The sequence below is a fragment of the Miscanthus floridulus genome, chromosome 9 (assembly GCF_019320115.1).
Source record: "Miscanthus floridulus cultivar M001 chromosome 9, ASM1932011v1, whole genome shotgun sequence".
NCBI classification, from domain to species: domain Eukaryota; kingdom Viridiplantae; phylum Streptophyta; class Magnoliopsida; order Poales; family Poaceae; genus Miscanthus; species Miscanthus floridulus.
In genome coordinates this window covers 3,121,411-3,182,358 of record NC_089588.1, presented here as the reverse complement: position 1 = coordinate 3,182,358, position 60,948 = coordinate 3,121,411, and the positions used below count along the sequence as shown (strand labels likewise).

General features: G+C 45.7%; 1 protein-coding gene and 1 pseudogene across 7 annotated transcripts; both read right to left on the bottom strand.

Moving 5' to 3' along the window:
• Window positions 1–9,469: 9,469 nt before the first annotated feature.
• Window positions 9,470–12,919, bottom strand: LOC136483288 (uncharacterized). Of its 7 annotated transcripts, none has more exons than XM_066480299.1 (8): window positions 12,733–12,919; window positions 12,088–12,230; window positions 11,951–12,000; window positions 11,595–11,689; window positions 10,202–11,433; window positions 10,068–10,133; window positions 9,901–9,972; window positions 9,470–9,650 (listed from the first exon to the last, which is right to left on the bottom strand). In XM_066480299.1, the coding sequence occupies exons 1-4, from the start codon at window positions 12,914–12,916 to the stop codon at window positions 11,674–11,676; spliced, it is 393 nt and encodes a 130-aa protein (XP_066336396.1). In that variant the 5' UTR covers window positions 12,917–12,919; the 3' UTR covers window positions 9,470–9,650; window positions 9,901–9,972; window positions 10,068–10,133; window positions 10,202–11,433; window positions 11,595–11,673. The 7 variants fall into 7 exon arrangements, with proteins under 7 accessions (XP_066336396.1, XP_066336395.1, XP_066336397.1 ...); XM_066480298.1 differs by lacking the exon at window positions 10,068–10,133 and having other exon boundaries at window positions 10,202–10,327; window positions 10,423–11,433; XM_066480300.1 differs by lacking the exon at window positions 10,068–10,133 and having other exon boundaries at window positions 10,202–10,327; window positions 11,087–11,433.
• A 1,893-nt stretch (window positions 12,920–14,812) lies between these two features.
• LOC136479066 (uncharacterized) lies at window positions 14,813–18,300 on the bottom strand (annotated as a pseudogene).
• Window positions 18,301–60,948: the final 42,648 nt, after the last annotated feature.

The window sequence follows — 60,948 nt, the reverse complement described above, 5'->3', positions numbered from 1 at the left end:
ATGGCCCATACGACCCCCGTGACCCGCTGGATTCCAATCAACAGGCCCATGAGTTAGAAAAGGATTTTTGGCTTGCCGGACCGTTACTCGTAATTCCACGTTTGTTTGGTTTGGTTAATGCCGTACGGCGGAGCAAGAGAAATACGGCCCAGTTTAAACACTAAGGCCCCATTTAGTAGAGCTCCAGCTGAGAAGAGATAAAAACAGCTCATGTGAATAGTGTATCAACTCTGAATACGTCAGAGAAGTTAGAGCCGGTAGAGCTCTACCAAACGGAGCCTAAGACCCCCTTTGGAACGCTGGATTTTTTCCTGTTTCTGCGTTTTTCTTGTGAAAAATAAACTGAATCATGTGAAATTCCTATACAATTCCTGTGAAATTCCTGCGTTTCAAATGGACTCTGGGCAGGCAACGTTGTGGACGTGCGAACGCACACATTCCTGTTGACTTTGGACTTTGCCCTAGAAATGAAAATGAAGTAGTGGTCAGAATTGAATTGCAAAATTCATGATTCATGAAGAATATATACTGTAAAAAAAATTCTGGCTAGGGCAACCCCTTTTATGCATATTGGAAAATAATTTAATGCAATTTCATATTCTCACTTTAGTTATGCTATAGCGACCATCCTTTTTTTTTACTTCATTCATGCAAGCAGTCAATTTTCTTTTCATCCAACCTTTGTTACTCCATCAATTCTAGGATTGGGCATAAAACCCCCTAGAAGCAATTAATTAACGCATGGTCTCCTGCCCTTTTGCACGCTACCTCAAATTCCTTCACTTTATTTTTTTTTGAAAAAATATATTCTTAACCCTTTTTACTTCATGCAAGTAAGTTGAATTATTATATTGCAATTCTTGTATAAGACTTTTTACCATTAGTCATCCCTCGATCAACCTCATTCACCTGAGGGGTATGTCCATCTTTGATCGATCGTCATCACTTTTCGTTACCATGTACTCTCCCCGTTCTAAATTATAGGTTGTTTTGTTTTTTCTAGATACATTTTTTATTATGCATCTATATATATAGAGTATATCTAGGTGCACAGATACATATTTTGAGATAATCCTCAAAATGAAATATATCGAAACTGAACTCCGCACTCTTGCCTATCTCGCCCAGGGGTAAAAAGGTAAATTCGCGCCCCACTTAGCATTGTAAGTGACCAGATCTAACGGAAGGGCCATATAAGGAAGCAAAGTTGTATTTCGGGCCAAATAAGTAACTTCAAAACTAAAAGAGTCAAGAAAGCGGGACTTTTCTTTATGGACAAGAAAGTAATTCATAGAGTATATCTAGGTGCATAGTAAAATTTATGTATATAGAAAAGTCAAAATGATATATAAATTAGGATGGAGGGAGTAAGATAGAACAGACTTGATTCGAGAAAAAAAACAATATGATAAATTGGCAGTATTAGGTACAATCCCAGTGTGTTGCCGCGGCATTTGGAAAGAAAATTACAAATATAAACATTAAAGAGGTTGATGGGAACATGGAATAATTACATCATGAGTATATTTGAGATTTGAGATTTTTATAGTAGTTGGACAGGTAAATCCAAGAGAATGCAAGTAATGTATGTTTCATTTCCGTATAGTTACCTTGTACCTTCATCAAGGTAATACAAAAGACACCGAACCTAGTCTACATAGGGAAGACATAAGTGAGAGAAAATAATAGGAGGAGAGTAAGTGTTAACTCAGATTAAAGTCATAATATACCTCTAACAACACATTGCACATTACATAAGATATGAAAATGGTCGAAATATTTTAATGAATAAAACTGAATTGGAACACAACGCGTCAATGGGAAGGGAAAAAATGTATCTGAATGTGGCTAGTAGCTTAGTCATTTTAAACGATTAACCTAAGCACAATCTGCAATTCTGCATAGGACATTGATAACACAATAAGCGTCTTGTGCATATAAGAGATCTAACTTGCAGTGGAGTTGTGCATGTATGTCTCTGTTCATCATGATTTTATTGGGTTACAAACGCAAATCGTCAACTTTACTAAGAAGCAGTTTTTTTCGCTCTCTCATCTTTTCTACAATCCTTTATTGAATAGAAGTTCTATAACCGATTTGGATGATGTAAGGGTCTGTTTAGAATTGCTCCTCCATCAAAACCAACTCTGATCCATTGTTTAAAAAAGACTATAGTTTTTGAATAGGCATCCGTAGTGTGTATTGTTGACCTCAACATTAACGTGGGCCCTACCTCTTCGCTCTTTGTTTATTCGTTATGATTGGGCCTCAAGGTTGAGGGTGGGTCACTTTTTTTTAGATGCTGATATGTACAAGGGTGACCTCAAGCAATCCAATGAGACCTACACTCCAGATGCCCGCAAAAGACATGGAGTTAGCTCTCAACTCCACCTTTTTTCTGGAGCAAAGTTTACGGAATTATCCCTGCTTGGCTAGTAAAGTTGGGAGCGGAGCTAAAAAATTTAAAGCAGGACCTAAGTCTCTCGACTCACTAGGAACTAGAACTCTCAAATTCAGGAACTCTTATTATATAACCAAAAATTACGAGTCATGCACTAGTGGTCCTAAAAACTAGCTCATGACCAGGCAACTAGACCCACTAATCAGTACTTCCACTAACCATTATCTTAGCCTGGAATCCAAAGACCCTGGAGACCAGCAGCTGACTGAAACTGAAGGAAAAGCAGACTCTGAACAAAACTAACCCAACACTTACTACTGAATGTTCAGCGATTACTTCCAACATTGGGCTCCATCGACTGACGACTATTGCAAATGGCGACAACCAGGAACAGCATAGCAAACTTAGCGGAGAGAGAAATTACTGTTTCCCCCCTTGCTAGATTCTTTGCAGGAATGACTGTACATGCACGGCGCAACACGACCCGGCGGCCGAACACGCTCCCCACTTTTCCACACGGCGTATCGCCATCCGCACGAAAGCACCACCACTCTGTCACCGAAAGGGCTTGCTGGAATTACCAAGAAAAAACACTCCCGTACCTATGCAAGCTCCAGACGCGGATTAGCCGTTGATTCCTGACCACGAGCGCCCAGCTCCGGCGCCGGCCGCTACACTCAGCGTCAGCAGTTGTAACGCAGCATTCACCATTCATTTCGTTCAGTCTAACGAAAGGAAGATATTATTTGAAACTTTATTGTTTGAATGGTGCAGCGAGGGCATGATGGGTCACGGGATTATATTTCTAATCTATCCCCAGTATTGAGCGGCTGTTGTATTCGACTCTTTGGATACTTCAAAAGAAGGGTACAAGGAGTTTGAAAGCGTATTGAGACTGTAAGTGGCAGTACTTATTCTTTTTAACATTTAACAGACGTGTTTAAATTTTGTCGTTGACTCCTGTGGTTTTCGTACAACGCTTACCGGATGTACTTGGAGGATCCTAAATCCCGCGATCTTAGAAGTGAGAAGAAGAAGAGGCGTGACAAGTCAATATCCGTCAGGCGCAACTTTCTGGTACGTATCAAAAGTCGTATGTGCTATTATATCGTGCATGCTCTCTATATGTTCTAATCGATTGTGTATTATATATCGTGCAATGATCCAAACAACCTATAGGGACACTATTATGTGGATACTACGTTTGCGAGTACCTCAGAGTGTGCGGCAAATTTAGCATCAGCTACAAGGAGCTCAAGAAATCACAAGACTAGTGGAAAAAGGAAGGGAGGTCACCGAGGAGAAAATATCTCAAACTCTAGCGGACATACGTGGATTCATCTTACACAAATGCGTGCATCAAGACAGAAAGTTCTTCAACCACGAGAGCGGAGTTAGCATACCAGGAGAAGTACGACAAACTGAGAAACTGGCACCAGCTACACTTAGAGGATTACAAGATGCCGGACATCTTTAATTAGAAAGTAGACTACAAAACATTACAAGTCTTAGTTTCATATGTAATATATGGCATGTAACTTGTATTGTTCGTACTATGATAAATGACCGAGACACAAATGGGGTATATGTGTATATATATATATATATATATATATATATATATATATATATATATATATATATATATATATGTGTGTGTGTGTGTGTGTGTGTGTGTGTGTCAACATTTGCCTGGCCTGGTTTCCGCCCACGAGGGCAGCAGCAACGCAGGCTAGGGGTGTTTGGTTCTTTAGGCGCTCTTAAAATTTATGTCACATCGAATGTTTAGAGGCTAATAAGGAGCATTAAATATAAATTAATTATAAAACTAATTACATAGATGGAGGCTAATTTCTGAGACGAATTTTTTAAGCCTAATTAATCTATTATTAGCACATGTTTACTGTAGCACCACGTTGTCAAATCATGGACTAATTAGGCTTAAAAGATTCATCTCGCAAATTAGTCGCAAGTTGTGCAATTAGTTTCGTAATTAGTCTATATTTAATACTCTATATATGTGTCCAAACATTCGATGTGATAAGAATTTTAGGAGGAGGAGAGGGAACCAAACAGCCCCTAACGCTGGTATTGGCTTCGGAAAAAAAGTTGCTGGACACGTAGCCAGGGAGCACGTGAAGCTATTACTCTTGCAGCGCAGGCCAATGTCCGTAGAAAAGAGCATCCTTTTTTTTGTAACTTTTTCAGTCCTCTGTCTTAGCTCTGTGAAAACGTGTGCCAGGATCACAGCAGCATGTGCCACAACGCATACTCGTCTATAAGCCACTTGTGCTGATTTGTATGGTTGATTTGTTATGAGAAAAAAATACTGTACCAGCTGAAAAGTTCAAGCAAATAGGCTCACATCTTCTGCAGGAGACTACTTTGCTCTGTGGAACCACTCTTTCATATGATGGAGGTTTGCAGCCTACTTGGAGCATGGGGCTAACGTCCATCGTGTAGCGCTGGGGACGGCCTGAAAACATGCCTCGTTTTTCTGCCTGGCGCAAGCCTGCTTCCACTTTCCTTAGTTGTCAGACAAATCATTCCCATTCCACTTTTCTCCCACTCTCCTCTCTCTCTATCTCTCTCTCCCTAGCTCTCCTCTCTCTACCTCGTCTCGCATAAAGATGGCAGTGGGTCGGGTTTGGCGGGTTTTGGGTCCGGCGGGTGCGGGGGCGGGTCTAGATTTTGCCCGCGGGTTTGCGGGTTTGGGGACCCAAAATAGGGCGGGTCGGGTGCGGGTTTTATATCTCCCCCGCGGGTGCCCGTCGGGGACCCAAAATGTAAGGAGTTCACTAAAAAAGCCCACCAAACGTGGCCCATTAACCTGTAACCCTAGGTCTTCAGGAGTCCTGCCCTCTTCGCACTCCACTCGGCCACTCCCCTGGCGCAGGCGCAGCAGTGGAGCCGCAACCGCACCCCGCCGCCCCGCACCCGCACAGGTGCACCGCCCATCGCCCACGCCGATTCGCCGCGTCCGTCGGTCCGCCGCCGGTCCGCCGGCCCCTAGCCATCCGCCGGTCCGCCGCCCTCCGCCGGCCGCCCGGCCCCCAGCCATCCGCTGGTGCGCCATGCCAGACGCCGGGCCTCCTCTGCCGTCTTCCCCCCGCCGTATGTCCTCCTCGGCTCCTCTACCGTATGCCCCCTGCAGCCCTGTGCCCCTGCCTTCTGCTTTCGTCCTCCATCTGTGTGTGAATAAATGAATAATGATGTTTTTTCCAAGAAGAGGACAATGTCTACTCCTGGTTCTTCGGCTGCTGGATCTCAAGCTGCAGCTGCTGGTGCATCTTCGGCTGCTGGATCACAAGTGAAAGCTGCTGGGGCTAGTCCTCCTGTTACCCGTGCACGTGCGGCTGCGTTGACAGGAGTAGGACCATCTGATTCGGGTGCACCTCCATCTGATTCAGCTACTGCAGGTACTGAAGATGTGATAGAGATAGATGATGATGTTCATGTTGGTAGTAAGAAAAAGCTAAAATCAAAATTTTGGTTAGAGTTTGATAGGGTTCAATTAAATGGGGTTTGGAAAGCAAAATGCCAATGGTGTAAGAAACTGTTAGGAGGAGAGACAAGAAATGGTACAAATCACTTGAAAGGGCATCTCGATATTTGTCCGGATAGATCTGTTAGGAAAGGTCTACAACAGTCCACTGTTAAGTTAACTCCCAACCAGCAAGATGGGACAGTTACTATTGAAAAATATGTCTTTGATCAAGAAGTAGCTAGGAAAGAACTTGCCCTAATGATTATTGTCCATGAGTACCCTCTTTCTATGGTGGACCATGTTGGATTCTGCAAGTTTTGTGCTGTGTTACAGCCGCTATTCAAAGTAGTGTCTAGAAACACAATCAGGAAGGACATCTTGAATATGTATGAAGTGCAGAAGGAGTCTATGCTGAAGTACTTAGAAAATTGAGTTCCCGTGTTGCTGTTACTACTGATTTGTGGACTGCAAACCATCAGAAAAAGGGCTACATGGCTGTGACAACACATTTTCTTGATGATGACTAGAAGTTGAAAAGCTTTCTTATTAGGTAATAATCAAGTTTGTGTTCATACATTCCTCATGAGTCATGTCAGCCTTGTTTTTGATGTGTTCCTCATTATCTTGTATTATTTTATTTTTCTGTAGGTTCATTTATGTTCCAGCCCCACATACAGCTGAGGTCATCACCGATGTTCTTCATGACACTACGTCAGAATACCACTTTACTGCTGGTTCAAAACACCCCATCACCGCTGGATTTTGAACCGGCACAACCATACCGGCAGTGATGAGGGTAAGCTATCACTGTCGGTTCCTACAAACCGACAGCGTTCTTCAACTTCACTGCCGGTTCTTTACACAACCGGTAGAGTTTAGTTCCACCAACACTGCCAGTTCATAAGCCCACCCGACAGAGTTCAGTTCCACCAACACTGTCGATTTGTGTTTCAACCGGCAGTGTTCTTGTAAGAATCACCGCCGGTTTGTGACAAGAACCGGCAGTGCAACACTGTCGGTTTGTGTTTCAACCAGCAGTGTTCTCGTAAGAACCACTGCCGGTTTGTGACAAGAACCGACAATGATGTATAAGCCAACGCTGCCGATTTGTGGCTTCAGCTAGCAGTGCCATCTTGTCCATCACTGCCGGTTTGTTTCTAACCGGCAGTGATGTTTACGACAACACTGCCGGTTTGCTGCTAACCGGCAGTGATGGCACGTTCGTATTTTATTGTTTTATAATTTATTTTAATTTATATTTTTTCTAGAATCGGGTTTCACTTTATATACGCTACGTAGACGACAGGTCCATCAATATTAAATATTACAAATGTTACGGTTATAGTTTAATTGTTCTTATCAAGATCTCGATCCCTCAAAATAAAAAAGAAATGTTCTCGGACTTCACAGATTGTGCAATGCTTCTCGGACTTCTTACAATAATCTGACGAGCCGCTCTGGGCCATACTGGTCCTTGAACTTCACGGATTGTGCAATGGAAAATACTCCATCTTTTTCCAATACCTCGGCTAAGATGAATTTTGCCAGCTCCGATTGCAGCGCGACGATCTCCATGTCTAACAGTCTTTCGTGGTTATATTTCTTGCGCTGTCGTTCAAAAAAGATGATATCCAAAGAGGAATCAGTAAATCATTTTGTTGAATGATTAACAAACATAAATGAAATGGAGATTATACACACCAACTTATGTAGTGAAGCATTGCCCACATTACATAAAACCCGCATTTACTGTTTCCCGCCGGCTATTTTAGGTACTTCCCCTCCATTTCGACAACCTTGAATGGGACCTGCGTCCCACCGATATGTCTTCTTCGGACACTGAGCAACATTAAAAGGAGAAACATTAAAAAGCGGTATATGTGATTAGAAAATAATATGTTATTAGGATCGCTAACTAATTTAGCACTGCCACCAGTGCATCCAGATGATGAAATGATTTTTTCTTCGAGTCCCACACCTCGATAAGATTTTTGGCAAGATTAACACAAATGAAGACGAAATGGTTGCTGCAATCATAGAATCCTAATTATCGAATAATCTTAATGAAAAAAGAAGCATAAAATTAAAAGCCAAGAACACATACTCGCAGTTGTAGGCTAGAAGTATGTGGGTTTTGTTCTTCATCTTGAATTCGTCGAAAATAGCAATCAATCTCTATTTCAGGTCTTCCACGTCACATCCATGGAGGCCTAGACATATCTTCTCATTGACTCGCAAGGGGTTCAAAAAGCCTATGTTATCCCATTTGCTTTTTAGAATGTAAAATTTTGCTATACACCTACATAAAATCATGGAAATTATTCAAAAGTTAACAATTTATGTCTCGAGAGAGTAATTAATTGTAATATCGTGCGTGTAGGGTACTTACATAGTCCACAACGTCAACATTTGTGTATTGAGAGAGCGTTTCTGGTATAGCTAGAACAAGCACTCCCACTCGACATCGAACTTCTCTTCTTCAGGATAATGAAAAACATGTGGCGAACGGATAATAACCTCAAAACCAAAGTCCTCCGTCTCCGTTGCTTGAGCCATGTAATATTCATGTAACTGGCGCATATATGTTGTCAAATTTTTATACTCATGATCGGGAACCAAAAGATTGCCCCTTTCATACTTCATTGCCTGTGTTCCCGTCCCTTGTACATCATAATAGACGTTCGCGGCCTCTTCCGTGGTTAATTTAGGGTTGTCTTCGATGTACTTCTGTATGTTCCTTAAATCTTTATTGTGTATTTCTTCGGCTCTTATTGTAGTGTATTGATTCTGTGTTTGCCTTTCGAATTCGGACTTCAACAAACACGGAGGCAGTGAGGCACAGAGATTGAAGAAACTAACACAATCTTCCTTCGAGATGTGTGCTGTAAATTTTTCTTTCATCAAGGTGGTAACACTACCACTGAACGGCCTTTTTCTTTTTTGTTGGTCCACTTTGGGAGCATTAGCGACCGAATCCAAGGACCTTTTTTGCGACTGCGAGGATGTCCTTGATCTTGTTTTGGGCTGAGGTGGAGGAGGAGGAGGATGACGACGAGAATTCTGTTTTCCCGAGGCTGATGAAGATGGAGGAGGAGGAGGAGTCTTCTCTTTTCTCGGGGCTGATGAAGATGGAGTCGGACAAGGAGGAATAGAAGGAGACCTCTGTCTTCTCGGGGGTGATGGCAAGGGATGAGGAGGGGAGTGATCTCTGTTGGGAGATGGTGAGTGATCATCGCGGGTGGGTGAAGACTCGTAGTCGTCCTCATCATCAGAGGACAATTGGTGGTCAAGCTTAATGAAACGCTTGCACCAAGCCACTTAAGAGCCCTTGTTATGACCAAGTTTTGGCCTGTCTTCCGCTACGGATACTCAATGTGTATCTTGTTATACTTCTTATCACTAGTATAATGTCCGTGCTAACGCCACGGCTTTATCTTAGGGATCCACGTGAAAACAACCAATGATTTTTTTTCATAGTTTAACTTTTACACAATTATATTTGAGCATGTTTACAATCCGAGAAACACTTTTGCATAAGAAGGCATAGCAAAGTTATTTCTCATATTAATATTAACCATCTAAGTTACATTCTGCCTAATCCTTAATCATGACTTGGAGATCTTTAGGGAAGCTGTCAAAACATTCATTTGCACGGCTCTTCAAAATGTCCGCCAAGAATTCCATCCTCAGTGAAGTTGATAGCTGTACATGGCAGATAATAAGCTAAATTATTAATTTCCTCGTCGTAACAGCTCCTAACACCTGTTATTCATAAAAAGTACCCATCAGTAAAACACGCAAAAGAGCAAGCAATGGCAGCGGCGGTCCTGGTGCTGCAGGCTGGGCATCCAGCAGGCGCCCGCCTCCACCATAAATCAAGTAGTGTAGTCCTAAAAATTATGGACCAGCCTAAAAATAGTTTTTCAGTAGTGTATAATGATTTGATTAGTATTAGCAATTGTTTATAGCTAAACTCTAAGACATGAAAGTCATCAGGGATCAGAAAACTCACATAACCATGAGAGATGGCAGCTGTGAAAAGACATCAGGAAATGAGCCCTCCAACTTATTGTGTGATAAATCCCTGAAATGTATCAGAATTCAGAAATACAAATTTATCTTCACTGACTAAAATTCACTGCAGAATTAACGTGAATGAAAACATGTAGTTACAAATACTTGAGTGCTTTGAGTTTGGCAAAGTAAAATGATACATCTCCATTCAACCCGCTGAATGAAAGGTGTCTGTGTAAACATCCAAAAGTTCAGATGTCATAATTCAGACGAAAGTGCTATTTATACTGAAAGCATACCTGCGATGTTGGTGATATCGCTTAGCGCATCGTGTGTATCTCCGGGCGTAGACATTGCGAAGTACCAGCGAGGATCTTCAGCCGGCAGTAGCGGCGGGCAGCAGGGTTTCCTCCAAGATAAGATAACTGGGTACAGATTTAAGTGAATATTTGGTTTGGCACATAACTAATTTGCCATTATGTGTCAAATACAAATTTAACATACTCGTAAATTGGCATACCTTGCATCAAAATTAAGCCAGAAACATATGTTATCTGTGTTAGCTATAAGCTGTGCTAGTAACTGAATCTGTAACAAGAGTACCAGACAAAGCACATGACTGGAACTTCAAAGCATGAAAGTCAAGGACGACCACATAGTAGGATCTTAAAAAACATGCAAGGGAGGTATATCTTTTTCCTCTTTCCTTCTACTTATTTTTGTTTTATATAGACAGACCCCAAAAGTGAGTACTGATATGTAGCTCAAGCATTCATCATAGTCATGCAATGAAATTCAGAACAATTAGAACAAACCAGGAATATTGACCATGGGATAGTTACTCTTGTCCTATCTGAATACTGAACTTTTGGTTTCGGTAAATTGAGTTGTATACAGAATTCTATAGTACCTCAGTTCACAAATAAAAGGAATTCTGACATTTGCAACACATGAATATTATTTAGTATTTTTTTATATCAGTCAAGTTGCAGTGTTGCACACTGGCACTGGTACATATTGATCTAGAATGAAAAAAATATTGTCGACATCTAATCCATTAGATGGTGGAAAAAAGAAGTGACTTTGGTTTAGGTGTGTCCAGCACTGTAAAAGTGAACTCACAATACAAATAAATCATGTGATTCATTATATTACTGATATTTATCAAGTGATGCAGATCTTACCTAGCAGCAAGGCAGCCAAATCAATCCAATTAATTTGCATATCCTAAAGTAACGTTTGCTCTGCTGCTGGAGGCCTCTTATATTTGTGATATTTCCCCCATCCTTCTTCACATAAGCTCCCCTTTGGTCACAACTTATACAGCTTACATTAAAAAATCTGGCATGAACCATGAAGTATCAAATAATGTGAAAAAAGAGAACTGAACAATGAAAAATTCACCTCAGTTCCAGCTAAACAATGTATAGCACTTTTGAATACCATCATAACCCACTTGAAGCCCTTCCATATCTTTGTCATATAGCCATACATGCTGCTCCTCACTGTCTCTCATATCAAATGTCATGAGCTGAAGACAACATAAAAGCAAATATTTAATGGTCTAACTTATTATCATGGAATAATCCAACTATTCATATGTATAGCCAGAATATCAATCCTACATCGAATAAGCACGAGGAAACATGTGAAATTAGTCACCAGAGTTATGCAAAACCCACACTGCCGCACCTTGTGTGGAAGCTTCATAGAAGGCTTCAATATAGGTGCAGCAACACCACGTGCAGATCAACCTCTTCTTGAAGGTGCCTCAGAACTTTCTTGACCTGCACAATTTTCACAGGGTTAGTAATTCACATCAGGTGACACCATTACAGTATAGCGAAAAATAAATTCAGGGCTCAAGATATCACCAACTTCCTGTTCAATCTACGACCTGCACTGAACTGAAAATGCCTACAGCACCGTTGTTTTCAAAGTTCTAATGGATAAATTCACTGAGCATTTTTTTACAAATGAAACAATAATCATAAGCAACCAATTAAGAAAACAAATTCCCTGAAAGTAGTAGATTGAACATCACTTACCTAGCGTCAATTATTTTAAGCAGCTTACTTTGGCATTTGTTTCCAAGAACCTAAAAACATAAGAATATCTTAGATACTAAGCAATGTTATCAAGAAAAAAAAATAGTTCTGTAGTCTGCGCCTCAGTGGAAACTTACATGTATCTTGGCAGTGGTTTTGGGATCAAGGAAGGACTTCACATGTATCATTGTTAATTTTCTGCGGTCGCTAAATTGTCGATCTTCATAGGTTATTTCTGCACTTGCTTCGGCTGCCCGCCTGGCAGCCGCTGCTCCGGCTTCTACAAAAAAAAAATGATCCAATTCCTACCATGAAATGAAACCACAGGGAGTCTGCTCATACCCTGCAGAAACTCAGAGGCAATAAGATTGTAAAGGGGAAACACAGAGATATGGAGCACCCAATGCAAAACTATACCCTATAATTCTATATGCAGCATCAGCAGGGCGTATTTTCAGTCCAACCAGTAGCAGGGTAAAGTTTCAGTCCAACCCTACGTAGCACTGACACTATAGTAAATCAAATATTTTATACGTTTCATACACTTACATCTGATGTTTGCAGAAATAAATACACATACACATAACGAGATCAGGTCCAAGGCATAATATTACATATATATGTATGCTACACATGTAATCAGATCAGATCCAGAAACATACGATTATGTTAGGGCATATGTGCTACGCTTGTAATCAGATCAGATCCTGACACTTAGGTTAGGGTATGGGTGCTCGGTTTTGCAGGAATGCAGGAGAAGGGATGGGCGTATAAGCATATACCTAGTAGGTGCTCGTCGCCTGCGCTCCACCACCGCCAGACGGGATCCTGAGCTGGGCACGGACGCCAGCCGGGCAGTGGAAGCCAAACCGCGCTGGTCTGCAGAGAGGAGAGGAAGGGGCGAGCCAAGCTCCTGCTCCAGATCCACTGAGGGCTGTGCGCCCATGCAGAGCTCTTGCTCCCCATCCAGGTCGGCACCTCACCCAGTCGTTGACTCGTTGTGGGAGAAGGGGCATGGAGCCATGGAGGCGGCAGCGTTTGGAGGGGACGTGGCGGAGGCTGCAACGGATCTTGCGCAGGGATCACCGCCTACTCGCCTCCTTCGCCGACCGCGGCAGGAGTAGCAGCGCCTCCTCCGCCTCCGTGCGTGTCCGGGAAGTTCCGTGATTTTTGGCGGCGTGGCGTTCGTAATACTCGGTGGGGGCTGCATGACGTGGGTGTGGGAGAGAATGAGGAGATTTGATACACTCAATCTAGGCCCTCGATTGTGTAATGAGTAAGGAGAGAGAAGGCTTAGAGTGCATCTGGACGGTTCGTTTGAAATGTGTTGTTTTCCTGGGTACACTTTTTGGGGTGGACTTAGAGGGGACATCTCAACGAGGGGTCGTTTTCTTGTGTGGACGTAGGAAAGAAAATATGGTGCATTAGTAGGGTAGAAAGTATTCTGTCAATGGTGACGCGAGCGTACCACTATGGAATTGGGTGGCCATTAATGGTCCTGTCTCCCGTAGGCTAGGCCTGGCCGAGCGCCACCTTATCCTTTATCCATTCCTGACGGATGTACAACTTGACATTGACAGGTTCAGTGATGCTGTCCACTGGATGAGGCACATTCACATCTTCTTCGTCGAGCGAGGTCGATCCGCAGCTGCTGTGACCCCTAAACTGTGGGCTAAAGGCAGTAGGAGTTGGGTTTTGTGGTACTCCTGACCCCTTGGACAGCAAAATTTGTTGGACTCGTGCTTGAACAGTCGCCTCAATCCGTGTATCCATTCTTTCTTCCATCTCTTTTAGTCGCCTCAAATACTCTGCCTCCTGATCCGCTCTACCCCTCGAGCGGCTCCGGTAAGTGTTAGATTCTTAGGGGAATGCTAGTTTCTAAGGAACAACACCAGTTCCTCTAGTGCGACCAGGGTGCTCCTTTGTTCCGAGTGCTTAGGTGAGCACATCTTTCTCCCTACACTACACCACAACACCAAGATTAGCGATGGACGGTCTGACGCTAAAAGCAGCTACAGCGACAGACAATCTGACGCTAAAAAGTTATAGCGTCAGACTTCTGCAGACGCCGTAAGTCCTGTCGCTAAAAATCTTTAGTGTCAGACAGTACTTTTAGCGTCAGACAGTCCGTTGGACTGAATTTTTTTAGCGATAGACAGTCCATTGCTACGGTTTGGCGACAGATGCTCTGTTACAATAGATATAGCGATAGATCATCCAACAGTCCTTGAATTTATAGCGACAGATTGTCCCACAGGACAATATAAATATATAAAAAAAATAAATACAATGAGAAAATATGTAGCACATATCATACCCAGATTCAAGCTTAAGGTCCATCACAAATAGATATAAAAACACATACATCACATGGAGATCAATACATATATAACATACAATCTTGCACAGTACATCATCCATGGTACATCATCGAGATCGAAGATGTTCTAAACCCTAAATAGTTATGATCAAAAGGACACGTGTCATAAGAGCACAAGAATGTGTAGCAGACAAACTTGCTTCCAATTATAACTTAGAATGCAAGTGACTGGAAGCCTAGAAAAGGTGAAGAACTAGCTGTAAGAGGCCACCCTTTCAAGGTCAAATTGTTCCCCGCCTGATTAGAGCCTGCCAAGCATGAAAACGAAGATGGAAAAGTATGTTACAAACATAACAGTGCAGCCCTTGCGTTGTTCGAGAAAAAAAATAGTGCAACCCTTAAAATCTCCATTAGACATGCAGACTGAAGAATATCCCAAGGTTATATTTTTATTTTGAATTCTACATTCAGAAGGGCTTTAGTTGTGAAAAAAACAAGTGACTGTACTAAACAGAAGCATTAAATAACAAGAGAGTTCGATGTCAGACACCTGATGCTCCAAATAGTGATCCATCTGCACCTGCAGCTCTCAGGTTCAAAGCTACATTTGTTTCTGCCTTCATAACCTGATAGAAACTTCCCCCATCAATTACGGCTTGCCAAAAGCAACACTAGAGCCAAAAGCAACACTAAAGCTACATTTGTTTCTGCCTTCGTACAATCATTTCTAGGAACTCAAAACCAAAAGCAATGGCTTGCCAACACTAGAGCCTCCACCAGGTTATCTGCAGAACCATTTTCCAGAAACTCAAGCCAAAGACTGCCCAACACTTCCTGAAAAATATAACAACCATGTAATTAGGCTGCCTTGAGCATGGTCTATGGCAGTAAGAAATGATAGCTCGTTGGTTTCGAACAGGCAACATTGTTCAATCTTAACAACAGTGAAAACGACCTGTATAGCCAGAAAGTGAAGCCAAGGATCCCTTAGCGAAATCATTCTAAATACCATCTTCCAGAAATCCCAGAAGCTGCAAAGAGGCTTTACTGCACTCTGAAAGATGGATTCCTCAAAATGTTCAATCTTAACATTGTTCAATCTTAACATCAGTAAGAAATGATAACAACAGTGAAACACAAAAACCTATCTGTCCTTTCAAATATTGTTGTGCTTCCTTTGTCAAGGTTGTTTGTGGTTGGAACTGAAGATGGATTCCTACTTACATGTGACCTAAACCACTCATGGAATTGTTCGTGCTGCATTCGGTTGATAGCTCGTTGGTTTCGAACACCAATTGAAGATAGATAGTGAGCATACTTTCTGCAAAGGTCAATTTTATCATCTTACCATTGCAAGAGAATCTAAACATATGGTGTGAAGTGAAACAGATTACTTACTCCAAGTAAGGCCCTATATTTGCATAGTTGAACAAAACATATCTATGTGCTTGCAGCCAAGTCTTGTGGTCTAAACTCACTGTGCACTTCCCAGCTAAACCCCGACCAATGCTAGCAAAGAAAGGGGTTGTGGAATTTTCAGCTTGCAGTTCTTCAACATTTCTAAGTGCTTGGCTGTGTAAATAGTGTCCACATAGTGTAAGGCTCTCAAAAAACATAGAACCCTCCATAATTGATCCCTCCGGATGGCTTTTTGTACGAACATCACCTTTCAATATCATCAAAAACCTATACAAATATAATAGGCTCATTATGTTGTAAAATAGTTTGTATTTTTTATACGTATGCTGCAATACGCTCACAGAAATTACCTCTCAACAGGCCACATGCTATGGAAATGTACTGGACCAGCCAGTCTTGCTTGTGCAGGAAGATGGACCATCAGATGTACCATAATGTCAAAAAAGGAGGGCAGGAATATAGTCTCTAGAAGGCTTAAGGTTTCAGCTATTTCAGCCTCTAGACTATCCATATCACTTTTGCGGAAAACAGAAGCACAAATTTTCTTGAAGAAATGACTAACACGAATCACTGTAGCACTAACTACTTCTGGCAATACTTTCCTCACAGCAAGCGGTAGTAAGTGTTGTAGAACGATGTGGCATTCATGACTCTTAAGGCCAAACACCTTTCTCTCATTGACATGAACATTGTGACGTATATCAGATGCATAACCAGCAAGAAACTTTACCCCTTTCAGTACTTCACAAAATATTTTTTTCTCATCAGGACTCATTGTATATGGTGCAGGTGGTAAATAAAACAGGTCTTCAACATCAACAGGGTGGAGATCACTTCTAATACCTAAAGTTTGAAGGTCTAAGCGAGAATTCAGATTATCCTTAGATTTCCCATCGGTACCCAAGAATGTATTAACAAAGTTCTCATACACATTTTTCCCTATGTGCATGACATCAAAATTATGTCGCAACATCAGTTCTTTCCAATAGGGAAGTTTAAAAACCAAATAGACCTCCTTTTAAAAATGACTAATGGCTCCCCTTCCTTGCGTTTCTTCCTTGGTGGTTTCTTTCCATATGGATCCTTGCCAAAAACTATAACAATATCTTTAGTACACTCCAACACTTCCTCCCCAGAGAGTGGAGTAGGTGCCTGCCTAAATTCAGTTGAACCAAACTTATCTACATCAAACCTAAATGGGTGATTTTCATCCAAAAACCTACGATGACCCATATAGCAAGTCTTGCTGCCATTACCAAGTCTATGAACAAGTATATGAGTGGCAATCAGGACATGCCGCTTCACCAGCAGTGACACAACCAGATGCATAGCCTAGACCCAGGAAATCTGTAATAGTCCACAACACTGCTGCCCGTAATTGGAAGTACTCACCCTTTGATGCATCATAAGTTCTAACCCCCTTAACAAACATATCTAACAAATCATCCACAAGTGGCTGGAGAAAAACATCCATATCACTACCAGGAGCATGTTTTCCAGGAATTAGCAAAGACAGTATGAAATTTGATTGCTTCATGCACATTGATGGTGGAAAATTGTAGGGAATACATATACCAGGCCAAATGCTATAGCTAATACTTTGGGTTCTATAAGGATTAAAACCATCGGTGGCAAATGCAAGACGTATATTTCTGCTATCCTTAGCAAACTCAGGATGTTTAAGATCAAAGTCTTTCCATAGAGGAGAATCTGCAGGATGCCTAAGAACATCATCTCTTGTTCTCTCCTCATCATGCCATCTTGTTAGACTTGCTGTTTTAGAACATAGAAACAATCTTTGGAGCCTTTTCTTTATCGGAAAGTACCGAAGAACCTTCTTAGGAACCTTGTACACATGTTTCCCATCTAGACTCTTCCTAGCTGATTTCCAACGTGAAACCTCACACTTTGGACATGATTCAGATTTTTCATGTTCCTTCCAATATAGAATGCAATTATTGTCACAGGCATGAATACTAATGTACCCAAGTCCTATGGACTTAATCAATTTCTTAGTTTCATAGTAGTTTCTGGGTAGTGTTGAACCCTCAGGTAAGACATCATTAAATAGATCTAGTATAAGGTCAAAACTTTTGTCAGTCCATCCTCCAAGGAGCTTGATGTGAAGTAGCCTAATCAGGAAACATAGTTTACTGTACTTCTTGCAATTAGGAAATAATTCTTGACTATTGGCTTCTACCAACTTTTGGAGGTCAACTAGTTCTTTAGGAACCTCAACAGAACTGTTCTCTTCGAAATCCCCTCTATCATCTAAACCACAAGCTAGGTCTCTAAGCAATGCAGATATGTCATCCTCTTCACTAGACTCTTCCACAAGATCAGCACCATCACCATTGTCGGTATTTACAAAAGAGGAACTAGCTTCCCCATGTAAGTTCCAAGTTGTGTACCCTTTTAGAAACCCATCACATATCAAGTGCTCTCGTATATCACTTGAGTCTCTCCAAAATGAGTTAACACACTTTCTGCAAGGGCATAGTATCTTGTCCCCTACCGCTGAATTTCTAAATGCAAAAGATAGGAAACTGTTGACCCCTTGTAAGTATGCCTTTGTGTGCCTAGCATCACTACTGATCCATGATTTATCCATGAGTCTTTGGGGAGACTGAGCGTGTACCTACAGCACTTGAATCTATTGGCTGCAAGCAATGAGAAGAGGACGACGTCGATGCAGTAGATCTACGACTTGTTGGGTTTAGTGGGCCAGCTCCACAGTAATTTCACCTAGGGAGATGAAATGAATCGGAAAGAATAAATCAATTATGCCTGCTTGTAGCACTGGAAAGAATGGTTTCGGGCTTACGGTAAGAACAAGTATATAGACCCCTCTGATTATTTTTAGAATGGTTTCAGTAAGGAAACATGCAAAAGCTAGGAAAGAAATTATCCCAACCACTGCAAATGTAAACCCAATATGAAGAGCTTCCCAAAATTATCCCAACCACAACAAATTGACTAGTTGGGGCAGCAAAGGATAGATGTTCACATCAATAGATGGGAACTGGTTACATGTTAACATTAAACCATGGGCCCCATTCAAAAGCTGGACAAGAGCATCAATCCTCAAAACATATTATTGTGGTATAGGAGATGATTCTAATGAGATGAACGCCAATTCATACCAACTGCTTGATAAATTTGTGTCATACAGTCGGATTGCTTTATACATTTTCATGTCATAATGTAGATTTGCACCAAAAATCAAGTACGGAGTACATAATAGTGAAGCCTGAACTACCATGAACAAAATTGAATCAGGTGCCCAAACTTCTGATTATGATTACATCTGACAGTGATACAGCCGGAGCACACAAATCCACAACAAACTGATGGATGGACAGCTCAAGAAAAAAAAATCTCAGTTTCGGTGCAAGGGACAGCGAAATAGATCCTATAGAACGGAACTCACTATAAAGGCAATCGATCCAACAACTTGCTTACCAGGAAAAGAAGCAGTGATGTAGCGGCACGATCAGCTTTGGGGGCGCGTCCTCCACCGTCGCATGCTCCAGGGGGCGGCGTGCTCCGCCGTGGCTTGCTCCAGGGGGCGACGGGCGGGGATGGGTGGGGCGGGATCTGAGGTGCTGCACTCCGACACACAGAGGAAACGGACAGAGGGCGAGCTCTGACACACAGAGGGGCTGCACTGCGGAGAGCAGGGACCGAGCCGGCCTGGAGCGCACGGCAACGAAGGCCACTGACGCTGCCCGAAGCTGGCTAGAGCGTGACCGAACAAAGGGGACGGGCGAGCGGGAGCTTGGGGGCGCGGCGAGGCGAGAGAGCGGAAGGCTAGGATTCAGGAGGGAGGGCAGCAGTGGGTAGGAGATTTGGGGCTGGGCGGGCACGATTTGGTGGGAGAGGGCGGCGGCGCGGGCAGGTCACCGCTCCTGGATTTGGGATTTGGGATTTGGGGGAACAGAAGGGTCTAGGGTTTTGGCAGCAGCGCGGGAGCTGGGCGCGCGAAAGTGGCGCGTGAGCTAGGTGGGGCCCATTTATTTTTGGCGTCAGACTGACTGACGGTGTACATGATATTAGCGACAGACCGTTAAACGTTAAAAATGAATACCTATAGCGACAGACAGTGGATCGCTAAATGTGGATTTAGCGTCAGATGGTCCGTGAGCTATCTTTAGCGTCAGATCGTCCATCGATAAAAAAAAGTTTTAGCGTCAGATGTCTGACGGTGATATGGTGTTGTGGTGTAGTGCTATTAGAAGTGCGAGTCCCTTGCCTCACCTCCTCAGTTACCTAGGAGATCCTCTGGATGAGTTCGCTCATGGGTTGATTTGTGGAGCTAAAGCTCCCGTCCTCTGCGTGGCGTACATTCCTCCCCATATAGTATATTACCGATCTTGGCTCCCAATCAGCGGTCTCAACCTAAACGCCTTCCTCCGCAAGGCGATCCATCTTTTCAAGTTTTGCTTCAAATTCTGGCATCTTTTTGTACCTAATCCACGGGTCATCATCTTTCCCAATCCACTTCCTGTACCTAAGCGGGATGAAGTCCCTTACAAGTAACCCGAGGATAGTCTTGTATTTGGTCAAAGCTATAGGCGGTGAGAGTGGATCCCTGAATTCATCGAACTCAGTGATGTGCCAGTGTGCATTCCTACCAATAGGAATCTTTGACATGCCTCGCTTGGATCTGGCCTTCCTGCTACCCGAATCCTCTGCCTCCTCAGCCGGCGAAGGCTCCTGCTAGAGACACCAAGTAAGCTATGACCCTCTCAATTGATTAGCGTGTGTGGCTACATAGTCACATGATACCAAAGTTACCAGGCCATCTTGGTCTGTTTGACCCAGATCGAGCAGGCCGGACGGGGTCTATGGCTGCTCGTTCTCACCGTCCTGATTAACATCGTCACCATTTATCGAATCATGCGGCTCTCCTGTCCCAGCGATATCAGCCGCTTCTTGTTGCCGATCTGTTCTTCGACGACGGGGTAATAGGTGATGACGAGTCATGGCTATGACACGATCATGGTTAGTTTTGGCTACGAACAACTACTAATAGCATATGTTCATATTATATATATAATATGTTTAATGCAAAGTCTAATAATAAGTCCGCATACAACAAAGTCAAATAATAGCATATGTTCACCTAGAACAAATTCATTGTTTGATTGACCACATACAATAGAGTCCACCTACTGTTCTATGAATCTAAGCCTACATCAACTTCCAAATAAGAAAAGCAATGACCATAGCCATAAATAAAAGCATGACATCTTTCCAAGACCAAGGAGCAATTCTCCTAATCTTCACATCTCTGGCAGGTGTCTTCTCTTCAATCTCCAGTGCCAGTGGATAGCCATGGTTTGCATTCATTGGACCATAGTAGGCCGGTTGCCCATGGTTTGCAAGGTAGGCCGGATGACTATAGTAGGCCCTCAAAGCTTTAGCTTTTGTGTTGTATTTTTTGTGCAAATTACCAGGGTAGCGATTGACTTGAGCATAGCAATCTTTCCGGGTTCGATAAATCCCAGGCATGGCATGTGACCAACATGCACTACATACCATGCCATGGTTGCCTATACATTTAAGTAAATTAGGTTATCATTCAAACATGATGTATTCTTATAAAATTTAATATATTTATGAATAATACACAACCATTGCATAGATAGGAGTGTTTGGAAAATAGCTATTCACGTGCCTCAGTAATAGTTACTACAACTTATGATTATATCATCATTGCACATGACCATAGCCTCAGTCCAATTAATATATTAAGTCATCATAACCTTAGTCTAAGTGCATTGAACCCTCTACAATGCATACAAGATAAAGAAAAGTTGTTAGATGTAGGAAAGATATAAAGAATATTTTTTATTCGTTAAAAACCAAATGATGATTTAGAGAGCCAGTTTAAGACTTTTGGATATACTCCTAGAGATGTCTCAGAATCTTTCCTAAATTCACTCTCTAAATTTAAAATAGTGGATGACAATATTTTTAAAGAATCAATCAAGCTTTAATATGGTTATATGGAAAAATATAAAAGAACTCTTGGAGTTGCTGGCAATTGCATGCATGCAAGTAAAAAAATGGGAAGCAATAAAGAGGTAGGAAGTTGCACGGGAAAGAGCACCACAGCCTCGAAATAGGCGCTAGAGCCGAACAGCCGGATCCAGTCCATTTCTGTGATTCTGCCTCCTCGGCTTCGCGTCTCTTCGTCTTCAGTCTCACTATAAATCCCCCAACCATCGGCGCGAGGTTCTTTCACAAGTATCAGTGCAGGTAAACACCTTTCCAAATTCCAATCTTCTTTGATAATGATTGTTTCTTCCTGCCTGATACTGATCGAACAACCCTTGTTTGCTTGTAGTTAGCCTCAGTCCAATTAACTTTTCTTTATCTTGGCTTTTGCACAAGCTTGAAACTTGAAGTGACTCATAATCAGCTCTAGGAATGAGATTTGTGAAAGGATTTGCATTGAACTGTCACTTGGATGCATGCCGTGGATCGGAGCTTTCACTGCACAAGCAGCTAGAGAACTGTGAAGTCTGATCTACTCAGCTTCTTTATTTCATTCTCATCGATTTCTAGATTAAATGGACAGTGCTAAGAAGTAAGAAGACACCGTTGGCAATGGATCAATGCTCAAATTAAAAACAACCATCATAAGCATAGACATTTGCTTGGTATAGAGAAAACCTCAGAATATAATCAATCATCATTAGCATGGACATATGCTCAGATTTATATAACAAACATATTTCAACAATGGACATGTGCTCAGTATAACCATTTTCATTAACAAATTCAACTCGAGCTTGAGCAATCACTGAGAGGGCTCACAAAGACGGTGGGGCATTTCATCAAACACAAAGACGGCAGTGAGCCATGCACTCACCGTGGGAGGGGGGTGGGAAAGCAGTTGTCTGCGCGCTCCTGAAGGCCTCGGCAGTGGGAGTGTAGGTTTGGAGGAGGAGGGGCACGACCGGCGTCGTGGACGAGGAATGAGGGAACGGATGGTGCGGTGCTCTAGCGTGGGGCAGTCGACGGCATGGGGTGGTGCTATGGCGTGGGGTGGTGCACGGGTGTCGGCATCGAAGAAGAGGAGCGTGGGTCTAGGAACATCGGCGTGGGGGGCGGTGGACGGGTGCGTAGGGAACGGTGGTGATCGTCGGTGCGGGGTGGTGCTTCGGCGGTGTGGGGGAGGGGTTGGCGTGGGGCTGAAATGAATTTGGAAGATTTCAACCCGCGCCTTGCTATATACCAATGAGGTTCATCACTGCCAGTTCTAATAATAAACCGACAGTGATGAGGAGCCATCACTGCCGTTCCATTCTTCAAACCGGCAGTGATGGGGGTGTACCAGTTAGGGGTTAAGTAGTATAACTTTTCCCTTCCTTTCGAATTCCTCCGACTGCCTCAATGGTTAAGACTCCGCAACTTAGCCTCCGAGACCCGTGTTCGAGTCTCAGGCCGCCCAAATTTTTTGTTTTAATTTTATAAATTATTAAATGACTTTAGGAAATTGTTCATCACTGCCAGTTGTAATTCTAAACTGATAGTGATGAGAAAATATCACTGTCGGGTCAATCCTCAAACTGGCACTGATGTGGGTGTAGCAGTAAGGGGTTAAGTAGGATAACTTTTTCATTTCTTTCGAATACCTCCGACTGGCTCAACGGCTAAGACCCCGCAGCTTAGCCCCCGAGATCCATGTTTGAATTCCGGGCGGCCCAATTTTTTTGGTTTAATATTATAATTTATTAAGCGGACTAAAGGTCAAAAAGAAAAAATAAATTAGCCTTAGCACACATCCTATACTAGCGCAACGGTTAAATCTCAGAACTCTGCAGCCCGAGACCCAAGCTCGAACCCGAGGGCTGGCACATTTTTTTTAATTTTTTATATATCACTGCCAGTTTTCAAAATAAACCGACAGTGATAACCAGCATCACAGTCGGTTTCATCTCATCACTGTCGGTTTTTTCAAACCGACAGTGATGTTTATATATATTAAAAAATTTCTTTTATATACTGAATAAATAGAAGCATGTGTATTCCTATGTCCAAATGGCTTGAAATTTTTTTAGCAAGCATGTACACCCAAATTAAGACGCCACACAGGATCTTAGGTTTTTCTGATCAGTTTTTTTATTTATTATATTTTTCTGTGTGCTGAATGAGATAAAAGAGGGTGAATTTCATCTTGGACCCAATAGATTTTTTCATCGACCTACACAAAATTCTTATCCCTAGGGAACATTAGAGCCTATGTAAAAGTTTGACATCATTCCGGATCTTTTCGTGGGTAGACTCAGTTCAACCTATAATTAAATGGTGTCGTCGCACGAAAATTCAATTAAACCTCAGAAAGTAGCAAACCATCTCTGGAAAATCCTAAACTAGGTGTTTCTTTCACACGTGCTACGTGCAAGCCTAAGAAAAAAGTTTGAGACCAATACGACACCGAAATGCGTATGAACCACATAAACCTTGATAACCTATGCACATAAATCTTGATAACTTATGTGTATAGTCATGGTTCGATGAAAGGGCTCATGTACCTCTGTGAAGAATATATACTCCGCCTATATCGAAATGTCTTGAAATTTTTTTGGTAAGCATGTATACCCAAATTAAGGCCCCCAACAAGATCTGAGGTTTTTTTGATCATTTTTTAGTAATATATTTTTCTTTGTGCTGAATGCGACAAAAGAGGGTGAATTACATCTTGGAACCAATAGATTTTTTCATCAACCTCCACAAAATTCTTATCCCTAGGGCACATTAGAGCCTGTGTAAAAGTTTGCACCATTCCAGATCTTTTCGTGGGTAGAATCAGTTCAACCTATAATTAAACGGTGTCGTCGCGTGGAAATTCAATTAAACCGCAGAAAGTAGCAAACCTTCTCTGGAAAATCCCAAACTAGGTGTTTCCTTCACACGTGGCACGTGCAAGCCTAAGAAAAAGTTTGAGGCCAATACAACACTGGAATGCATATGAACCACAGAAACCTTGATAACCTATGTGTATAGTCATGGTTTGATGAAATGGCTCATGTACCTCTGTGAAGAATGTATACTCCGCCTATGTCGAAATGGCTTGAAATTTTTTTGACAAGCATGTATACCCAAATTAAGGCCCCAAACAAGATCTGAGGTTTTTTTTATTATTTTTTAGTAATATATTTTTCTCTGTGCTGAATGGGACAAAAGAGGGTGAATTACATCCTGGAACAAATAGATTTTTTCCTCGACCTCCACAAAATTCTTATCCCTAGGACACATTAGAGCCCGTGTAAAAGTTTGGCATCATTCTAGATCTTTTCGTAGGTAGAATCAGTTCAACCTATAATTAAACGATGTCGTCGCGTGGAAATTCAATTAAACCTCAGAAAGTAGCAAACCTTCTCTGGAAAATACCAAACTAGGTGTTTCCTTCACACGTGGCACGTGCAAGCCTAAGAAAAGCTTGAGACCAATATGACACCGGAATGCATATGAACCACAGAAACTTTGATAACCTATGTGTACAGTCATGGTTCGATGAAAGGGCTCATGTACCTCTGTGAAGAATGTATACTCCGCTTATGTTGAAATGGCTTGAAATTTTTTTGGCAAGCATGTATACCCAAATTAAGGCCCCAAACAAGATATGTGGTTTTTCTTATCATTTTTAGTAATATATTTTTCTCTGTGAATGAGACAAAAGAGGGTGAATTACATCTTGGACCCAATAGATTTTTTCATCGACCTTCACAAAATTCTTATCCCTAGGGCACATTAGAGCCTGTGTAAAAGTTTGGCACCATTCCGTATATTTTCATGGGTAGAATCAGTTCAACCTATAATAAATCGGTGTCATCGCGTGGAAATTCAATTAAACCTCAGAAAGTAGGAAACCATCTCCAGAACATCCCAAACTTGGTGTTTCCTTCACACGTGGCACGTGCAAGCCTAAGAAATTTTTTGAAACCAATACGACACCAAAATGTATATTTCTAGTTGCCCAACAAATATTACACGAATTACATGCATGACAATAATTAAACACACAAAGGCGTACAAATTAAAATTAGAACCTAATTAAACTATGACCTTGAAAACCTAGCTAAATAAACATTAATTACTATCGGAATCACTGCCGGGTTCGATCGGGCCACGCACACTAACATGCCTCTGTAACCATATATGGTAATTGATGTCATGGATTATGTATCCGCTTGTATCGATGAAGTCCAATGCCCGTATGAGTGCACTCTCTCGTGCCTCACAATACCGAAAGAATGGTCGGCCATAGATGTAACCTACTGAATGACCACTGCCCCTGTTAGTAATCCTTATGCAGTACTGGCGTCCTTCTATAGTGAGCTGGCCGAGGTTTCCATTGCAAAAGTCCCAATTGTACCCGAGTTGCTCCGTAGCTTGGTCTAGAACGGCCCACAAGCCACATGCAGCATAGGTAAGGTCCTGGAGCGCAATCTGCATGCGGAGAAAAAGAAAAAAAATTAGAGAATGTTATTACAATAATAAACAACAAATAACCACGACTCAGGTATAAGTGACCATTTTACCACATCCGCATGGTTGTAGCTCGCAAACTATTCGCTTGCTTGCGGGACGGGGATATCACCAGCATTCAAAGCAAGTGCCTTGAAGTGCGAGAAATCAGGCACATCATAGCAAACACGTCGAAGTGCCTCTAAAGAGATGCGCACGGCATTGAATTCGGTGCTTATCATGTCCGGGCTCTGTCTTCCCGTCTCGTGGATATGGTTTCGATGATTTGCACCCCTCAAAGGGATGGAAAAACTGAGTTCACACGTCCATAGCCGACCACTTGCATTAGATGCTGTGTTCTCGATGATGTTTGAGATAAAGAACCAGCTAAGTGCTGTTCGTAGCCAATCTATTGGGGATATAGTCTACGACATATATGTATGCAACAATGATATTAAACTAATTACACTTATTTGTTAGCATCAAAAAACAAAAGATGTTGGAAAATATTTCATACAATAGCTGGAACAGGGAACCGTGGAATGGCCACATTAGGAGCGAATGGCTCATCGCCAGGTTGGAAACCTGGTTCTTGTGGTGGGGGAGGTCCGTTGTTCATACCACCTGATCGATAAAATGCCAAAAAAATATGAACATAAAATATATGCACAAAAAATTCTTCCAAGTAAAATGTGGCAACATAATTAAATATAGATCTAATGCAAGGAATAAGAATATATATAAATATAGAATGCAAAGAAACATGAATATAAATATAGATCAAATGAATATAGATAGAATATTGGAGAAGACAACATATCAATACCATTGAAAAATGCAGGAGCCATGACCAAATCACGTAGAGAGAGAGTGGATTTCTTGACAAGTGAGAGTGAAACGTGAGAAATGAGACTGTGAGAGTTCGTGGGTGGGCGGGATCGATGTATGTGGCTAGCAGTTTGTTTTATATATGGGGGCATGGACATCACTGCCGGTTTTTAAGTAGAACCGATAGTAAAAGTTAATATCACTACCGGTTTTTAAATAGAACCGACAGTGAAAGTTAATATCACTGCTGGTTTGTAAGTAGAACCGACAGTGAAGATGCATATATGTAAAGGATATATTTATTTAGATAGTATAGTGGGAAAGTTTTAACAACAATGATATATTTATTTAGATAGTAATGAAATACATCAAAAAATAACAAAAATATTAGAAATAAATTACATATACGATAACAAAGACCTTACACTAAAATTCCATATACGATAACAAAGACCTATTTGTGTACAGGTCAATGTTACAATCAATGTGTATCAACACATTATAATATAACCACCTCAGTAGCATTCTTCTAGCACCAACTAGGGTCAAACAGCAGCACCGAGGTGGTCTACGAGCTATATCGGTTGGAGATGACAAGGTGGCATCGATGAATCTACCTTGTATGTATATGGCCTTTTTCCAGATGCACACCATAGTGGATGGCTCTGTGAACCTCATGGCATCTCCAATCTTCGGCATTGCTCTATCTTCAGTAGCATTCTTCTAGTACCTCTTGTGTGCACCATTTTGGGGGACTACGACGCATAACGATATCTGTGGTTGGTTGTGAGAGGAAAACATTGTATCATGGCTGATAAGGCCTGGCTAAAACCAACATGCATGGAGAGGCTAGCTCCTGGTCGGGGGCCATTTTATAGGGGCTAGCAGTCATGGTACATTTTTATTTCTGAACTAAAGTTGTCGGGGTTGGTGGGAGCAGTGTTCCAACTGTTGTGGTCATGGGAGCACTGTTGACATGTGAGGAGCATCTACACATGACTGTCGGTTTTAGTTTAAAAACCGACAGTGAATGGGGCCTTCTATGTCGGTTGAAGCAACTGACTGTGATAGAAGCTATCACTGCCGGTTTTAAAACCAAAACCGGTAGTGAAGGGCCCTGCCGCCATCGCAGCCTTTTAGTAAAAAAATATTAAAAAAATCATCGTCGGGTTGGAGCCTGCCATCCTAGCGCTATCACTGCCGATTTTAAAACCAAAACTGGCAGTGAAGGGCCCTACCGCCATCGTAGCCTTTTAGTAAAAAAAAATATAAAAAAATCACCATCGGTTTGGAGCCTGCCATCACAGCCTTTTTATAAAAAATATATAAAAAATTCTCGAGCCTAGGATTCGAACCTAGGTCTTGGGGTTCTTAGTTTGGAGCCTTAACCACTACGCTAGAATAGGGATTACGTTAGAATTAGTTGTTCTTTTTCTTTTATCCTATGATAACACACTACTACTACTACATAATAAATAAATCAAAAATCAAAAAAGTTTGGCATGCCTGAGATTCGAGCGTGGGTCGCCGGGGGTGCCTTTGCACCTTCTTTCTCCGTGGCCTTCTTAGCGTTCCTCTTCATCTTGACCTGATCTGGAGACTGGAACAGTACACGCATCAAGTAAATGGATCACTCAACAGTCAACACACAAGCCACATGCATTCCCATTCACATCTCCAGGAGCACATACATCAATGATCAATGAAGGTTGGAGGAGGAATGGAGCTACTACACCTTTGCTCAATGCCGACTGTGGGCTGGGCTCCTTTGAGTATTGCGAGCAGGGACTATAAACTGGTTAGGGACCAGTGGCACCGAGGAGCTATGGATCCCTCACTACTTGTAGTAGCTCAGAAGAGAATGGTCGCCCCAATGTCCTTATATCGGAAGTCTAGACATATATATTTATATTTATATTTAGCTGGTGTTTAAATTCAGAGAGTAAAGTTTAGAAATGTTACGTCGGGTGTCTAATCGAGTGTTTGAATAGTAATAAGGCCAGTCTCAATGGTAGTTTTAAATAACCTTCATTCTCATTAATTGCTATGATACGTCGGCATATTTGCTGAGTTGGCAGAGTATTAACGAGGAGGAGAGAGGAGATGAGAGTTTCATTAGGATCAAACATCCTCCACGGTTATGTGCATAATGATTACATAGTTAACAATAATCTAACTATCTTTAGGTGCATCAACAATGAGGGCCTCATTGTGATCAAGCCATACGTAAGCAGGTTCGTCACCCTCTTGAAGGATAGGTAGGGTACGTTCGCCCCGAATGGAGGCATTTCCTGATATCCCCTGTAGTCTTCTTCGTCTGTCACTCCATCGACACCGACAATCTCCCTTTTCCCTTCTAGGACTACTTTTAGACTTTCTTTTGTCTTGTTGTCCCTTGCATAGAAGACTTGCATAACATCTCTTGCAAGGACGAAGGGGTCGTCCCTGTATGCGGTCTTAGTGAGATCAATGGTAGTGAACCCTTCGCTGTCAGTGTTGATTTCCTTGAGCTAGACCCACTGGTAGTGAAAAAGAGCTGCCTTCAATGGACCATAGGCTAGCTCCCATATATCCTCTATGAAACCATAGTATGTTGCCTGCACGTTGCCATTTTCGTCGTGAGCATCAAAATGAACACCACATTTTTGGCATGTGCTCTTTCCATCTTGCTTTTTTGTGTAAAATGTGAATCCATTGATCTCATATCCTTAGTACTTAAGATATGTACTCAAAGGTCCCTTGGCTAAGGCATCTAGTTGATTACCCAACTTTATTCCAAGCAAGTGACGTCGCAACCAGTTGACAAATTCCTCCTTTTGTTTTTTATCCAGCCAAGCCTATTACCTGCTCGGATATAGAGTTTGCAGCGATTGCCTGTGTTCATCAATGTATGGCATCACACCCTTGGCTTGCTGGAGAACAGTGAACTGTGCCTGTCTGAAAGAAATAGGGTCATCTACTGTAACAGATTTCTCCCCGATCGTTCCTTTGCCACGTAGTCTTCCCTCATGACGAGATTCTAGAACTCCAACCCTTTTGATGTCTAGATAATATGCGCAGAACTCAATGGCCTCCTCCGTTGACCATCCTTTAACCATGCCCCCTTCTGGCCTGAATCTGTTCCTAACATACCTCCTAAAAACTTTCATCAATCTTTCAAAAGGGAACATCTGATGTAGGTACATTGGGCCAAGGGCTCTAATTTGGTCAACGAGATGAATGAGCAGATGCAATGAGATATCAAAGTAAGTCGGTGGGAAATGCATCTCAAGCCTAACGAGAGTTTTGGCTATGTCCTGCTGCAGCTACTCTAGCGTGGACACATCAATGACCTTTTTTGAGATCGTGTTGAAGAACGAGCAAAGCTTTATGATTGGGGCGCGGACCTTTTGGGGGAGGATACCATGCAGGGCAATAGGGAGCAGCTGAGTCATAATGACATGATAGTCATGGGCCTTCATAGGGCCATAGTTGAACTTGAGTTCTCTCATGTTCACTAGCCTCTTCGAGTTCGCACAGTAGCCCATCGGGACTTTGAGTTCATTGAAGAAAGAAATAAGCGCACACTTTTCTTCCTTCTTCAATGTCCATGACGCAATCGGAAGTTCAAACTAGCCATTCTCTAGCTCCATGGGATGCAGCTCCTTCCTGATCCCCAAGTATTGCATGTCTAGGCATGTGTCTAGTGAATCCTTCGATGCCCCCAGTGTCCATCAAGGTGTTAAGAGTATTAGCGCACACGTTTTTAGTGATGTGCATGGGATCAAGACAGTGGCATACACTCACAAATGGCTAGTAAGGTAGTTTCTAGAAAACCGATTTTTTCTTCCAAACGCTCCCATCAGGCGCTGCTACTGCATTGTCCCCCTTCCCAAGGACAACCTCTAGTTTGTTGAGTTCTCGAAGTATCGCAGGCTCGTCTCGATATTTTGGAGCTAAGCGTTTCTCAATAGTACCGTTGAAATCTTTTCTATTCCTGCAATAAGGGTGATCCTTAGGTAGGACCCTACGGTATCCCATATAAACTATCTTTGAGTTATTTGGTAGATTTACTGCATCGGTGTTGTCCAAGCACTCGACACATCTAGTATAGCCTTTTGTCTTCTCTCCGGACAACGAACCTCGACCTAGTAGGTTGGTGATTATAGCGATAAGTACTCCCTTAATCGTGACATGTTTCTTTTTGTACTCGTCCCAAACATCCGACACACCCTTTTCAAACATCTCCACTAGTTCATCGATCACTGGTTCTAGAAACACATCGATGTCATTCCCAGGTTGTCTTGGCCCTTGGATCAGTAGTGGCATCTGGATGTACGACCACTTCATACAGACCCAAGGTGGAAGGTTGTATATATATAGAGCGTCACTGGCCAGGTGCTATGATTGCTTCTAACCCGGTCAAAAGGATTCATCCCATCTGTGCTCAAAGCAAACCAAAGGTGCCTTACCTCTCCACCGATGTCCTTATAGAACATAGTATTGATAGTCCTCCAGTCATGCCCATCGGCGGGGTGCCTCATCATTGTATCTTTCTTACGCTCTTCGCCATGCCAGCGCAACAGCTTGGCTGACTTTGCACATGCAAACAGCCCATGCACCTGGGGAGCTCTAGGGAAATACCAAATGACCTTTACAGGACCTCCTCTGGTCTTGGTACCCTCATCTGACGGCTCTTCCTTATACCGTGGAGCTTCACACTTGGGGCACTTGTCCAAATCTTTGTATTTTTCTCCATGGTACAATATGCAATCATTGGTACATGAGTGGATTTTTTCAACCTCAAAGCCGATGGGGCGGATCATTTGCTTGGCCAAGTATGTCTTTTCTGGCAACTCATTTTTTTCTGGGAGCATTTTCCTAATTATACCTAACAACTGATCGAAGCCTTTATCGCTCAATCCGTTTGTCGATTTGAACTCTAACAGCATGATGTCGGCTTTCAGTTTGCTCATTGGACAATTCCTATACAATGGTGTTTTGCCATCTTGTCTCATTTTCTCTAGCTTTCTTAGCTGTCTTTCACTAAGACATTCGGTCTCTACATTACGTAGCAGCTGAGAAATGCCATCGTTATCCTCGGTGTCATCAGCTAGCGTGTTCCTAAACACATTATTAACTGTGGCCATAGGTTCTGTGTTGACACTAGGTTCCTCGTCAGCATCGTGGATGGCTACGTTAGGCATGTCCACATCATCATCATTTTCCTGCAGAACATTCACACCAACCTCGCCATGCATAGTCCATATCGTATAGTTTGGCATGAACCCCATGGTAATCAAGTGCGATCGTATAGACTCAATTTGACTAAAGTTTCTTTGATTCTTGCAATCTTTGCATGGGCAGAAGATAGGGTTCCCATTCCCAGCATGGGCTTTGGCATCGGTGATAAACTGGCTGACGCCATGCATGTACCGCTTGTCCGTTCGGGATAGATGCATCCACTCTCGATCCATCTCTGCACAAAAAAATACTGAGACAGTAATTACAAAGAATTAATAAGAAATCGAGCTTCATGAACAACAATTGTAGCTCGAAAGTACCATTTTTGGAAAACATTATTGTACACTAATTATTGGAAAATTGAAATTGGTAGCCCCGGTCCTGTAAATTGAAAATCATAGTGAAAAACAATTATTGCACAATATTGAAGAACAACTATTCTACTCTACTTCTAAGAACTAATTAAAGCATCACATACTAACAATGATGATCTTGACCACCATGGAATAATTAGCTAGGAATTTAAATGTGTTCGTAGACACCAACCGTTTGGATGATGGATTCACCACAATTTGAGCCTTGCACAAATGTCCAATTGGAAAAGTGCTCTCTAGAATGGAGAAAGAACTAGAATGAGAATCAAGAAATGTATCCATCAAAATGAAGCTAATTAAGCAACAAAATCAAAGGAGTGGATGTTTGTTACTAACCTTAAAGCAAAAAGATCAAGCCATTCTTCAAAATCCAAGCGCTAGCTTCATGGTGAAGAGCAGCCGCAACAATGGAGGGAAGGGCCCAAATGCGCGCCTCTGTTCTCGGGATGGAAGAGAGGAGGAAGAAGAGGACGGCTGCAGCCTTTTTGTGTTGTAGGCTTATCACCATCGGTTCTTGGCTAGAACCGATAGTGATAGAGCCAAATCACTACTGGTTTGTGGCTTGAACTGGTAGTGATAACTAGCTGCCAAAACACTGCCGGTTCAAGCCACAAACAGGCAGTGATGTGGTGCTTCACTGCCGGTTTTAGCCCAGCCCCAATCATTTTTTCATTTTCAAGCTCATAACCGGCAGTGAAGGTACATCACTGCCGGTTCTCACAAATCCAACAGTGATGAGGCCGGTAGTGATGTCCAAACCTGGCATAGTGTGAAGTTCTACTAGATTGGCACATTGAGAGAAATCTATCAACCATTACTCTTGATAATTGCAGCGTTAATGACAATCTCATCAAGCAAATGATTGGAACTAGTAATGATGATCTTGCGAAGAACATGGCTGTCATGCAAGGCAAGTTGCCACTCTCCTCTTGTATATTGAATGGTAAACTAGTTCATATGCATTGTGCTGCCCACATATTAAATTTGATTGTGAAAGATGGAATGAGTGTGATGGACAAGGGTATTGAGAGTATACGTGATAGTGTTGGTGAAAGTGCATCTAGCCCTTTAGTGGGTTTTGGATGATTGAATGACAACACGATTAAAGATCTAACATATTTTCTAAGTGTTGGACAGGAAATTTGTTATCTCATAGATGCTTAATAAAGCCAAAATGATGTTGTTGTATAAACAATCTAGTTCAAATACAAGACAACAATGCAAATGGAATTCATGCAAAGGCTGATTTATGGTGGGATATCAATGATTGATGAAGATGGTGTTCTATGGAATTCATTGTATGATTCAACACAAGATATGACTTGATGGTTTGAGTTGGTGAAGATAGCAGGGAAAGGCTTTGAGGTACTAAGCAAGGGTGAAGGGCAAGCGATGGCTTGGCGGCCGAAGAACCTAGCTAGGGTGAAGAAGGAAGTACTTACATGTAGTTGAGGTACTAATCAAGCCATGATGGTCATATTGATGTGGAGGATCAAATCTATATTGGACAAATTGATGAAAGTGACTTGATGCATTTGGAGTTATTCATATTTGAAGAATGGAATCAAGTCACGTGCTCAAGATGACTATGCTCAAGTGAAAAGATCAATATTGACATGTTGGCACCCTCACTTGATGAAGATTGAAAGACACAACATCGGTTCAAAGGAGATAAACTCAAAAGGTTTAAATTCGTTTTTCTTTTGATCTTGAGTTAATAGGTATGTCGTACTATTAAGAGGGATGCATCATGTTGATAGATAATGTTTCATAAGTGCTCAAGCCAGCCTATGTGAGGTTAGAGTGAAATAGAGAAGAGAAACTAACTTGGTGTGCTGTGGCCGAGCATGTATGAGCCTAGCCACAACAATGAACTTGTTTCTTGGTTTGGGTTCGTTGGAAGTCCCAACATGTTTTCGCTGGGAGTTCTAGGGGTTGGAAGTCCTAGGAAGTGTTAGAAGTCCCAACATCCAACTGACTTGGAGAGTTAACTATCCTGGTCATACCGGACGTGTCCGGTATGGTCGACCAGAGCCCAAACGGCTAGTTTTTCAAAGGAGCTCGGGGTCGAAAGTTTTGGCAGTTGGTCAGAAGTCCTGGCAAGCTTCGAGAGTTCCAATACATCGCATACTTTAACTCAATGATCGTTGGCGCAGTGCAAGTCATACCAGACGTGTCTGATATGAGCTCAACGGCTAGAAAACGACTAGTTTTTCAAGGGGGCTATAAATACCCCCAAGCCTCCACCTTTGGAAGCTGCTGATTCTACTGATCCTCTCTCAAGTTTTGAGCCTTGGAAACACTCTCCAACCCTCTCTTAGTGAGTGATTGATCCAATTTGCCAAATCCTTTTGTGGGTTGAGAGAAATTCAAAAAAGAGAGCAAACCACCTCTTGAGCACTTGTGTTTATTGTCAATCTCGTGATTTGCATTTGTTACTCTTGGACTCTTTGGTCCTAAACAGCTAGGTGTCGCCAGGGAGCACCCAAGAGATTGTGGTGTGCCTCGGAAAGTCTATAACAGTCGATTTTGCCACCGCAAGGGAAGGAATCAACTAGTGGAAGGAGGAAAAGGAGTTGAAAAAGACTCCGGCTAGAGTGACCTTCATGGTACCCTCTAGGGCTGACCTTCACTGGGTCACCCGCAGCCCCCTCAATGGAGAGTAGGACTCGAATGAGTCCGAACTTCTATAAAACAAATATCGTGTCTCAATTCGCATTTCATTTGATATTTGTATTGCTTCAGCTCTTGTGCAGGTTCTATGTGTATCATATCATCTCTAGTAGGTACCTGTAGCTTGGATTAAAGATTGAAATCGAAAGGAGCAAGTTTGGGGTTGTTCCACTAAAGTCGTGTATACCGGACACGTCCGGTATTGGTCACCTATGCCAAACTGTATTGAACTTTGTTTTAAGTCTTTGGTTGCAGGTGTTTGGCTCCTAGATTTATTCAGTATCTATTATATACTCTGTGGCTAACTTGTGAGGGGTTGTATTACTCTGATTTGGACCATTACTAAATCGTTTCTGCTTTTAAAGGTGTTAATTTTCAGAAACACCTATTCACCCCCCTCTAGGTGACATCCTAGGTCCTTTCAAGTGGTATCAGAGCTAGAACTCACCTAAAGCTTCACCGTCGTGAGAAAAAGATGTCGATGCCTACCGAGTTGAAGCTGGTGCTTGCTAGTGCTTCTCCAAAATAATGGTTCAAACTTTCTACCTTGGTCATTACATGTACTCAATATTTTTAGGACTATTAGTCCTCTTGTTGAGCATATTGTGGATGCAAGCATACCTCTTTCTATAGTTGATTGGAGGAACTACAAAAATTTATCAAACGAGGAAGAGATATGCATGCAACTCAATGCTCAAGCTATTAATGTCATTTTGAGTACATTGAGTGCATAGGTTCAAGATGAGGCAATCTTCAATGGACAACCACCTCTGGAAAGTGCTCATCTCATTTGGACTAGACTCGTTGAGTTATATGGAAAATCCAAATGCGATGATGCACTTGAGCTCGAGTCAATGGAAAATATGTCCATTGTGTCTTCATGCAGCGAAGAAGCCTCACAAGACCTCAAGAGCGCTGAGCCAGAGCAAGAGGTGCAAGCCGAGGGTACTGCACTATCTGCCAGTACCTACTGGACTTGTCTAGTAGGCCTACCGGATGTGTCCGGTATGGCCGAGGTAGCAGAGCAGCAAGCAGTTGTTTGCAACGATGCTCAAGACCGGTGGCGACCAAGTGATGAGTCAACCTCAGCATCTCATGATACTCATCACTTGTGTCTCATGGCCAAGAAAAGCAAGAAGAAGGCTACCAATAAAGAACAAGCCATGGAGCTAGCACAAGTGGATGATCAAGAAGAGAGTGATATTGAAATTGAAGATAGCTACACTCTTGATCATCTCAGCAACAAAGACAAGCTCATATTCATGAAGATAGTTGAAAAGAATGATGAGCTAGAAGAAGAGAATGAGAAGCAAACTATGTTCATCTAAAGTGCTCTCATGAGGAATTAGTAGAATCAAGTATCATGCTTGAGGTAGCTCATGAGGTTGTGATCACATCGGTAAAATCTTCTCAACCTCTCACACATTCACTCACTAGTACACCATCTCAATTAAATATTTCTTGTGCTAATGAGTGTGTTCCTCAAGCAAGCCAATCTTCGATTGAGCAAACTCTTATAGAAAATCATGAGCTCAAAGAAGAAATAGAAAGATTAAGAAAAGATGTGATTCGGTTGAAGGGAAAGGAGGAAGCACAACCTTATCAAGATAACTATGATAACTTGGTGAAGAAGCTTGAGAAGGGTTCAAACCTTGCTCCCTCCAAAACCCAACAAAAGAATCACACTTCAAGCAAGGCCAAAACAACCAAGAGCAAGAAACATGGAAAAAGGCTATGCTATGGTTGTGGATTGTATGGACATGAGATTGCTATGTGTCCACACAAGAGTTGGGCCGACAAGTGTGAAGTGGCTGAACAAAAGGCCTCAAACAAGTTGGCCAACCAAAAGAAAAGTGGTGGACAAAGTGCTTGTCTCATGCAAGAAGGTGGGCCACTCAACCAAGAAGTGTCTCTTATACAAAGTATCGGTGTTTCGAGTAAACACCAATGAGTAAATTTGTATTATTGAGCATCTGACCCGGATGGTGTGCTAAAAGACACAAGGTTGATACTGGTTCGGGCAGAATGTCCCTACGTCCAGTTTGTGGCTGCTGCTTGTGTTATTAGCACTAAAAAGTTCATAGTAGGGGTTACAAACAGGCGAGAGAGGGACAGGTCCCAAGTCTCTGATGGAAAGGTCGAATGGGCGCTGAGAGCTTGGAGGCTTCTCAACTATGTGTGATGTGATGTGTGATGTGTTGAATTGATCCCCCTTTAATGGAGTGCCCTGCCTTCCTTTTATAGACCAAGGGGGAGCAGGGATTACAAACGAGAGAAAGAAGAAAAAAACAGAGGCAAAGGAGATCCTTCGCAGATGCTGAGTCCTCCTTTTCCTCTGTGTGCGCCCTGCTTTCATGGTGGATGGTGCCAGGGATAGCTCCTTGCTTGGTGCATGTCTGCTGATAATGCCATGTTCTGAGTTTGTTAGCAAGTGGTCACGTCCCATCCTACCTCAGCGGGCGGTGCAACGGACCAGGGCACTGATACGTGGCCCTACGGGGAGCGGACGATGCTATGACCGTACGCCTGTTACTGTAGGTGGTGCAAGCTTCTTCCTAGACCATAGTGGTTATCGTATCCTTCCATCAGGATCCACGCCCGAGGTTGAATGGCGGCGCTCACAACACTGTAAGATAAATGTTGGCGCCTACAACACTGTTCGGGCTCTGACATGCCTGGAAGGGCTTAAAGCCCCCGTCTTGTCATATCTTGATGGTATGCAGGGTATGGTCCTTGGTATTGCGGTTTACTTGAGTGCCCTGCCTTATCTACATGCATAGTTATGAAGGAGCAGTGCATAGGCATCAGGCAAGGTGGAGCTAGCCCCCGAACATCGGGCGAGGCAGAGTCTACCCTCAGACATCGAGCGAGGTGGAGCTAGCCCCTAGACATCGGGCGAGGCGGAGCCAGCCCCCGGGAGTCGGGCGAGGCAGAGCTAGCCTTCAGACATTAGGCGAGGCAGAGTCTACCCTCAGACATCAGGCGAGGCAGAGTCTGCCCTCAGACATCGGGTGAGGCAGAGCTAGCCTTTGGATGTCGAGCGAGGCAGAGTCTGCCCTCAAACATCGGGCGAGGCGGAGCCAGCCCCCGGACGTCAGGCAAGGCAGAGTCTTCCCTTAGATGTTGGGTGAGGCGAAGCTAGCCCCTGGACATCGGGCGAGGTGGAGCCAGCCCCCGAGAGTCAGGCGAGGCGGAGCCAGCCTCCAAACATCGGGCGAGATGGATCCTACCCTCAGACGTCGGGCGAGGTGGAGTCTACCCTCGGACACCGGGTGAGGCAGAGTCGGCCCTCAGACATTGGGTGAGGCAGAGCCAGCCTTTAGACGTCGAGTGAGGTGGAGTTAGCCCTCAGACGTTGGGTGAGGCAGAGTCTACCCTTGGACGTATGATGAGGCAGAGTCTTCCCTCAGACATCAGGTGAGGTAGAGCCAGCCTTTGGTCATCGGGCGAGGCAGAGTCTACCCTTAGACATCAAGTGAGGTGGAGCCAAACCTCAGGGGTCAGACGAGGCGGAGCCAACCTTTGGGGGTCGGACGAGACAGAGTTAACCCTTGGTCATTGGGCAAGAGGTGTAGTCGCTCTCTTGTCTGTTCAGAACCATCAACATTTGATGGTTATTAGCTCCTCCTCTTTGGGTACCCCAGTATGCAGTCCCCGATAGTAGCCCCCGAGCCCCTGGCTAATTTGGATAGAATCGCCTGGGGGTGATTCGACTTGCCAGAGGGTGCGCGCGAGCGCACCCGATGGGTGTTGCCCCTGAGCCCCTGGGTGATTCGGATAGAATCGCCCAGGGGGTGATTTTGACTTGCCAGAGTGTGCGTGTGAGCGCACCCGATGGGTCTAGCCCCCGAACGCCCGGGGGATTCAGATAGAATCGCCCAGGGGTGATTTCGACTTGCTAGAGGGAGCGTGCAAGCACACCCAATGGGTGTAGCCCTCGAGTGCCCAAGGGATTCAAATAGAATTGCCCGGGGGTGATTTTGACTTGCTAGAGGGTGCGCGCGAGCGCACCCATCGGGTGTAGCCCCCGATCCCCCGGATGATTCGGATAGAATCACGTAGGGGTTGATTCACACCCTTTGTGGGTATGGCTGTGAGATTTGGTGGTTTTGTTAGCTAGATAGTTCATCGAGGATCTCGGTGTCCTGTTCATGGGGATCTAGCCAGGGTTAGCCTAGCTAAGGCTCAATCGCGGGCCGAGACCCCCGTGAAGCTCACGCGCCTAAGTTTCAGCCACTCGCGGGCTCATCCTTTGTCGTAAGGGTGACTTGGGATAGCCGTTGGAATCATTGATGGGCCAGCTCTCGAACTCCTAGACCTAGGCGGGCTAGAGAAATGCTTTTTGGCTTGTATCCCTTTTGCTGGTAAAGAGTCCTGGTCCGCCCATGAGGCAAAACATTCGGTGTGTCTTTAGAGGGAAATGATATGGATTGCGGGCGCATATCCTATGACATGATGTGGTGGCAGATCATGGTAGGTGCGGAGATCTAGGTGAATGGTTGTCTTCCTCGCATCCATCGCCCCTATGAAACCAAAGGGTTCACCCCCAGGGTTTCGTACTTTGCCTCCTTGCCTTTGCATCTACAACTTCTGCCGCCAATTGCCTAAGCTCCCCACATCCATGTCTTAGCCATCATTGAATTCGTATCCACCCATCCCAATCCTCCAATGGAGTCGTGGTGCCGCTCTGATATCACCCTCCAGCGCCTAGAGGGCCTCATTCGTCGTGGTCTTCTTTGCGCGTGAACTGCCACCGAGGAGTGGTGGCTGCCCGATGATGAGGATGCGCCATCACCGCCCGACGGCTATGTCATGTCCTTCGCTCACTTCCATGAGCGGGGATTTGCCACCCTCACCCACAAGTTTCTTCAGGGATTGCTGCACTACTACAAGGTAGAACTACAGCACCTTAATCCTAATGGAATCTAGCACATTGCAACGTTCATCGCCCTATGTGAGGGATTCTTGGGGATTAGTCCCCACTTCGACCTGTGGTGGTATTTCTTCGATGTCACCCTCCTAAAGAAGCGAGAGAGGAAGCAGGAGCTGAACGTGCCGATGGGATGCGCCGGCGTTTAGCTCTGCAACAACCGGGTTAGCAAGTACCCGCTGATGTGTTTGTCGACCTCCTACAAGGGGTGGCATTCGCATTGGTTCGACATCAAGGACGACGTAGCCGCCCCCTTGTCAGAGTTTACCGGACGCCTCATCGAAGAAGTCCCGGAATCATGGAGGAAGTGGGGAGTCCCGAATAAAGACAAGAAGAGAATCCAGGACCACCTCGCCGCCATCCGAATCCTGAAGGAGAGGGGCGTGAAGGGGTCAGGAATCATCAGCGCCTACCACATGCGGAAGGTGGCACCACTGATGAGGCGCGCGCTTCCCCTACACATGATGGCACCTGGGCATCACTCGAAGGGATGACACTTACCAAGGGAGTGCTCTCCCCCTCCGAAGTGGCACAGCGCATCAAGGAGGCGATGGAGCCTTCATGGGATGATGCCGGTGCTGTCCTCGAGTTTGTGTATCCGGTGTTGGGGCACCCCAATGAGACCGGAACTGGGGTACATCATCTTTGTAAGTTTTCTTTCCTCGTGCCTCCTTTTTAATTGAACTCCTGACCTCTTGATGCTGATACTGAGATAGGGGGACTAGCCGAAGAAACTCACCCTTACGGATCACCCGACTCCATTGCTGAAGGACCCGTTCGTGGAGGCGGCCAACCGCGCCACGGCCGAGTGGCAGCGCAAGGCAAAGAAGGACAAGATGAGGAAGAAGTAGCAGAAGCTGCGGGCATGGGAGCGAGGGGAGGAAATCGATAGTGATGATGATGATGACGAGGAAGGAGATGATGAGGTAGTTGATGACTCCGAGCGTGATGACCTAGAGAGCGAGGATATGCTAACAGGTATCCGGTCATCCATGCAAGGACCCTTCCCATTTCACATAGGGGAAGACATGTCCGTGAGACCAGAGGAGGTAGGCTAGACTGTCAGCCTACCCTCAGAACCATCAGGGGTGGGTGGATCTACCACCGCGCCTGAGGTGCCAGTGGAGGGGTGTGGCCCCGCCGCCACGCCTCAAGAGCTAGTAGGGTTGGGTGGACCTACCGCCGTGCTCGAGGCACCAACGGAGGGGGGTGGCCCCACCGCCATTCCCCTGGAGGGAAGGGAGGCAAGCCCCTATGCCTGGGAGTAGGGGGTAGGCACAAAATGGCCCCGTCCCTTTGAGGTGGAGCAAGGACCTAGGGGTTCATCCCCCAAATGAATCCTTCGCCCGATAGCACCGATGTAAGTCATTGACTCCTCTATTTTTCTCTATTTCTCTCTGTTTTCAGTGTGACTTACACCTTTCGTTTCTTGTAGCGTCTTGAGATGGGGCACCTCTTTCGTGCTGGCACCCAAGAAGAGCGTCGCCATTCAGGTGAGACAGCGGTCGTCGCCCGACATCATGCCCATTTTGGGTGGGAGCAGAGCTGAGGTTACTGCCTCATCAGCTAGTGAGGTGCCGCTCATGGTGGCACCCATGCCCTCGGTGGGACAAGTGGGCGCTGGGGCTGAGGGAATGCCCTCGAAGGTCGCCGACCAATCGACAACGGAAGCGATTCCGCTACCGATGTTGGAGCGGACGGAGCTGCCACTCGCACTTGTGGCGCCGACTGCTGGGGGTGCGATGCTACTAGTCAAGGCCCCTCTATGCAGATGGAGGTGGTCATGACTTTGGCAAGCTAGGCGCAGCCGGACGTAGCCGCGGTGGTGCCCGAGGAAGCGGCGCGATTCGTGCCACCGGCAGCCCAAGTGACGGCGCACAACATAGGTCGGATGGAGGGGGACATAGCTGAGGGGTCCCTAGGCATCATGGCAGTGGTGGAGAGGACCAGCAGGGAGTCACCCTTGGCCCTGACGTCGGGGGCATCCACTCGCCGGCATGGGGCGAGCCTCTGCTTTAGTGGAGGGATCCATGAGACCTGATGTCGAGACTCTTCACCCTCGATGATGCTACTGAGGGCATAGAGCGGGAGAGTCTCAATGAGGGGATCTTGGCCGCGCTAATGGCCTTGGACCAAGCCGGGGTGTCCTGCATGAAGTCATTGTTCCCAATGGTCGGGTATTCTTTTGACCTTGTTTCTCGCCCTCCTCTTTCTTCATGAATTTTTGTGTTCTGATCACCATCTTTTTTTAGTCCCATATCGCTCGTAGCCAGGAGAAATCCCGGTTCCTTCGTGAACATAAGGAGGATTGGGACCGCCTCATCAATGAGGCACGGCTGCACAGGGATGTGACCGCCTAGCTCTAACGGAGGGTGGTCGAGCTGACTCCCTTAGCGGAGGAGGCGGCTAGTCTCCGGCTGTGGGAGGCCGAGGCCTGTCGGGACACGGAGGAGTCTGAGAAGGCATTTGAGGAGCTATCGGCGAGGGCATGGTAGGATGAGGAGGAGGCCACCAAAGTCTAGAGGGAGCAGGTCTAGCTACTCCAGAGGGACGCTGAGACCCGCCAGTGGATCATCGACCTCCTAGCCAAGGTTGAGAAGGAGTGGGAGCTCATGCTAGGAGCCGAGGAGAGGTTCATGACCCTACAGCAGAGGGCGAACCAAGATGCCAAGGTGGTAGCCTGGTTGCTCAAGGAGCAAGATGAGTCATGCCAGACTACGGAGAGGCTCCGCTCAGAGTGCAGCGCAGCCTGCGAGGAGCACGACCTGGCCATCCGAGAGCACGACGAGGCGCAACAGAGGATCAGCTCCCTCCAGGCCGAGCTCGGAACCATGATAACCTAGAGGCTAGAGGCTGAGGTCTCCACCGGGCTAGTCACGGAGCTTGCCAAGGTGTGGAGGATCCTTCAGGCGGAGAGCGACGAGCATGATCTCCTACACTCTGCCCTCGGGGTGGTCTGCGACGACATGGAGATGGCACAGTCGGAGGGGTCCAGCTCGCTTGTGGCCCATGCCATAGTTATCATGGCGTGAGTGTGCCAGCTTGAGAGGGAAGCTCTTCGCTCTGGGATCACCCAAGCCTTCGCCATCACTTGCTCCCACTACGCCAACAGCATTGACTTGGAGACAATGAGCCTTGGCTTTGCGCCTAGCTACAAAGCCTCCTAGCTAGATGAGATAGAGAAGGCGGTGGCTCCTCCCGCATGGAACCTAGCGGACAAGGTTGAAGACAAAGTTTTCCCCCAGAGGGGATAGTTAGTCAATTAGGTCGGATGAACATCATTATAATCTGTGAACAAGCACCGGCCCCTATGTATCGCAAAAACAATTTCATAACTTCATTTTATTTGTTTGAACTTGTTTTCTTCCCTTTTTGTATGCGAAAAAGGGGCTCATTTATTCTGAACCCTTTGTTTGTTAAGATCGTAGGGCCCGAGGTGTAAGAGCGGAACCTTGATCATGCTGGTGAGCAAAGACACCTTAGCCACCGAGGCGTATGCTTTTGCAGTCCAACTAGGGATGCTCAGTTGATCGTTTCCGCAAACCTTGCCGTTAGGCTTAGCATGAGGAAGAGGTTTGACATGGTGACTGTTTTAGAAAAGGTGTACTTATACCTTTATCAGCCCCCGAGTGAGATCCAACCCTTTGCCGTTTTGCTGGGGTCGGATGTCACTGAAATTCGAGGAGAGGATAGCGAAACTTAGTAGAAAAAAGCATTTCTTGCATTCGCACATACCCCCTCCCTAGGATCTTAGCTATTGTTATGCGACCATGTGTTTGGTCTCCTCGCAAGCCTAACCCTCCTCGAGCCCCTATGTGTAACAGGGATTCGGTCAAGGGTCGGCTAGTTTCTATGACTATCGGTCCGTCCGTAGTTTTCGCAACCAGAGGGGTTGAGTTAACATCATTTGCCTCGATGGCTTGAGTGACGTGCTCGGTGAGCTCGCTATCGGGCATGTTCGAATAGAATCTAGTTCCGTCGCTTGCTATGGGGTCGGCAAAGCCCTCAGGGGGCATTCCGTTGCTCCTTAACCCGCCTTCCAATAGATTCGCCCTCAATGGGGATTCTATGGGCTCAATAGAAGGTTTGGATTGAACGAGAAGGTTGGGATGACCTTGTCTGCTTCTAGGTAGGATGAGAGAAGGCTGCTGGGGCTCATCTGTGTTTTCCCCCTGGCTTTTGTTTGACGTGAGGCGGCCTCGGGCCCTTCATGAGCTGGCCTTCGAACCTTGGTCACTCGATCTAGGATCGAGCGGCTTGAGCCCCTGAGCCCCATGGGGTTTGATTGGGGTCGGCCGTGTTTCATGCGTCATCCCGTCCTTGGTTTCTACAACTGGAGGGGCTGAGCTAATGACACTTGCCATGATGGCTCGAGTGTTGTGCTCGGTGAGCTCGCTAATGGGCATGTTCGAGTGGAATCTGGGTCCATCATCCGCTAACGGGGTCAGTAGAGCCCTCATGTGGCATTCCACTACTTCTTAACCCACCTCCCGGCAGATGCCCGAGCCGTTCGATAGGTTCGGGTGGCCCATTGGCCGCTCCTCGATGGAGATTCTATGCGCTTGGCTTGAGGTTAGAATCAAACAAGAAAGGTCGAGATGTCCCTATACGCTTTTGAGCAGAGTCAGGCAAGGTCGCTGGGGCTCATCTCAGTTTTTCTCCCCTGGCTCTGTTTGACACGAGGCGGCCTCGAGCCCTTCATGGGCCGGCCTTCGAACCTTGGTTGATCACCGTTCATATCGAATGAGACGACTACCGCTTCGTAACGCGATGCGAAGCGTTGTGATGTGGCAATCGCATGTGTAATGCTTGGATGTACGGGATGATTGAATGGACGAATGTATGAATAATCATAGTTTAAGAAAAAATGGGGGTCGATAACGTTACCTCGATGTCACGAATGATGGGTTTTGGGAGTTCTTACCGGATGTGTCCGTGCGGGGTTTGGGTCCGATGTTCATGATGGGGCCAGTGTAACCTGCACAAGCCTCCCATTCTTCCATACCTGTCATTTGGCAGCGGCCCGAGCCATTCGATCGACTTGGGTGACCTGACAGCCTCTTCTTGATGGAACTTGTTCCATAGGTTGACCTGAGAAGGTGGAGGTTAAGGTTTGGAGTACGGAGACAAAGACTCTGATTGTGTTGGTGGAAAAAACACTGTAGCCACTGGGGCGTAGGGTCCTAGTAGTCTGACTAGGTTTACTCAAAGTTTTGCGCCCACACACCGTGCCTCCAGTTGTTAAACGTAAGAAGGGGTCGGGCAAAGAGAAATGTCTAGTGAATAGACACTCCCACCAGCCCCCGAGCGATGTCCAATCTCCTGCCATTGCTGGGGTCGGAGGCTTGGTATCAAAATTAATATGTAAAGTAAGTAAGTAAGGGAGCTTGCCTCTCGGCCGTGGTTATGAGCTGTTCGATCGACCTGGGCACCGATTTTACCTCGATGGTAAGAGTGATGGGTTTCAGAAGCCTTCATTGGATATGAGTAGGATTCTGTTTGTATCCTACCTGTTCCTCGGTCGTGGCCAAGCCGTTTGATCAACTCGTGTTACTTATTGGAACAAGTTTTCCCACAGAAAATAGAGAATGAGGACATCCTGCGCAAGAATTTAGTTAGGTAGATAACTACGCAGAGAAAACTTGTCGTAAATGGACAAGCTCCTGAATTTCAGTGTAGCAAAAGGGTCTCTTAGCTCTTCTCTCCTTTTTGCATAAAGAGGTTAGTGCATTCCGACCCTTTTTGTCGTTTAAAGTCGTAAAAGCTTGGAGTTCGGGTGAGCCAATTCTGATCACACTAGTGAGCAAAGATGCCATAGCCGCTGGGGCGTAGGTCTCCCGCAGTCTGATCAGTTACACTCAGAGCTTGTTCCCGTAAACCAAGCTCTTAGGTCTTAACATAAAAAGGGAGGTAGGCACAGAGAATGTGACCCCAAGTGAGATCTGACCCCTTGCCATTGCTGGGGTTGGAGGTCACTGAAAATCAGGTAGTTGGGTAACAAAACTGATAAGAGAAAGTGTGCATTTATTAAGGGTAAAAGCGACATAGCAGCTCGATGTTCCACGCATTGGTGAAGACCTCACCATCTATAGTTTTCAGCTTGTAGGCGCCTGGCCGGAGTACCTCCACGACGACGTATGATCCCTCCCATGGAGGGGAGAGCTTGTGGCGGTCCTTGTTGCTCTGGATGAGGTAGAGGACTAGGTCCTCGATGTTGAAGGCCCGACCTTGCACTCGTCGGCTGTGGTACCGTCGCAACGTCTGCTGGTACTTGGCCGAGCAGAGGAGGGCAACATCGCGAGCTTTGTCCAGCTGGTCCATGGCATCCTCGAGAGACGCCTTGGCTCCCTGTTCGTCATACACCTTGATCCTTGATGCTCCATAGTCAAGGTCGGTTGGGAGGACAGCATCGAAACCATGGACCATGAAAAAGGGTGTGTAGCCGGTGGATCGACTGGGGGTCGTCTTCAGACTCTAGAGTACTGAAGGAAGTTTGGTGACCCAGCGTGCACCAAATTTATTCAACTAGTTGAAGATCCTTGGCTTGAGGCCCTGTAGGACCATGCCGTTCGCGCGCTCTACCTGCCCATTCATCTAGGGGTGCGCTACGGAGGCCTAGTCGACGCGGATGTGATGTTCATCGCAAAATCGGTGGAACTTCTTGCCAGTGAACTGCGTGCCATTGTCCGTGATGATGGAGTTCGGGACTCTGAAGTGATGGACGATGTCAAGGAAGAACAGCACGACCTGCTCGGATTTGATCGTGGAGATCGGTCGAGCTTCTATCTACTTTGTAAACTTATCTATGGTGACAAGCAAGTGGGTGTAACCTACGGCCGCCCTCTTGAGTGGTCCGACCAGATCAAGCCCCCAGACCATGAACGGCCACATGATAGGGATTATATGGAGTGCTTGGGTTGATAGGTGAGTTTGCCGAGCATAGTATTGACACCCTTTGCAGGTGCGCACGATCTGCTCAACGTCAGCTACTGCGGTAGGCCAGTAGAAGCCCTGTCAAAAGGTGTTTCCGACCAGGGTTTTAGGTGCGGCATGGTGACCGTAGACCCCACTGTGGACGTCGCTCAGCAAACGCTTCCCCTGTTCGATGGGTATGTAGTGTTGTGGGATCCTGGTGTGGCTCCGCTTGTAGAGTTTACCCTCCACAAGAACGAAGGACTTGGTGCGGCACGCGAGCCGTTGAGCCTCCATCTTGTCTGTTGGTAGTGTGTCACAGAGGAAGTAGTCATGGTAGAGCGTCCTCCAGTCAATCAGAGGGTCAAGCTCTATCGCTGGGTCTTCTTAGAGCTCCATGACTTCAGGGCTAGGTGGAGCTGACGGTTGGTTAGCCCCTAGGCCTAGATTGGACTGACCGTGATCACCTCGTTCTGACCCCTCGTAGTGAAGATGCCTATTGGTACCAGCTCTTGGCCAGATGCTACCTTCGCAAGTGTGTCAGCTGCCTCGTTGAGGTGCCTTGGGATGTGATTGAGCTCGAGGCTATTGAACTTGTCCTCAAATTGGTGGACTTCTCAGCAATATGCGGCCATCTTGGCATCGTGGTAGCTTGACTCCTTCATGACTTGGTCGATGACAAGCTAGGAATCTCCTCGAACGTCGGGGCGTCGGATGCCCAACGCGATGGCAATGCATAGGCCATTGACGAGCGCCTCATACTCGGCCACATTGTTGGAGGAGGGGAAATGGAGACAGACCATGTACCTCATGCGTACCCCGAGGGGTGACACGAAGACTAGCCCCACGCCGATGCCATTCTTCATCAGCAATCCATCGAAGTACATTGCCCAGTACTCTTGATCAACCACTGCCAGTGGCATTTGGACCTCGGTGATGAGGACAGCATATAGAAGCTTCTAGATTTGGGGGTAGCAGGTCTTCGAGTTAGATAGGACCTCGCTGATGAAGTACATAGGGCGCTATACTTTGAGGGCGTGCCCCTCTTATTTCCGCTCTACTACTAGGGCGGCGCTGACCACTTGCGTGGTGGACGCGATGTAGAGCAGTAGGGGTTCTCGCTTGGTAGGAGGAACTAGGATCAGGGCCTTTGTCAGGAGCTACTTAACCATGTCAAGTGCTTCCTGGGCCTCGGATGTCTATTCGAAGTGATCGGCCTTCTTCAGGAGTCGATAAAGGGGGAGACCTCATTCACCGAGGCGTGAGATGAAGCGGCTGAGCATGGTGAGGCACCCTGTAACTCGCTGTACCCCTTTATGTTTTGAATCAGGCCCATCCTTGTGATGGCAGAGGTCTTTTCTAGGTTGGCCTCGATGCCACGCTCGAAGACGATGAAACCAAGCAGCATGCCCCTTGGGACCCTGAAAACGCACTTCTCGGGATTGAGTTTGATGCCATTTGCTCAGAGTTTTGCAAAGGTCTGCTCAAGATTGGTTACAAGGTGGTCAGCCTGCTGAGATTTGACCACGAGGTCATCAACGTAGGCCTCAACGGTCCACCCAATGAGGTCCCCGAAGCACTTGAGCATACAGCGCTGGTATGTGGCCCCAGCATTCTTTAGACCGAACGATATTGTGACATAGCAGAACGATCCGAAGGGGGTGATGAAAGATGTTGCGAGCTGGTCGGATTCTTTCATCGCAATTTGATGGTACCCAGAGTACGCATCAAGGAAGCAGAGGGTTTCGCACCCTGAGGTAGAGTCATCTATTTGGTCTATGCACGGCAAAGGAAATGATCCTTTGGGCATGCTTTGTTGAGACCCATGTAGTCAACACACATCCTCCATTTCCCACTCTTCTTTCGTACAAGAACGGGATTGGCTAACCACTCTAGGTGGTATACTTCCTTGATGAACCCGGCCACCAAAAGCTTTGTGATCTCTTCGCTGATGGTCCTGCATTTCCCCTCGTTGAAGCAACGTAGGCGCTGTTTCATTGGTTTGGAGCCTGGGCAGATCTTCAAGGTGTGCTCGGTGACCTCCCTCGGAATGCCTGGCATATCCAGGGGTTTCCACGCAAAGATGTCTTTATTGTCGCAGAGGAAGTTGACGAGCGCGGTTTCCTATTTGGAGGAAAGCGTGGTACCAATGCGCACTATTTTTCCCTCGATGCTCCCGGGGTCTATGAGGACTTCCTTAGAGCCTTTCGCTGGCTCAAAGGACCCGGTCAACCTTTTGGGGTCGGGTGCTTCTTCGGTGATTTCTTTCCTGATGTCCGTGGGCTCTTCGGAGGCGACGATTGCTGCGGCGTGATCGCAGCACTCGATCTCACACTCATAGGCATGCTGGAAGGAGGTGTCGACGGTGATGACTCCACCGGGGCCCGGCATCTTTAGCTTCAAGTAGGTGTAGTTGGGCACAGCCATGAACTTCACGTAAAATGGTCATCCCAGGACGGCGTGGTAAGTTCCATGGAATCCAACCACTTCAAAAGTGAGGGTCTCTGTCCTGTAGTTGGATGGACCCCTGAAGGTGATGGGCAGATCAATCTGCCCAGGTGGCATGGCCTATTTTCCAGGCACGATGCCATGAAAGGGTGCTCCGGTTGGCCGGATGCGTGCTCGGTCAACGCCCATAGCGTCGAGTGTCTCGGCGTACATGATGTTGAGGCCACTGCCTCCATCCATTAGTACTTTGGTGAGCTACTTCATGACGATGATTGGGTCGACCACGAGCGGGTATCTCCCTGGCTATGGGACACTCTCTGGATGATTGGTTCGATCGAAGGTTATGGCAGACTCGGACCACCGAAGGAAGGCAGGCGTGGCCGGTTCAGTCGCATAGACCTCGTGGCATGCGATCTTCTGGCGGCGCTTGGAGTCATAAGCCTCCAATCCTCTGAAGATCATGAGCCAGCCATCCGGTGTTGGAAAGCCATCATCTTTCTCCTCGGTGTCATCCGTGGTGGGGCCAGGGTCCTTTCCGTGCTCCTCTTTGTTGGAGCCTTCGGACAAGAACCACCACATAAGGCTGCAGTCCTTGTACACATGCTTGACCGGGAAGGCATTGTTCAAGCATGGCCCCTCGAGTATTTTTTTGAAATGGTTCGGAGTGCCCTCCATGGGCTTTGGACCACCCCTACGGTAAGCGACGGCCATGAGCGAGCCCTCACGCCATTGCTTCTTGTTCTTGTTTTTGGCGGGACGATTGGAGGCGCCTTCACCGACATCCATCGAGGCGATCGAAGATGGCTCTGACCGCTTCTTCGCTCGAGGCATGGCTGGTGGTGATGTCTAGGAGTTCCTTGGTGGTTCGCGGGCCCTTACATCCCAGCTTGTGAACCAGAGACTCGTAGGTGGTCCCAGACTAGAAAGCTCCTATAATGTCAGCGTCAACGATGTTAGGGAGCTCATTGCATTACCAAGAGAAGCACCGGATGTACCCACGGAGGGTTTCTGTGGCCTTCTACTGACAGTTCTTGAGGTCCCACGGGTTTCTAGGGCGCTTGTATGTGTCTTGGAGGCTTCCCACGAAGATCTCCTTCAGGTCCACCCAACCTTGGATCCTATTGGACGGCTGGTGTTCCAACAATGTTCGTGCTGAATCGGCCAAGAACAATGGAAGGTTGCGGATAATGAAGTCATCATTATCCGCACCACCGGCTTGGCAGGCAAGCCGATAGTCTTTGAGCCATAGTCTGGGGTTTGTTTCCCCAGAGTACTTTGGGATTTTGGTTGGTAGTCGGTACCTTGGCGGGAAGGCAGCGTTGAGGATATGTCGACCGAAGGCCTAAGGCCCCGGCAGGCCAGAGCTTGGGCTTTGGTCCTTGCCACTGTCATAGCGTCTGCCACGATGAGGGTGATAGCCACGTCTGGCTCCCTCTCTCAGGTCATCATAGGTATGCCTACGAGCATCGAGGGTGTTGCGTGCGTCACGGTTGTGGCCGAGACGCTGACGCACTGGGACCGTAGTGCGCTACCCATGGCTTTGCGGCTCCTAGTGGACCGACATGTCCCTACCAGGGTGCTTCAAGAGCGTGTGTTGGCAGCATCGAGCTCGTGTCACCGAGACAACGATCTCTCAGCCTGCTACACCACTGCACGCTCGAGCAGCGTGCGAATCTCATGGTGGGCCTGACGATCCACGGGCGTCATGGCCTCTAGAAGACCATGGAGCAAGGCTGCCGCAGTGGCAATGTTCTGGCTTGCTCGGGTGAAGCGAGGGAGGGCTTCGTCGTCGGCGATGATCCTCCGGTTCATGTCGTGGGCCATGGCGCATGCACGCCCACCTTCTCCTTCTCACTTGATCTCTCAATCGAGCTCTGCACATTCCTACTCAAGCTGGAGTCACGCTTCCTCGATCTCTCGGTGCCGAGCTTTTAGCTGCTCCACTCCCATGTGTGGTGGGGCCGTTGTCTCCCCCTCGGCCTCATTGTCGAGGTTGTTCGCTGGGTAGCCTCCTCCTCGGGGACGCTTTCGATGTGTCCCTCGGGGGTACCCATCATGAAGCATTCACAAGAGGGGTGATGGCTCCCTCTGCTAGAGTCAGAGCCAGAGGGCGAATCTAGCTCCTCTGCCTGGAGGTTGTGGAAGGATTATGTGATGTGTTCTATCACCCCCACGAATTCATCATTCGTGGGAAGTGGAATCATGCATTGTGCCACAAGGTGGATAACGGTCGCCGTGGCGTTGCGGAGACCGAATGGAAGCACTGTCGGGGCACTCCGTATGAGGTGTTCTAGAGAGAGGGGTTCCCCTTGGGTGAGCCGTGCCATGTCATTGGCATCAGAGAAGGTGAGGCGGCATGGGTACTCCCTGGATGGCTGGGGTCCTAGAAAGACACCGAGCTGGCGCTCGAGCCTCTCGTAGTCAAGGCCAATGGAGGGGAGAGGTTGGATGGCGACATGAGCCAATGCAAACTCTCCTCCCACCATGATGATGAAGTCTAGGTCACCGAAGCGCATGTGTGTGCCCAGGACCCAGGTGATACCATGGCTAGCCATCCGTGGCTTGATGTTAATGTCGAAACGCGCAAAGGCCCCTACCTGGCACACCAACTGTCGGTGTTTCGAGTAAACTCCAATGAGTAAATTTGTATTATTACGTGTCTGACCCGGATGGTGTGCTAAAAGACACAAGGTTTATACTGGTTTGGGCAGAATGTCCCTACGTCCAGTTCGTGGCTGCTGCTCGTGTTATTAGCACTGAAAAGTTCGTAGTAGGGGTTACAAACGGGCGAGAGAGGGATAGGTCCCAAGTCTCTGATGGAATGGTCGAATGGGCACTGAGAGCTTGCAGGCTGCTCAACTATGTGTGATGTGATGCGTGATGTGTTGAATCAATCCCCCCTTTAATGTGGTGCACTGCCTTCCCTTTTCTAGACCAAGGGAGAGCAGGGATTACAAACGGGAGAAAGAAGAAAAACCAGAGGCAAAGGAGATCCTTCACAGATGCCGAGTCCTCCTTTTCCTCTGTGCGAGCCCTACTTTCATGGCAGACGGTGCCAGGGATAGCTCCTTGCTGGGTGCATGTCTGCTGACAACGCCATGTTCTGACATTGTTAGCAAGTGGTCACGTCCCATGCTGCCCCAGCGGGCGGCGCGACACACCAGGGCGCTGATACATGGCCCTATGGGGAGCGGATGGCGCTATGACCGTACGCCCGTACTGTAGGTGGTGCGAGCTTCTCCCTAGACTATAGTGGTTGTCGTATCCTTCCGTCAGGATCCACGCTCGAGGGTCAATGGTGTCACCCACAACACTATAAGACAAATGTTGGTGCCTACAATACTGTTCGGGCTCTGACATGCCTAGAAGGGCTTAAAGCCCATGTCTTGTCATATCCTAACGGTACTTTCCTATAGGAGTGCAGGGTATGGTCCTTGGTATTGCGGTTGACTTGAGTGCCCTGCCTTATCTGCGTGCATAGTTATGAAGGAGCAGTGCATAGGTGTCAGGTGAGGCGGAGCCAGCCCTCGAACGTCGGGTGAGGCGGAGTCTGCCCTCAGACATCGGGCGAGGCAGAGCTAGCCCCCAGACATCGGGCAAGACAGAGCCAGCCCCCGGGAGTCGGGCGAGGCAGAGCCAGCCTCTGAACATCGGGCGAGGCAGAGTCTGCCCTTGGACGTCAGGTGAGGTGGAGTCTACCCTCGGACATCGAGCAAGGAGGAGTCTGCCCTTAGACATCGGGCAAGGCAGAGCCAGCCTTTGGACGTCGAGCGAGGCAGAGTCTACCCTTAGACATCGAGTGAGGCAGAATCTGCCCTCAGATGTTGGGCGAGGCGGAGTCTGCTCTCAGACATCGGGCGAGGCAGAGCCAGCCCCTAGACATCGGGCGAGGCAGAGTCTACCCTCAGACGTTGGGTGAGGCAGAGCTAGCCCTTGGACATCAGGCGAGGTGGAGCCAGCCTCCGGAAGTCGGGCGAGGCGGAGCCTACCCTCGGATGTCGAGTGAGGCAGAGTCTACCCTCGGACGTCAGGCAAGGCAGAGTCCGCCCTCAGACATTGGGCGAGGTGGAGTCTTCCCTTAGACATCAGGTAAGGTGGAGCCAGCCTTTGGACATCGGGCGAGGTGGAGTCTGCCCTCAGACGTCGGGTGAGGCAAAGTCTACCCTTGGACATCGGGCGAGGCGAAGTCTACCCTTAGACATTGGGTGAGGCAGAGCCAGCCTTCGGTCATCGGGAGAGGCGGAGTCTGCCCTCAGACGTCAGGTAAGGCAGAGTCTGCCCTCAGACGTCGGGCGAGGCAGAGCCAAACCTCAGGGGTTGGATGAGGCAAAGCCAACCTTTGGGGGTTGGACGAGATGGAGCTAACCCTCGGTCGTTGGGCAAGAGGTGTAGTCGCGCTCTTGTCTATTCGGAACCATCAACGTTTGATGGTTATTAGCTCCTCCTCTTTGGGTATCCCAGTATGTAGTCCCCGACACAAAGAGACAAGAAAGGATGCCCAAGTTGCAATGAGAAGATGCTATGAATGCAATGCGATGGGCCACAAGGTTGATAGATGTCCAAACAATCAAAACAAGCATAGAGCAAATAAAGACTGCATATGCTTTGCTTGTAGAAGAAAGGGGCATCTAAGCTATGATTGCCCAAATGGTAACATTCCTAAGCCGAACACATGTGTTTATGATAACATGCTTAGGAGGGCCACAAATGGAGTAAGCACTAGCAAGGTGATGTGTTCACCACAAACTAGTACTAAAGCCATTTGGGTACCTAAGCATTTGTTGACTAACTCAAAAGGACCCAACAAGAGTTGGGTACCAAAGTATGCTTAGGATGTTGTTGTAGGTACTTGGTGGTGAGGTGAAGGTGTCAGGGTGCTTGAGCAAGCAAATTGAAATTATTCACTCAAGCTATCAATCAATTCTTATCATAATTGCTTATATGGTTGACCTGAAGATAAATTAATGAATATATCATCTACTTCATCCTCACCATTGGTAACAAGTGCCTAAAACTTATAGGATAGCCACTTTGCTTGCTTGGTGCTAAATGGATCACAAATAGGCATATTTGTGAAATATTGAAAGTGGCTAATTAGTTTCATTTGAGAATTCTAGATTTTGACATATGGTGCTTTTAATGGCTCTCTAGTAGAGCAATTCATTTGTTGAGATGCAGGTATACAAGAGGTACTAGAGCTAAAACGAAGAATCACAAGCAGTGCTTTAATCATTTCTGTCCAGCACCTACCGGACGTGTCCGGTATGGCCAGGGACAGAAAGAAGTGTTTCTGTTCTACGTATGCCGGACGTGTCCGGTATGCCTACCAGACGTGTCCCGTATGGCAGGAACCAGAACACTAATTTGAAGTTGCGTTTGAGTTTTGATCCATATATTTTCATATATCCTTAATTTACTCAGAAGCTTGTGATTTACCAAATCTAAGTGGATTGTGAGCATCTCCTGAACTCAAATTTAAATATGGCAAATTATTTGTTTTTGGTCAAAATGGAAAATTGACTCCCAAATTCTTGATAGAATAAAGTGCTTGTTGAAAGTCATTCAAATTACTTGAGGCACTTATTAAGGGGGAGCTCAGTTTCTATTTTGCAGCATTGTGGACTAACAAATTTATCTAGCATTCTTTGTAGTCCTTTGATGAAAATTGATTTCATATATGGTATGATTATTTGACAAGTGAGGTCAACATGATGTTGTCATGCCATGTATCATCTCAATGGTGATATTGTGGGCTCAAGGCAAAGGTATGTATTTACATACATGCATTGTAAGTGCATCTAAGGCCCTTTATATGCTAGAGTGTGCATATGTGTGACATAGGATAGATGTTTTTCAAAATCCCTAACTAGAATGTATAGGTGGTATGATTTTGGAAAACCTATTTTGTTCTTGGTCTTTGTGACCTAAGTCATGCCATTTGTGATTATTGCTCCCATTGATTGCTTGCTTGACTAATCACAAGTGGAATGACTCTCTCAAGTCCATAAATCCCTATGTTCCTCTGAATCTAGCTCAAGTTTTGAAAATCATAAACTTGCCAAATATTCAGAAAAGAGAAAATCAATTCTTGGCTAATTCTTGTCCCCTAAGTGTGAATCCTAAGCCTTTTTCAATTGATGCAAATATAATGCTTAGGAAGGATGGTAATTATTGCAAAACATCCCGCTATTCATACTAAGGCTATGCCTAAGTATGTTGCTCTTAACATGAGAGGACCCAAACTAGTTTGGGTACCATCAAAAGGTGGATGATTGTTTCTAGGTACCATGGCATTGAAGACTTGATTCAATGGAATTATTATTGTTCATCTTATGTTGAGTCAAGTAATGAAGCCTAGTGCAATTCTATCCCAATGCCAAGTCAAAATTAAGTGAAGTCCAAATGCTATCAACATACAAGTGTCATATTCAAGTTTTGAAAATCATAAGCTTGTGGCTACGAGATCACCTCACCATGACCATGGAGCTATACCTCCTTGCTCTTTCGTGCTCGAGCCCTCGTATGCTTGTACCGGTGTAGACCATAGCACCCTTAGGTTCTTGCGGTGACAACCGCACCGCTAAGACCCCTGGGGATGTCTCGGTGCATTTAGTGCATGTAGGTCATGGTACCCTATGAGTGGGTTTGAGCATTCATGTTCTCTTGCGCGTCGCTCCTTCCAATGCGTCGTCTCTTGCCATGATGGGTGGGTTGGAAGAAAGCGGGTCACCTCCCCTCTCTTCTCCCTCTTATTCCACCCTCTCTTTGGTTCCCGTCGGTTACCATGACGTACGGATCGAGAGAGCCCAGAACTACTTCCCTCTTCCTTGTAGCCCGCTCTGTTTGATCCCATCCTTAGCCATGACATTTGGATCAAAGACCGTGGACTATCCCTTCAGGTTAGCAAAGCTAAGGCCTAGGTCATGTTCTCGAAACCATGTGAGTCGAACTGATCAACCAAAAATCTATATCAAGGATGTGACATGGACGTTATGCCTAGCTGACCTTCTTCCTCGCTCTTTTAGCCTGAGGAAGCAGACTCGCTCCGTGAGGGTTAGCCTTGTTGTCGTGGTGTTGCTCGTGTGCCCATTTTTCCTCCGTGCCGTTCTTCAGTGGTGTTCTTAGTTTGGTTTAGGCTTCTGCTTTTGCGAGTTTATTGGTTCTTATTTGCATAGCCGTTCTTGGCATTTCTTGCGTAGGCCGTTCCTCTCTCAGATGGACCCAACAATGCACCTAGAGGTGATGGACCCTATTGGAGGACGACCCTAACTTCTAGAGACACGTACCAGTACTTCCTCTACACCGCAGGTGTCATGGCAGGACCTTTATTTAGAGAATTCTATTAGGCATTGCAAAGTAGAAATGCTAGTGCTTTACATTTATTCATTTGCTAGAATATGTGATGCATGCTATTGCCTGAGCCTTGATTGCCTTGATTGGAACCACTTCACCCTAACTACCCAGCTCCGCACTTGCACTTATATATGCCTGTCTGCTTGCTTGCATTTACTCCATCATACTTACATATATACCTTGATATGCGTTGTGTGATGGTTTAGTGATATGTGGTGGTGGATGGGGTTTAGCCGTGAGGCTTCCCCACATGGTATATGGTATTGATACATGATGGGAGCGGTGAATCCCGAGTGGGTGGTGGTGATGTGAGGTGATCTGGAGACATTCCTTGCCCTCGACCTGATTCTTTGGTGATACTGGCTAGAGTGAGAGGATGTCGTGTTGTACAGAGTGCACCAAGGGTAGTTCCTATGGCTGGAACACAGAGTCCTAGAGGGACGACGGTTCTCAAGGGACATGGGGATGAGGAGTTTGTGGATAGACCACCTCTGAGGGATGAGTCTCATGCTGTGAGGCATGTGGTTTGGTGGAAGGTGCTCGCTCTGACCAACCTAAGGACTGGCATAAGTTGCAACCATAAATCACGAGATCTTTTCATACACACCACATGCCTAAGTGGGTACGATCCATTGCCCAGAGTAGTGTGGGCAACCACCAGTCTCTATGGGAGTTAGTAGGCACGCGGTCTGTGCAATTAGTGTCAGGAGGACGGAGGTTACTCCGTGCTACCTCAACGACATGACCCCAGCTTATATAGTGGCGTCTATATATCTTAGCCCCAGCTTGAAAGGACCTAGGATGCCACCTAGACGGGGGGGTGAATAGGCGTTTCTAAAAATTAACACCTTTAAAAGTGGAAACAATTTAGTAAACTCCAAATCAGAGTAATATAACCCCTCACAAGTTAGCCAATGAGTATATAAACAATATTAATTAATCCTAGGAGCCTAGAACCTGCAAGAACATGAATCAAATAAATTCAGCGCTGAGCTTTAATACCGGACGTGTCCGGTAGGTATACCGGACATGTCTGGTATACATGTGTTCTGTCGAACTGCCCCAAACTTGCTCCTTTTGATTTCAATCTTCAGACCAACCTGTAGGCACCCACTAAAGATAGTGCCACACATCGGTAACCTGTACAAGAACTGGAGCAACACAAATATCAAATAAAATGCGAATTGAGACATGATATTTGTTTTACCAAAGTTCGGACTCCGTCAAGTCCTACTCCCATTGAGGGGGCTACGGACGACTCAGCGAAGGTCAGCCCTAGAGGGTACCATGAAGGTCACTCTAGCCGGAGTCTTTTCCAACTTCTTTTCCTCCTTCCACTAGATGATTCCTTCCCTTGCGGCGGCGGAATCAACCGTTACAGACTTTCTGAGGCAACCACAATCTCTCGGGTGCTCTCCGGTGATGCCTAGCCATCTAGGACCAAAGAGTCCAAGAGTAACAAATGCAAATCACAAAATAGACAATATGCACAAGTGCTCAAGTGGTGGCTTGCTCTCTCTTTCGAATTCTCTCTCAACCCACAAATGGATTTGGCAAATTGGATTAATCACTCACTAAGAGAGGGTTGGAGAGTGTTTGCAAGGCTCAAAAATGTGGATGAGGTTTAGCAGAATCAGCAGTCTCCAAAGGTGGAGGCTTAGGGGTATTTATAAGCCCCTTGGAAAAACTTTGCACTGCGCCAACGGTCATTGAGTTATAGAGTAAGCGAGGTGTCAGAACTCCTGACGCTTGCCGGGTCTTCCGACTGCCGGAACTCCCGACCAACTCAAGTCAGAACTCTCGACCATTGGCTCATTTGAAAACTAGCCGTTGGGCTCTGGCCTATTATACCGGACATGTCCGGTAGCATACCGGACACGTCCGGTGTGACCAGGCAGTCAACTCTCTAAGTTAGTTGGGTGTCGGGACTTCTGACACTTCCTGGGACTTCCGACCCCCGGAACTCCTGGCTAGAACATGTCGGGACTTCCAACGAACCCAAACCAAGAAACAAGTTCATTGTTGTGGCTAGCCTCATACCGGACACATCCGGTATGCATGCTCGGCCACAGAGCAACATGTTAGTTCCCGTGTCTCTCTCCCACTCAAACCTCACATAGGTTAGCTTGAGCACTTATGAAACATTATCTATCAACATGAAGCATCCCTCTTAATAGTACGGCATTCCTATTAACTCAAGTTTAAATGAAAAATGAATTTAAAGCTTTTGAGTTGATTTCCTTTGAATTGATGCCGTGTTTTTCAATCTTCATCAAGTGAGGGTGCCAACATGTCAATATTGAACTTTTCACTTGAGCATAGCCATCTTGAGCATGTGACTTGATTCCATTCATTAAATATAGATAATCCCAAATGTATCAAGTCACTTCCATCAATCAATCCAATATAGATTTGATCCTCCACATCAATATGACCATCATAACTTTATTAGTACCTCAACTAAATGCGAGTACTTCCTTTTTCACCCTATCTAGGTTCTTCGACCGCCAAGCCGTCGCTTGCCCGTCACCCTTGCTTAGTACCTCAAAGCCTTTCCCTTCTATCTTCACCATCTCAAGCCATCAAGTCACATCTTGTGTTGAATCATACAATGAATTCCATAGAACACCATCAATCATTGATATCCCACCATAATTAAGCCTTTGCATTATTTACATTTGCATTGTTGTCTTGTGCTTGAACTAGATTGCTTATACAACAACACATCATTTTGGCTTCATTAAGCCTCTGTGAGATAATCAATTTCCTGTTTCACACTTAGAAAAAATGTTAGCTTTTTAATCGTGTTGTCATTCAATCATCGAAAACCCACTAAAGGGCTAGATGCACTTTCAATCTCCCCCTTTTTGGTGATTGATGACAACCCAATTAAAGCTTACAAAAAGATATAAACATTTAGGCTTTTGGGTTCAATGATTTATGGAAGGCTCCCCCTTAATATGTGCAATATGAATTGAGTTCACAAATGACCTCAAATGTCGATTTGCACATACTAAAATACATAGGAGACTCCCCCTAAATCATTGCATCCGTGGGGTGCAAGTGTGTGTGACAAAATAAAACTATGATGCATATGACATAATATATCACACAAGAATAAATAGAAAGCATCACGCCATACATTTTCAATCTAAAACATGCATGGTCCTTATGAAAGTAAATACATCATATATATCACACACATAGCACTCATCACAAAGATTTCTCAAGTCCACAAGCCATTAATATAAAGATCATGTCTCATCTCTCACATGATACATAGATAAAGTTCAAAGTCTCAACTCAACAAGATATAAAAAAGAAACTCCAAAAGACTACAACTGCAGTACATATCTTTAGGTACAAAGCTAAACATATGAAGCACACTGAAGCTTTAGTCACAAATTCTCCCCCCTAAAGCTTTAATCCTTTCTCTTCCCCTTTGTCATCTATCGCCATAAAGGGTCAAGCAAAGAGAAACTAAACATAAAGAGGGGCTGCAAGCTGTATCAGATCACTGAGATCACTCAACACCATCGCCATCGCCCTCGTTGTCTGAACATGGAGCACCAGGTGGGTGAGAAGAACTCTGACCTAGGGCACCAAGACCTCCGTAGAAACTCTAACCACCAAAGCCATAGTTGCTGGTCGAGTACCCGGGGCCACTACCAAAGATATCCTACCAAAAAGCTGAACCAAACTCCTCTCCAGCACTAGGGCGTGGCTGCTGCTGTGCCTGCTCCTGAGATTGCTGCTGCTGAATCTACTGCTGCTGAGCCTGCTGACACTGAAAGAACTCAGCAAACTGTCTGTCGTACCTAGCCTACTGCTGCTCCTCAGTCTCAGGCTCACTGGCTGCCTCATCTAATAGTGGAGACCTAGGAGGCTCAAGCTCTAGTCTAGCAGCAATCTACTTTAGAGTCTAGGTATCCTTCCTCCTGGCCTCCCTCTCCTTCTGCTACCTAACCTATATATCTCTGCACATTCCAAATATGGAGCTGAAGAACCTGCGGATAGGCGAGGGAGGACTGCCACG

What these genes read in the sequence shown, in the direction of transcription:
- LOC136483288 (XM_066480299.1), bottom strand. Translation starts at nt 12,916, where the DNA reads ATGGGGAGCAAGAGCTCTGCATGGGCGCACAGCCCTCAGTGGATCTGG. An exon ending in AGGCGACGAGCACCTACTAG is followed by an intron (nt 12,231 to 12,732) that starts GTATATGCTTAT and finishes TTTTTTTTGTAG; the next exon opens with AAGCCGGAGCAGCGGCTGCC. An exon ending in AAACCACTGCCAAGATACAT is followed by an intron (nt 12,001 to 12,087) that starts GTAAGTTTCCAC and finishes TTATGTTTTTAG; the next exon opens with GTTCTTGGAAACAAATGCCA.